The sequence below is a fragment of the Notamacropus eugenii genome, chromosome 1, assembly GCF_028372415.1.
Source record: "Notamacropus eugenii isolate mMacEug1 chromosome 1, mMacEug1.pri_v2, whole genome shotgun sequence".
Taxonomy (NCBI): domain Eukaryota; kingdom Metazoa; phylum Chordata; class Mammalia; order Diprotodontia; family Macropodidae; genus Notamacropus; species Notamacropus eugenii.
This window is the reverse complement of record NC_092872.1, coordinates 218436007-218508095: the sequence shown is the minus strand read 5'-3', so window position 1 is coordinate 218508095 and position 72089 is coordinate 218436007. Positions and strand designations below refer to the sequence as shown.

The 72089-nt window shown below is 38.7% G+C and overlaps 1 protein-coding gene across 4 annotated transcripts; it reads right to left on the bottom strand.

The window, feature by feature from the left end:
- Window positions 1–14631: 14631 nt before the first annotated feature.
- Window positions 14632–68394, bottom strand: TMEM273 (transmembrane protein 273). 4 transcript variants are annotated; one of them, XR_011971395.1, is made up of 6 exons: window positions 68263–68388; window positions 40751–40804; window positions 38064–38174; window positions 33268–33298; window positions 19856–20928; window positions 14632–16753 (listed from the first exon to the last, which is right to left on the bottom strand). XR_011971395.1 is itself a non-coding variant. In XM_072627484.1 (6 exons), the coding sequence occupies exons 1-5, from the start codon at window positions 68306–68308 to the stop codon at window positions 32400–32402; spliced, it is 246 nt and encodes an 81-aa protein (XP_072483585.1). In that variant the 5' UTR covers window positions 68309–68387; the 3' UTR covers window positions 14632–16753; window positions 32352–32399. The 4 variants fall into 4 exon arrangements, 3 of the variants coding, with proteins under 3 accessions (XP_072483585.1, XP_072483582.1, XP_072483591.1); XM_072627484.1 differs by lacking the exon at window positions 19856–20928 and adding an exon at window positions 32352–32403 and having other exon boundaries at window positions 68263–68387; XM_072627481.1 differs by lacking the exon at window positions 19856–20928 and having other exon boundaries at window positions 68263–68394.
- Between the last annotated feature and the right edge of the window lie 3695 nt (window positions 68395–72089).

Sequence of the window (72089 nt, the reverse complement as noted above, 5' to 3'; positions counted from 1 at the left end):
ATTGGAAATCGGAGTGGGAGGAGGAAGATACTCACCAATTAGGGAATGGTCAAGAAAGTTATAGTATATGAATATGATTATATAGAAATGTATAGAATTTGATGGCAAAAAAAAATGATGAAAGAGATGAGTTCTGAAAAACCTGGGAATAATCATGTGTGCTGATGCAAAGTGAAGTGAGCAGAACCAAGAGAACAAACTATACAGTAATAGCAATATTATAAAAAATAATCAACTTGGCCTTTGATCAATATTATGCTGTTATCAACCACAATTCCAAAGGACTCATGCTGAAACATGCTATGTACCACTATAGAGAACTGGTCTCATCAGAAGCATATTTTCTTCTCGTTCTCATTTTTCTATTCCATTCTCATCCTATTTTTTGGTTATGGCTAACGTTTTACATGACTACACATATTTGTAAGGGTTTCGTTTTTCTTGCCTTACAGACACGGAAAGGGATAACTCTGAACTGAAGATAAAAGTGAATTATTGAGAAAAAAAGTTTAATAAAAAAGAAGGAAAATGTTCCTGATTTATGTTGTGAGCAGCATCTTTCCAGTTTTATAAGTTCAGAACCTCAGAGTCATCCTAAACTTTTCACTTCCCCTCAGTCTCCATATCCAATTGATTGCCAAGTCATTGATTTTATTTTCCATATATTTTTTCACTCTGACAACCAAACATGTCCTCTTCATCTCTGGCTTGAAGTATTTCAGTAATTTCCTAATTGGACTCCCTCATTTCAGTCATTCCACTCCTCTTGCTGATATCTCCCAGGTAGCTGACAAAATAATCTTCTAAAGCACAGGTCTGACCGCCTCAATCCCCTGCAGAAGAATCTTCATTGGATCTTTATTACCTTTAGGACCAAATACAGATTCCTCAGCTTATCATTTAAAGTCCTGCAGAATCTGGCTCCCATTTATCTATCCAGACATTTCACATTGGTCCTCTTCACACACTCACTATTTTAGCCAAACAGCTGGCTTGCTATTCCTAAAACTCAGCATTCCATTTCCCATTTCCATGATTTTGCCCAGGTTGCCCTTCATGCCTAGAATATGTACTCTTCTTATCTCTATTTCTCAGTATCCATAACTTCCTTTAAGGCTTAGTTCAGAAGCCACCATGCTCTCCATCACAAAGCTGTCAAAACATCTGCGTCATACATTAAAATATACATCTTGCCTAAAGTTTTTTCCTGGGTACTCCTTTGTCCCCATGACTTTGCCTTGTGTTATATTTATGTCCCTGCTGTATACCCAGTAAAATATAAGTTCCTTGAAGGATGGGACTTTGACATGTTTTTGTCTTTGTATTCCCCAGTGCCTAACACAATCCCTCACACATGTAGATGATTAATAAATGCTTGTTAAATTAAATTCAATTAATTGTGTAAATGCCATGGTTATCTACAACACAAAATTTTCAGACCTTTTAGCTGCTACTCACTGTCTACTTAACAAACAACTTAGCTTATTCAGGAACTTCTACTACCTCATTCCATCCAACCTGTATCTCACACTACAAATAACTCACATTTATATGGTGCTTAGACGTTTAAAAGGCATTTCCCCACACTATCTCAGGGATGGAGATAATGCAAACACAATCCCCATTTTACACGAGGAAACCGAGCTTTTAATAATGTATTAATTCAACCTTGAAAAATCAAAACCAACATTTGAAACCAGGTCTTCTGGAGCCCATAGCCAGTGATCTTTGCACCATTATCACATCTCTACATGACTCCTTCACGCACCTTTAGTCGTGCCAAATGATTCGTATTCCCAGTAGGAATCATGGGAGGTGTGAAGATAACCTATACCTACAGCACTGACATTGCTTGCACAGCATCTCAACGAGCGCTGACATTGTCCCGTTGATCTTCCCAGGAAAGAAAATAAAGGAAAAGAACAACTTTACTCTGTTGGTCTGTGCCTGATTTGTCTTCCAGGCCCAGCTATTTCCCATGTGATTATCAGCACATACATGCTGTTCAACTTGGCTGAGCAGCAGCAGCCAAGCCTGACTGCTGAGTGACTAACAGTCACCGATGAGTTGTAATGTAAACTCTAGCTCTGTGCGTACAAGTAATTTTCCAAACACACTGCAGTCACATTTGACTTAACCAGGCTTAGTGGCTTTAGAAGAAAATAGAGGCAAGATGACTATCACTTTTAAAAAATAGCATGTGGTATATACTTTAAAATATACACACTATTATGTGGTCTAGCTTGAGGGCAGGAGACTCTTTTCATTGAAAGTGAGTGATTTTTCCTGGTTATGGGTAATCACAACATTTGGCTTTTCAGCTGCAAATTCCAACAATAAAAACACATGTTTGGGATAAAATATGGAAGCAGGCTTTTTCCCTTGTGATCTGTTAGCATTGCTCCAACTGCGCATTCCTCATATAAGAAATAACTCCAGCTTTATACTCTGAAAAGTCCATAAAACCAGGACCATATTTAAAATCCTGACTCATAGGCTGTATGAACTCATGAAAAGTGACATACGGGATTGAGCCAATTATCCATGAAATTCAGACCACGTGAAGGCATTGTCCTGAGGATTCAGCTCATGCAGATCATAGATTCAGAGCTGGGAGGAACCTTATAGCTCACCAGTTTTAATCCCCTCATTTTACAGATGATGAAACTGAGTCACCCAGTTGTTAGTACTTGCCCTCCCTAAACTCGTGAAAATTATTTATCTGTATACATGCTGTGTCTTCCCTAGGAACATGCGAATCCTTGAGAGCAAAGGTGCTTCATACCTCTTCATTCTCCATATACTCTATGATTCAGCAACATTAGCCGTCAGCCTGGATTCTTCATACATGATGCTCTTTCTACAGAATCTCTGACCTTTGCACTGGGTGTCCCCCAGACCTGGAATGCCATCCCACTTTATCTGTGTTTCCTGACTTACTTTAAGGCTTAACTCAACCCACCTGAGTGCCTCCTTGCAAAAATCACCTACCATTGACAATGGAGATGTCTTGAATGTGCCTCATTGTTTGCATGTTGTCTCCAGTATTAGAATGAGTTCCTTGAGTGCAGGGCAGACCGGATTTCTGACTTTCTTCTGACTTTCTAGGATGTAGAACAGTATCGGGTACCTAATAAGTGCTTAATCAATGCTGGTTGGCTGATTGACTATGTATATCTAGAACCCAGCACCAAGCCTGCTACAGTGCCCTGCATGAAATAGGGAGACTCCTCAGGAAATCTTCCTCTCAGCCCTCTTCCTTCCCAGTCCCTTGTCAGTTTCCTTTTGTGGGTTGTCTGCTTCTATTAGACTATAAGCACCTTGAGAGCAAGTATTGTTTCTTATTTGTATTCTCGTACTTAGCACAATGCCTGGCACCTAGTAGGCACTTAATAAATGTTTACTGGCTTATTGACTGACTGCTTTCAGGAGCTGGTTGACTTAAACCAAGGAAATCAATCCCAGGAAAGATTAAACAATTTACCTAAGGTCACATAGCTAATAAATGAAAGAGTGGAAGTTGAGTCAAATCCTCTAACTTCAGATCCATTACTTTTCCCATTGAACCATACTAGGTAATTAAGGCAAAAGTGGGTTCCCCTTGAGTCATCTGAATAATTATTTTAATTCCCTACTTTTCTTTGCTGGTGGAGAGATCCATCACCTCTCAGAACTAAACACCTCTGCCTATGTTGAGCTTTTGTAAATATCTCTGTATATGTGTACATGTATATTAGTAATTACCATTAAGCTAATACAAATGCTTATTGCACAATGATATGTAAGCATCCTACTAATTAGAAACATCTGCTTAGCTTTATTAAAAAATGATGTTTCCCTGTGGGCACTGATGTCTATACAGTACAAAATGAAGTGGAGATTTGATAGTTATCTGCTGATTTTTTGATCAATGTAGACAGCCCAAGCAAATTAATGGCTGTTTCTGTAGTATGACTGAGATCTCAATTTTATCAGAGGATAGTTAAAAAAATCCTCTTTCCAGGTATAAATGATAACCATAGAGGGGAAGCTAGATGATGCAGTGGATGATGTGCTCATCTTCCTGAGTTCAAATCCAGCCTCAGACACTTACTATCTGTGTGACCCTGAGCAAGTCACTTAACCCTGTTTGCCTCAGTTTCCTCATCTGTAAAATGAACTTTAAAAGGAAATGACAAACCACCACAGATACACATAGGATAAAATTCTCCTCTTGAGGCAGAAACTCCAAGGGAAAACCACTCATTGTATCCTCCTTTCATCTGAAGATTACTTAAAACAGTTGCGCTAAGTCCATTATCAATTTCTGACTCTGTGTCAGTGGGAAATGAAGGAGGTGAAGTTACAAAAAGAAGAGAAACAGGAAAATGACCACAGTTTTGAGGTACCTGACCACTAGACCACACTCACTCCTTCTGGCAAAATGAAATGAAGTTGAAAGATGGTAATAGGTATGTTTGTAATCCTTCCTCTTGAAAATGACTACACTACATGAAACACTAACTGTGGGAATCAATAACTATGTTGTTCTTTAACAAATGAGTTTCCCAATGGAAAGAAAGCAGAATGTTGTTCTTAAGAAATGATAAATCAATCCAAGGGTCCCCTGAGGAATGCTCTGGAAAACAGATCTCAAAACTTCTTTCCTTAGGCTTCTCACATTCCATAATTCACACACACACACACACACACACACACACACACACACACACACACACACACCTGAGAACAATTCAGAAAAATGTTGAAAAATTAAAATCTACTTGGTTCTATCCCATATTCACCAGAGATGACTTTTCAGTCTAGGGAGGACAATTAATTTTGAATATCTATCATTGATCTGAATAGAAGGTGCTGAATGGCCACAAATGAAATAAGAAATTGAAAAATATTAATATAGTGGAGCTTTGCTATAACAAGGCCTGCTATCACATAACATGGTTCTGTCTTAGATGCTATCCAAGACTCAGTACTGGAAGCAGCGTCATAACTAAGGCAGGGCAACAGAAGCTGTGACTCAAAGTACCAAAATGTATAGGTATTCACTCTCACCTTGGTGGTTCTGCCTCCCTTGTGTCTAATAACCCCTAAAGCTAAGTCCTACTGCAGCCCCAGTACAGTTTCCCCCACTCTCTCACCAAAAATAACTAGTTGGCATAGTAAATGAAATGCTTGTTCTAGAGTCAAGAAGACCTAAGTTCAAATCCAATCTCAGACACTCATCAGCTATGTGACCCTGGGCAAGTCACTTAACTTCTATTTACCTCGGTTTCCTTATCTGTAAATGGGGATAATAACAACAGTTACTTCACAGGGTTCTTGTGAGGATCAAATGAAATAATCTTTGCAAAGCATTTAGTGCTTACTGTATAAATGTTAGCTGTTATTATTATAAGCTACTGCCCTCCATCATAGCCGATCCTTCTTCCAGCCCAGCGGCCCATTTTCATGACTGAGGTATATTTTTGCTATAGATGTGACTATAGGGAGATGACCACTTATGGGTGCCCTTTAGGCATGGGCTCCTGGGACCTTACAGTCACCCTGGGTGAGTTCCTTACCATCTGTGCCCCAATCCAATCCCTCTGCTAATGGATTCCTCCTTAGGAGCAGCCTTATAATATTTTCTCTTGGTCACCTTCTTCTGCTTCACCTACTTGACCCTAGGGACCAGAATCATAGTTACAGCTGTGATGAGAAGGACCTGGGGAATGGCCTCCCAGCATCTAGGACCCTGTTCCATTGCACGTACCCTGATGGAAATGCTAGGATCTGAAATGACCTCTGTAAAATACCCCATGCACAGAACAAGACAGAAAGTCATGCTAAGACCTTCAGACCCAATAGCAGCTGTTCCTTGTTTTCAGGTTCTTCCTGCTGACTAAATTATCTCCTTCCATGTCATTTGTCATAATCTCTGATTCATCAGGCAAATTAATCATCCTACAGTAAAGAGAAATTTTTTAGAAAGATTTCATCATGGTATGACAAATGAGCAATGATAATTCAATTTGGTTAGGTCTATATTGGGAGAATTAAGCAATCGCCTAAATAATCCATAAAGACGCTTTTCCTCAATGATGCGCTGTGCAACTAAGGGCAAATCGCTTAAACTCTCTGAGCCTTAGTTTGCTCACCTATAAAATGGGGACAATAATACCTGCAGTACCTAAGGTATAGAAATGCTGTGAGGATCCTATGAGATAATGTATATAAAACATTTTGTGAACTTTAAGGTGCAACATAAATATCCACTATCATCATCATCATCACTAGGACGTCTTAGGACCAAAGCACTGAAGTAAGACCTTGAATATTCACACTATTGTCTTATTTTTTCAATTCTTTTAGCTAACATAGACATGAATTAAAGATCTTCTTCTGGACATTAATGACCTTTGCCTTACTATCGTTGTTATTCAGTCATTCTGTAGTTCTGCCCAACTCTTCACACCCTCACTTGAGGTATTCTTGGCAAAGATCCTGGGAGGAATTGCGGTGGGGTGGGGAGTGAGTTAGGAAATGATTGTAAGGTCTACAAATACAAATATGGAATAATAACCAAAGCCGAAACGTTCATCTCTTCCACCAGACTTCTAAAGCCTCTCTTTGTGTCATGCAAGAGACAGACAGAGACAGAGAGTTAATATAAGCTTCCAGTTAAGTCTAGGGCTGTCGAGGATCTGATCCCCTTTTTCCTTCTCTGTACTGAAGAGCGGACATTCATTTATAGCAAACACTTACTCAGAAAGCAATAAATATCACCTTGTCTTTATAATGCCTATTATAAAGGTATAGACAGCATATAAATCAGAATTAAATAAATAAATAGATAGATAAATAGACAAATAAATAAATGAGTCAATAAATAAATAAATGATATTTTAAAACACACACACACTCACAAGATTTAAAGAGAGTGGAAATTCCCAAGGGTAAGCAGCACCATTCACCTTTTAACAGTGAGACAGGGGAGAGAGAGGAAATGGAAAGAGGTTAAATTCACCAGGTCCCAGTGCAACAACAAATTCTTTACAGGTACACTTCTTAAGCAGAAGAATGAGCCAGACAAGCCTCCAGTTAGTCATGCTTATAGCTCATTTGAGGTAACATACCTTCCCTTCAAATCCCTCTGTCCTGGCATCTGTACCTAAAGGCTCCAAAGTGCTCTGGTTTCCTCATCCTATTTCTACCTCCGACAATCCTTCAGGATCTCCTTCTAGATAGCAAAAGCTAGATAGAAGGGAGGGCAAATGGGATGAGGGGGTTATTAGAAGTAAACAATTTTGAGGAGGAACAGGGTCCAAAGAGAGAATAGAATAAATGTGGGGCAGGACAGGATGGAGGGAAATATAGTTTTTCACAACATGACTGATATGGAAGTGTTTCATATGACTACACATGTATAACCTGTATCGAATTGCTTGCCTTCTCAGTGGGGTTGGATGGGGAGGGAGGAAGGGAGAGAAGTTGCAAGTTGCAAGTTTTAAAAACGAATGTTAAAAATTGTTTTGACATGCAGTTGAGAAATAAGACATATAAGCAATAGAGGATAGAAATCTATCTTGCCCTAGAAGAAAATAGAGGGGAAGGAGGTGAGAGAAGGGAGGGGTGTGATAGAAAGGAGGGCAGATTGAGGGAAAGAGTTATCAGAATGCACTCTGTCTTGACGTGGACATAGGGGAGAGATGGGGAGAACATTTGGAACTTAAAATCTTGTGGATGTAGATGTTGAAAACTAAAAATTAATTAATTAATTAAAAAAATCTATAGCTAAAAAATATGGGTAGCAAAAATTATACTTCTCATCACCTACTTTGCTGATAAGGGGATACATATCCAGATTCTGAAAGCACTAGCCATCTCACTAAATGATTCAATGTAATTAGTAAGCAAACATGACTTTCGTAGACTAAAGAAATAATAAAATTTATTGCATATTTTCTCATGCTTTTTTAAAGGTACATAAATATTATTGTGATGAATAAAATACAAATTCTTTTAAAGTTCTTTATTCAATTTATCATCGTGTATTTTATCAATCAGCAGATACTAATTTTATCAGTGGAGGTCAAAGTGGTTTGACATTAAATTTAAGAGGGTTATTCATTCTTGAAAATGTGGCCTGCACTAGAGGTTCTTAAAAAGTACATAGCTTTGAATCAGAAGTGGAGACTCAGGGAAATAATCATAACTAGAACAAATTTGTTAGTATGTAACTCTCTAGCCAGTGTTTGGGGACCTTGGAAGTGAAATCTCAAATACAGATGTAGGGTTGATGTTGGAAATTCAGAGCTGGGCTGCTTCTAAAATGGGCATGACAAGTCCAATAATATCTACCTCACAGGGTTGTTCTGAGATTTCAGTGCCTTAGGATGTATCATGCATTCAGAAGTGGCAGGGACTGAAAGGTCACCTAATTCAACTCATTCATTTTACAGATGAGGAAATCAAGACCTTTTTTAATTTTATTTTTCATTTTTAACACAGTTCATAACAGATAAAACAATTCAAACTTTTGATCAGATGATATTTCTTTTTAAAGCATTTACAATATAGACCACAAAAGAATTTTTTTAAACATTAACCAAGACACAAATAATATTTATGTTTGCCAACTTCGCAAGCCCTTGACCTAATTGTCTCCACAGTATTACTAAGAAATAAAGGACCCTAACATTGTTGTTGGGCTAAAGTCCTAAGCCTAATAGCTTAATTTTAGACTTAACCTTGGATATTTGCCTACCAACAATCTATAATTTAATAGATCTATTATTAATCTTACAAATCTTTTGACTATAGGAAATTGCCACCAACAGTAAGGACATTGCAGGGATACAATATTTCCCCAACTTCATGCCAGTTCCAGGCAGGAGTAGATTGTCAACTTGCATTTAGTCAGACTTAAAGTCTGCCAGGTGTCAGTGGGGAAATTGAATCAGGAGTATCCTACCTCAGCCCAGGCTGAACAGCCGCTCTCCCACCCTTCCCATGAGATCACCTTTTGCAGTCCATACCAGCATCTCACATGCTTACTGGCATCCTGGATTGAAGGCTCAGATCACCTTTCTTGCTATCCATATCTGGAGTTAGACTCAGAAGAACAGTCACTTAATAGTCCCATAGCATCTAAAAATAGCAAGGTCCAATAACCAGGTTTCAAATATGATTATAGTTTCACTTTGGCTAAGGAATATCTTTTGAGGCAAGTCTTAAGTGGCTCACATGCCTTTCTATACATGTTCTAGTTCCTGATTAAATAGCAATCATAAAATCAAATTTACCATTAAAACCTTAACTTTTCCATCAATGCCAAATTTTACCCGAGGTTACCTTCCCCTAGGAAATTTAGACTAAAATTCTTTTCCCCAAACTAAAGATGTCATTGACTTATTCTCAGTAATTAATTCAGTCAATTGTTTTCATACTAATTGCTTTTACCTCACTTTGTAACATGCCCAATTTTTCTCCCCATCACTCCCTCCCCTCCCCCCGCTTCCTAATATCTTGCATTCTGATTACTCCTTCCCTCAATGAACCCTCCCTTCTATCACACCCCACCCTTCCCTTATCCTCATCTTCTCTCTTTTCTTGTAGGGCAAGATAAATTTCTATATCCCATTCCCTGTATTTCTTATTTCCAGGTTATAAGGAATAAAAATTCTCAACTTTCATTGCTGATACTTTGAATTCCAACTTCTCTCCCTCCCTCCCTCCCCAGCCCCAGTGAGAAGGCAAGCAAATCAATACAGACTAAATATGTGTCGTTTTGCAAAAGACTTCCATAGTAATCATGTTGTGTAATACTAACTATATTGCCCTCTGTCCTACTCTATCCCCCCTTATTTTTCTCCCTCAGTTGACCTTGTCCCTCCTCAAAAGTGTTTATTTCTAGTAACTCCCTTCTCCTATTTGCCCTCCCTTCTATCATTCCTCTCACCCCACTTGTCACCTCCTCCCCTACTTTCCTGTGGTTTAAGATAGATTTTCATATTAAATTTAGTGAGCATGTTATTCCCCCCTTCAGCCATATGTGTAGAGAATAGCTTCACTTTTCCCCTCTCCCCTTCTCCCTTTTCTCCTCTATTGAACAAGATTTTTCTTAATCTCTTTTATGAGTTATAGCCTGCCCCATTCCATTTCTCCCTTTCTCCTCCCAGTATTTTCCTCCCTCACCCCTTAATTTTTATTTTATTTTATTTTTTTGTGTGGGTATCATCTCTTCTGATTCAACACAACCTGTACTCTCTGTCTACATGTGTGTGTGCATGTACAATCTCTCCATCTACCCAAATACTGAGAAAAGATTCAAGAGTTATAAATATTTTCTTTCCATGTAGTAATGTAAACAGTTCAGCTTTAGAAAGTCTTTTATGATTTTTCTTTCATGTTTACCTTTTCATGCTTCTCTTGATTCCTGTATTGGAAAGTCAAATTTTCTATACAGATCTGGTCTTTTCCTCAATATGAATGATTCAAAGTCCTCTATATCATTGAATGACCATTTATTCCCCTGAAGTATTATACTCAGATTTGCTGGGTAGGTGATTCTTGGTTTCAATCCCAATTCCTTTGATCTCTTGAATATCCCATTCCAAGCCCTTCGATCCCTTAATGTTGAAGCTACCAGATCCTGTGTTATCCTGATTGTATTTCCACAATACTCAAATTGTTTCTTTCTAGCTGCTTGCAGTATTTTCTCCTTGATCTGGGAACTCTGAAATTTGGCTACAATATTCCTAGGAGTTTCTCAGTTTGGATCTCTTTCAGAAGGTGATTGGTGGATTCTCTCAATATTTATTTTGCCCTCTGGTTCTAGAATATCAGAGCAGTTTTCCTTGATAATTTCATGGAAGATGATGTTGAGGCTCTTTTTTTGATCATGGCTTTCAGGTAGTCCCATAATTTTTAAATTGCTTCTCCTGGATCTATTTTCCAGGTCAGTTGTTTTTCCAATGAGATGTTTCACATTATCTTCTATTTTTTTTTTCAGACTTTTGGGTTTTGTTTTTAACTGCTTGGTTTATCTCATAGTTATTCATTTTCCTGAACTCAATTCTCTCTTTCAACAAATTATTTTGTTCAGTGAGCTTTTGAACCTTCTCCTCCATTTGGCTAATTCTGCTTTTTAAAACCTCCTTCTCCTCATTGGCTTTTTGGACCTCTTTTTCCAGTTGAGTTAGCCTCTTTTTAAAGCTGTTATTTTCCTCGGCATCTTTTTGGTTCTCCTTTAGTAAGCTGTTAACTCGTTTTTCAAGCTCTTCTGTTGTCTGAGTCCAATTTAAGTTCCCTTTGGAGGACCTGGAGGTAGGGGCCTTGACTTCCTCTGACAGTATGCCTTGTTCTTCCTCATCTGAAAGGATGGGGGGAGACACCTGTTCACCAAGAAAGTAACCCTCTCTGGTCTTATTTTTTTCCCCTTTTTTGGGCATTTTCCCAGCCAGTTACTTGACTTCTGAGTTTTCTGTCCACAACCACCTAGCCTCCAGTTCCTCCAAGCCAGCACTGGGGGCTGAGATTCTGATGAGCTGCTCCAATCCCTCAGGGGCTTTAGGTGGGGGCAGGATCACTATTCAGTGTGAAATTAAGATCAGTTGCTCAGGCTGGGGCAGGGCTGCCACACAGGACTCAGTTCCTACAGGGGCTTTACCATGAGGCCTTCAACAATGGATGCGGGCTGCTGTCTGTCTTGGGAGCCCTTGTCTGCTGCTGCCTCAACTGCTGCCACCTGAGGAGGCCCAAGTTATGGGGACACCCTGCTCCCTTTTTGGCCAGTCAAAAAACCCTCTCCCTGATCTTTAGCGCCTGGGGATTGAGGGATCTGCACTGCTGCTGGAGATTCTGTCCCTGAAGCCTGCTCAGTTCTGCTCCTCCCAGTGCCATGTGGCCAAGGCTGGGCTGGACTGTGCTTTGCATCCAGTGCAATAGACCTTTCCCACCAGTCTTTCAGGTCACTCTGGGCTAGAAATCTCCTCCGCTCCATTGTTCTGTGGCTTCTGCTGCTCTAGGATTTGTTGAGAGTTCTTCTTTATAGATATTTTACGTGCTGTGGGGTAAGAACTAGTGTATGTGCATCTTTCTACTCTGACATCTTGGCTTTGTCCCCAGAAATCAAGACTTTTAAGAGAGGAAATGATATGCTCAAAGTTACAGAAGTTGTTAAGTTGTTTTCAGTCACGACCAACTCTTGGTGACCTCTTTTGAGATTTTCTTGGCAAAGATTCTGAAGTGGTTTGCCATTTCCTTCTCCAGCTCATTTTACAGGTGAGGAAACTGAGGCAAACAGGGTTAAGGGACTTGCCCAAGGTCACACAGCTAGTAAGTGTCTGAGGCCAGATTTGAACTTGGGCAGGTGAGTTCTCCTGACTCCAAGGCCTACACTATTATCCACTGTGCCACCTAATTGCCCCTAGTAAATGTCAGAGCCAAGGTTTGAAATTAAGTCCTTTGACTCCAAACCCACCGCTCATTCTACCACATCAAACTATAAATTGTAATAACTAACACTATCATGATCATTGGCACAACTGATATGCTGAACCTGGAGTCAAGAATACTTGCATTCAAATCCAGATTCGTATACTTTACCAGCTGTGTGACCCTGGGCAAGTCAACTAAGTTCTGATTGATTCAGTTTTCTTATCTGTAAAATGGGGATAATAATAGCACCTACTTCTCAGGGTTATTGTGAGGATCACATGAGATAATAATTGTATGTTACACTGTAAGTGCCACATAAATGTTAGCTGTCATCATCATTTTTTAGGCCAGAACTGATTTAATTGGTAAAGGAAGTGGAAGAAACATCCTCCACCAATACAGATGGTATCTGATCTGCAGCTTATAGTCTGAAAGTTGCTTAGAGCCCTGAGGTTACCTGAGCTGCCCAGGGTCACACAGTCAGCATGTTCTAGAAGCAGAGCTTAAGCCCAGGGCAGTCTCCTATCCTCAATTACATGCTGTCTCTTTATTATTACAATGGAGGGTGAGCCTCTACAACTTAGATGAGACAGCCATAGATGACTCAGAATTGTACAATTGTACAAATTGTTGTTACAGTCGTAATAATGTAAACCAAAGAACAAAGTTCTGAGCATAATCAATTTATTAAAGTGTGAATTTACCAATAAGTAGGATCTAAGCTTCTTGAGTAAAGCTAAGCCCTCAAATGAAGGGAACAGATTTCTTTATAGTTTTGGGGGGTATAAAACAAAGAATAAGGATTTTGTGGGGGCCGTGTTATGATTGGTTAAATGAGCTAAACATGAATCAATATGATTGGTTACAAAGCTGAGGAATGAGGGATGATATTATTGGTTGGAAACTAGGAATGAGAGGCTAGCAACAACCTCTGCTTCCCCTCACCTCCACTAAGAAATGTTTGCTTTCTGAGTCCACCTGCAAGGTTAGGGATAGTGGAACAGACTCCCTGGTGTCCACCTACATCCCTCAAGGACAACAGATTGTATTGAACCAAGAATATAATAGTGAAATAATAGCAGGAGAACTGAACTTCCAGCCTTAACTTGTTACAGGTCAGCTAAGTTTCTGAACTAAGTTCAAAGACAAGGAGCCATGACTTAGGCAGTTATAGAACAAAGTCAATTCATTGTAAATAGAGTCAATTAAAAAAAGACAATCATTCGGATCCTTTCAGTGTAATGAAGTCGTTAAGTTTCCAACAACCCTGAAGTGGTGTGTCAATAAGCTCCTTAATCAATCTAAAGATATTAAAGGGTCTTGGCCTTTGGTGAAGGCCAGTGACCAAAGAAATAGTTTGTGATTGGTTAATAGAATCGGCCATGCTCTGTGGTCCTATACACTAAATATCTTTGTGTGATATTAAGTTTCTATATATCTGAATTTTTCAGTTCTTCTACCAGACTTCTGAAGTCCTTCTTTGTGTCAAGCAAGAGAGACAGTGTCTTTCAAGCTTAAAATTGCACTAAGACTTTTGGGACACTTTGCATTTAATTTAAAAATAAACCATTCAGTAGGCGAGGAGTTCAGATTCTAGGCTTGGAGGTAGTTATGAAGGAAACTCTTTTACCCATATCAGAGGTACTGAAGAAGAGGCATGGCAGATGGAATCACTGGTCGCACAGCCAGAAAGTCCTGAGTTCATGTCCAAGCCTCTGATATATCGCAGCTGTGTAACTCCAGTCAATTCACCATCTCCAGGAAATTCTTTAAGACTATAGACAGCAGATTAAATACCAAATATGTATTGGCAGAAAGTTCCCTATTTAGTTTTCTGAACTAACAAAATCACAAATTTAGTTCAAAAAAATTTTTATGCAGTCCGCCTTCACTGATTTAGCTCCACTTGAGAACTGTGGCATCTTGTAAAACATCATTCTTCTATCTCAACTCCAAAAGAAAAACAACATAAGAGGGAAAAGCCCTTTGCCCTTTCCCACTAAGAACAAAGTCATTGGATAAATGTAGTTTGGGGAATTTTGCTCTTGTCCTATGCTAAAACTAAGCTACCTGACAGTTTCTGATGCATATCGATTTTTTAAAAATCCATTTTCTAAAAATAAGTAAACATGTGACCTCCTTCATGAGTGTATGTCTCTTGCTCACAAACCAGAGATCTTAATTAAAATGCTGCTAAAGGAAACAAATCAATTAACAGATATATTACAAGATGGTTTATTCTATCTTACACAGAGAAAATTACATATAAGTATCACATTACCGCTTTAGGTGATGAGTTAACAAAGGCTGCTGCCGAACTACATCTTTATCAAGTCAGATAAAATCCCAGAGAATTATTATCATACAACACTTTGCCTCGAAATACAGGTCATCTTCCATCCTTTAAAAGAAGAACTTAGGCTCAGCCAGTCAGGAACACCCCATGGAGGAAAGTTGCATCTGTGTCAATATCTCCAGATTTCTCCGGCTAGTACAGCAGCTGTTGCTTTTGCAATAGATTTGGAGGTTGTTCTGAAAACATCAAGGTTAATGAAATGGGAAGAGAAAAGAAATCCTAGCGTGAGACATTTTATGGTGAGAAGACCATGGGCAAATAGCCAATAACCTTCGATTTGGACTCTCGCTCCATATCCCACACCTGAAATAAGTCCATGAATGTTGCTGTGTGGTCTTCTGCCATTTTTAATAGAAGGTTGAAAAGATTCTCACGATATACTCATCCTGTCATTGCCATGTCACAGGGTGGTGGAAAGAATATTGGATTTGGAGTCTATGGACCTGGTTCCGAGTCCTGGCCCTATCACTGGACTAGGTTGCCCCTAAGGTTCATTCTATTTATCTACAATTCTACGATCCTACAGTACCATCATGGGCAAGTCATTTCTCCTCTCTTGGGCCCACTTTTGTAGTCTGTACAATGGACTAATTAGACTAATTGGTTTATTATATCCTCTTCAACTCTAATTCTGGGATACTACATTCCCCTTCCATTTATTTGCCCAGTACTTTTTGGGTAAAAGTTTACCCTTCTTCTAAGGCCACCTATCTCTCTTTTTTTTCTTAGAATAACGGTCAAACCTTTAGGTTCAATACCAACTACTTTCCATTCTGTCTTGGGCTCCATGTTCTCCAGGGTTAGGAACTCTGAGTGTGCCTGAAATACAGACATAATATCCAGGTATCCAGGAGACTGGATCAAAGCTGGAATTAGGAGTATTTGAGGCAAGAACAAGTTCCACAAACTATGCCTTGGATAAATTGAGTGAATCAAGGCTTCAGATAAATGGGAGAAAGTAGAGAGATGGAGACTCTGGAATCAAGGTTACTACTAGCAGATGCATTAGAGAGTAGACAGAAAAGAAACTTACCCCACCCTTTCCTCTCCTACTTCTGATAGTTAAGATAATAATCTTACTAGTTTAGGTGCTAAACTCTGTTATTTCAATAATGCTGAAGGTCACTGCAGTGCCCTCTAAATAGATTTCCCCGAGGCAAAGCCCCATGCATCTCACCTTAGTTATATCTCTGGTATTTTGTGACAAGTGGCATTGGAAGTGGCCAGTGATGCTGTACAGTAAAAAGAGCAGTAACTCTGAATTCAATGAACCTGGATTTAAATACATCTCTGTGAGAACTTAGGTAAATCCATTAACTTCTCTGGGTCTCAGTTTTCTTATTTGCAAATTGAGGGGGTTAGACTACATGGCCTCAGAAGTCCCCTGCAATTCTAGGTCAATAATCCTGTGGTCCTTTGAAATATATATACAGTGTCCAGAAGGCTGCATCAATGAGAAGGGTGGTTGATCAGGCAGATGAGGATGCCATTAGTTAGACCACAGTGTTGATAAGGCCAAACTTGCAGCTTTGATACTTGAGTGAGTTGGTTGATTTTTTGTGTTCTATAGCAATAAACTATAGTCCCACGATCCATTTTGCAAGTGTAAGCTGTTAGTTATAAAAGGAACTGCGAAATATGTGCACAGGTTGGTGCAAATCCATCCCCATTAATAACAGAACAACCCAACCTTTCACCCTACTAACAGTGGGCCATCATGCTCATCTAGGAAGGAAAGTACTTCCTCTGTATTATTTTTTTTTGTAAAGAGCAAATGCACTCAGGAATCTCTTCCTCTACTCATTTGTCTCCATCAGTAAAAATGTTGTCTTTGATTCCTGGTGAACTAACAGCCTTGAATGTTAAACTTCTGTTGACTCACAGGCACCCATGGGAACGGTAGTAGCGTGTCTTGTCCATGCCGATCACCAACATCAGAAAACAGCTGCCAGTTAGAGTTCAATTACTTGAGCTTCTCTGGAAAAAAAGAGAAGTATTTAAGGAACGTTTGCTTCATAATTCTTTGGCTGGGGGGATAAGGTGAGGAGAGTGGGAGGGACACATCTGTAATGTGCATAGGATAAAATTCTGCAGCTGAAAACCCAATGGAAGAGTTTGTTTGATGGGACTCCTGGAAGTAGGCAAGAGTGAAAGAGATCCGGGTACAGTCTCTAGGAGCATTTGATGATAAATCTGAAGGTGGTAGGTTCTGTTCAGGCCAAACTCCCACTGATTTCAATGGGTACTTCAGGCAGTTCAAGGATGCATGTCACAACAGCAGCATGCATACTGAATAAGCCTCATTGTCCATTATTACCAAGGGATTTTCACTCTCAATAAGCCCGTAGACAGTAAAGAACAGGCATGGAAAGGCAATCAACAAGCAAGATAATGGCCAGTCAATGCTCCTTGGCATGGCTGGCACCTTCTTGTGGGGTGGATTTTTAATTTATCAAATGCTTGTTAAGCTTCTGTTGACTCCTGTGACTGACAAAGGAGATAAAGGCAAGTGAAGAAGGATAACTCAGTCTTTGCCTTCAAGTGGCTCATAATCTGATTTGTATGGAAAGCAGTGTTGGTCATCTTCAAGTGAAATGACTTTTTGAGCCCCTTGAGGGCAGGGACTGTCTTTGGCCTCCTTTTGTATATCCAACACGTAGTATAGTGCCTGGCACTATACATAGGCACTTAGTAAATGTTCATGGATTGATTAGAAGGTTAAGACACTGAACTACAGACATTCTGATGCCTCTATCCGCTAGTGCCCTCCCTCTCCATCTTGTATCCAGCTACTCAGGGGTTATTCTGTTTATATTTTGTCTGTATATACTTATGTATGTATTTTTTTATCTCCTCTCCTGAAATGCATATGCCTTGAGAGTAGAGATTATTTCATTCTTTGTATTTGTATTCTCAGTGCCTAATGCAGCGTCTGGTACATAGTAAGCACTTGATAAATGCTTGTTGATTGACTGAATTGGACTTGTATAAATAACCCCAGGATTTAGGCTTTAAAAAAACTTGCATATTTATCATCCCCCTAGGGCTCCTTTAATCATCATGGACCGATGAGAAGTGGTCAGAAGGGATCAGTGCATGCTCTGAAGTGAAAAGGGGGGAGGGCCCTTTTTTCCCCTAAGTAATAACTGTAATATCCACCTTAGGACTCCTCTTTAAGGCATGAACAGTATTAAAAATAAATATATGGAAGCTTGGTGGGCCTGTTTTAGGATATATGTGATAGAGGGGTTCTTCTCTCCTGCATTTGTCAATGCCCTCTGATTATTTGCAGTGAAGATGAGCTTGACACAGGTGGGGAGATAGTGGAGGATAGAAAGTCCTGGTGTGTTATGGTCCATGGAGTCATGAAGAGTTGGACACAACTGAATGACTGAACCACAACAAAATCTGATCATTTCTTTTTGACTCTGATGACTGAAAGGTCCCTATGAGGATGCTACATAAGGCTTTTTTGAAGATTAATTAATCCAATAATTTTTTCAGCTTGCCATATTATTTTGCCTCTCTATATTTGGACTATCTACTGAGTGAAAAGAGGAGAAAACAATCAAACAATGAATATGTATATGTGTATAATGTATATGTACATATACATATATTATATATACATGTGTATGTATGTATGTGTGTATGTATGTATATAAAATAATACAAAGGTTATTTGACTAATGGTAGTCACTGAATTGATTGGTTGCTTGAGATGTTGAGATACGGTAACCAGCCCCAAATGAAGTCTACCTGGTAAAAGTTGAATTCATCAGCTATGTTATTACACAAAGTCTGTTTTTGCCCAGACTAACCATAAATGCTAAATTTATTTGGGATTTTGGCATGTATTATTCAGAAAATTGTCTCTAATTGTTAGTATAGACCCAGTTTTTTGTTGTTGTTGAGTCATTTCAGTCATGTCTGACTCTTCGTGACCTCTTGGGGTTTTCTTGGCAGAGGTACTAGAGTGGTTCACAATTTCCTTCTCCAGATCATTTTACAAATGAGGAACTGAGGTAAATAGAGTTAAGTGACTTGTCCAGGGTCACACAGATAGTAAATGTCTAAGGCTAGATTTGAACTCCTGAAGAGTAGTCTTCCTAGTAGTCTAGGCTGAGCACTCAACCCACTGCACTACCTAACTGCCAAAGTATCTCCTGTAGGGAGGATCAAAAACCTCATAAAATAATCCAGGAAGCTTTTGACTCCTTATTCTAGCAACATCTTAGACCAGCAAAATGGCCAGAATTGTTAGGAATTTACATGGAGGCTCTGAAGGTAGCTCATGAAGGCATGCTGTGGCTGAAACCGTTATTTATCCTTGGGGTGACACTTGCCTCCTTCAATAAATCACTGCTTTATCTTAAATGACATCATTAAGACTCACCTGTCAGAGGAGTTCAAGTTGAATTTGAAAAGGAGAAGAAATAAGATTTGGAATTTGACCATTCATTGAGTAATGCATTAAGTATAGGAAATGCATTAAGAGTTTGGCCAACCTACAAAATTCCATTGCTTGCTCCTGGCTTTTTCTGATGAACTTTGTTTCTTATTGATCTTTCACTCAACTTGACTCCATCTAGTGTCAGTTACTGGAACCTTGAATTACGCTTCCTTTCCCCTCAAGATCATTTTCATCTTATGTAGCCAGGCATTAGTAGTTTTGAAAGGGAACTTTGTAGCTTTAAGCATTCTTCCACTCATTCAAACATTCAACAAATATTTATTGTATTAAGGGAATTAATTTCCTATGTGCAAAGTAATTGGTACTATGAAAAGGTTAAAAAAAACTACCACTATTTTTTAAAGAGTATTTTAACCTGATCATTTTAGAATCTTTAGATGTTTTTTCTTAGGTACCATGTAACATAGCTCAGATGTGTCCACGAAAAAACTCTCCTAAGATTAATATAGCCCGTTGTCCAAATTTAAAACAATATCCCTATTTTTGCTTAGTCCAGTGCTATCAATGCATTTTATTATTGATAATGATATTCATAACAGCTTGTTTTGTATGGTATATTAAATTTTGTAAAGCATTTTACATATATTATCTTGTTTGATACTCACATTAATCCTATGAAGTAGCTGTTATTAGTGTCATCCCCATTTCATGGAATTATTAAGATTCAGAAAAGTTAAGGAACTTGTCCGTGGTCACACAACTAGTAAAGGTCTGAGAGAAGAGTCAAAAATCTGGTCTGCCTGACTCTTATGTTCAGAATGTTAGCCACTATTCTATCCACTTTTCAGCTGAGAAAACTGCAACGCATTTTAAAAAGCTTTTTTTTCCAAGAAAATGCTTGGCCCAGGAATATCACTAATAACACGCTTTTCTTTTTATTCTAAATCAGGGCTTTTTAATCTGAGAGTCTATGAAACTTTCTTTTTTTAAGTATATGTTGATGACTATAATATGTAAATTTATGTTTATAAATTATAAATATAATTTATACTCATAAATTATAACAATTATAAAATATGTAAATTACATATATATATAATTAGTTTCCTTTTAAATTCTAGATTTTTTTTCTATTTTGCATATAAAAACATCATTCTGAGAAAAGGCCACTAGCCTTCACCAGATCACCAAAGGGATCCATCACACACACACACAGTTAAGAACTCTTAAAAATGAAAATAAATAGAACAACTAAAAAAGGAATTATTCTAAAATTTTTCTAAAACATGCATTCAGTCAAAGAACCATGTGTTCCGTTTTTCTCTGTTGGTGATGATTTGTTTCTTAACAGTTACAATTGGAATATTATCCCCTTCCCTTTTTCTCTCTTCTCTTCCCCAACTCTTCCAACAACCACCCACATAGACTTTCTTTTATTTTTCCTCTTGATTTCTATATCCTGGCAACCTGATAATTTTTTTTAAAAAAATGCGGGAAAACTAGTGGACTTGACTTCTTTGCTTCTTAAATAGTCTAAATGTGACTCATTGGGTTAGATAACAATGAACTGACTTCACCCTAGGAAGACCAGAGGAGATAGCAGAGGAAGCCAAGATAGTGCCTTATCAGATACTAGAAAAGACAGGAACGAATCCAAGTTGATACTCAGACGTTTTAGCTGCAAAAGAAATCTCTCTCTGGAGTCTGCTGTTCTGGCTTTCCAGCTGCCAAGCTTCTCCTGAAAGGAGAGAGCCATCAATTAGGACAAACACTAAGGGACAGGACAGATTCTTTTCTTGTTAGGTCAACTTCACTTGAAATAAGTGGATGTCAGGCTAGGGCTCAAAAATTTCTTTCTTAATCAGAGACTGAATGGTAATCATTTTTGTTGCAATGGCATTTCAACTGTCCTTTTAAAAACATTCATCATGGAAAGATAAACATTTCTGATAAGCTATCAGAAGATGAAATGGATGGAACTAAAGAAGAGACCGTGAGCGAGGACTGGCATGTTATAGGGAACTGAGCATAGGATGTGGAGTCAGAGGTCCTGGGGACAAAGAAGAATAAAGCTCTAGACCCAGAGTCAAAAATGTTTAAATTTAAATCTAGCTTCAGACCCTTACTGGTTTTGCGACCTGGGCAAGTCACTCTTTTCTTTTGTCATCAGCCACTCTGGTTTCAACTCCATGGGATATTTGGCTTCTGTCAGGGTAAGCTGACCATCTGAAATGTCATCACCATGAAGTTTTTGATACTCAGTAACTTCTCAGCTCCCTCAGGTACCTCTCCCCCTGGACTGGAGGGCTGAAAAGAAGGCCAATAATCTCTTCCCAAAGCCTTCCTTTATAGAGAACTCAGAACTCTCCAAAAGACTCTCCATGTTTCATCAGCACTTCTGCTTGGTTTCAGCTGGAAGGAACATCATGAGCTTCACTGGCTATCCCCCTGGTGGCCTCCTCATTACATTGTAAGCTCCTGAGGGCAGGGATTATCTGGTTTCTTTTTCTTACGTGTATCCTCAGCACTTAGCACAGTACACTGGAGCTCACAGATTGGACACCTACCACAAAGTGAATGTAAATACTAAATAGTAACTATTGCTCTTCTACCCAGGAACCCTGAGAGTCTTCCCCTCCCAGTCTCATATTTTAATTTTTTTCTTTATTAAATGGGGCCATCTCATAAGTAACTACTTAAACAGACCTAGGGGCAGTTAGGTGGTGTAGTGGATAGAGCACCAGTGCAGGAGTCAGGAGGATCTGAGCTCAAATCTCACCTCAGACACTTGACATTCACTAGCTGTGTGACCCTGGGCAAGTCACTTAACCCCAGTTGTCTCATCCTAGGTCATCTCTAGCCATCCTGATGAATATCTGGTCACTGGATTCAGCTGGCTCTGGAGGAGAAGTGATGCTGGTGACTCTGCACAGCCCTCCCTCACTCAAAACAAAGTCAAGTGCAAGTCATGTCATCATCTTGATGTTAGGGTCCTCTTCAAGAATGAAGGACAAACACAACTGTGGCACACAGTAGTGACTTCATAGATGTTTATTGAATTGAATTGAACTTGACTGGTGTGTCTGAATTTCTTCATCTGTAAAACGGGGATTATAAGAACTCCTATCTCTCAGGCTTGATATGAGGATAAAATGAGAAAACAATTGCCAAGCGTTTTGCTAAACCTTGAAGCATTGTAAGTATGTTTATAGATAATTATACATTTATAAAAATTATAAATGAATAAATACCATAAATTTATTGTTAATCACCACTAATACTAGTACTTCTACTACTAATAATAACAATATAACTTCTCTGGGTTACAGTATTCTCAACTATAAAATGATCTCAAAGTTTTTCTGACTCTAAAACTATGGTCATCAGTTTGCCTATAGTTTGCTTTGGTAATACCTTAAACTCACATAATTTTTTGTACTGGTTTTAGGATACGCTTTCTCTAGTATATATTCTTCACCACAATGAAGTCTGTTTTCTGTATTTGCCTAGGATATTCTTAGTCCCCTTGGATGTCAGAGTTAGAAACGATCTGAGACATCACGCTATTCAGCTTATACCTGAAAAGGAATCACCTTCCCAACATTTCTCCAAAGTACCTATCTACCTCTATTTGAAGGTCTTCATTGATATAAAACCCAATGCATCCCAAAGCAACCTATTCCCACTTTGGACAGTTTGAATAATTTGCAAATTTCTTTTTATTTACATTACACCAAAAATGTCTCTTTGTTTGTGTTCCCATTTCTACCCTCTGATGTTAAGCAGAGCAAGCTTAGCCTTTATTTTTTGACTGTTTCTCTGTCTCCACCCTTTTCTCTTTCACACACAAAATTTTCTGGAAAATCTCCTCATCTGATTCTTGAGCAAGATCAACCAGTAACTTACATAGCTATAAATGAAGACCTAGAAGACAATCTGGAGACCTTCTAATTGGACAAAAATCTACCAGGCAACATCCTTTAAAAGAAAAAGAAAAATATAGAATTTGTAGGTTGACCACTACAAGGTAGCAAGGACCTCCAACAAGTTCAGGGGCAAATGGTCTTTTATGTAGATGGATTTATCCATCTTGTACATCTTGAAATAACCCTGCCTACTGGCTTCCTTTAAGTCTCTAGACTTTAAGAAATCTCATCTTCTAGAAGTCTTTCCCAACTCTTTTTAATTCTAGTGCCTTCCCTCTATTAATTATTTCCTATGTATCTTATATATTTTGTTTGTACATATTTCTATATCTCTGCTGTCTCCTCCATTCGATTTTGAGCATCTTGAAGTCTGAGACTGTCTTTCCTCTCTTTTTGTATCCCCAGTGCTTAGCACAGTGCCTGGCATATTATTGTTAGTCATTTCTTAGTCATGTCCAACTCTTTGTGACCCCTTTTGGGGTTTTCTTGGCAAAGATTAGGGAGTGGCTTGCCATTTCCTTCTCCTGTTCATTTTACAGAAGAGAAAACTAAGGCAAAAAAGGTTAAGTGCCTTGCCCTGGGTCACACAAGTATTAAGTATCTGTGGCTGGATTTGAACTCATGAAGATGAATCTTCCTGATTCCAGGTCTAGTGCTCTATCCACTGTGGTATATAGGTGCTCCACCTGGCACACAGTAGATGGTTAATAAATATTTATTACTTGAAAATAATAGATGCAACACTTTGACCTCCACTTTCTCTTACCATATTTTGCTTTTGGAGTAGCCACTCAGTTTCTATAAAATATCTTGTTTATGATATTGTCATAGCTCATTTTTTAGTTCTTCTGGCAAAAATCAAACTAAGGACAGTTAGTACTATTAGTTGCGGGGTGGGAGAGTAGGGTGGTTACAGGGATGGGGAAGGTTGAGATCTATGATTTCATCAGAGTACTTTATAGTCTTTGAGACTGAACTGAGGTCATTGCTGAAAAGATTCCTATCATTATGATAAACCTTTGCCTATTACCCTTTAAGGTTTCAATACCACCATTAGCTTCCATTTTCAAGATAAAGAAACTGCGGGTCAATTCAATCCAATAAACATTTATAGACTTAAGGCTCAGAAAGCCTTGATTGCTCACCCTATTTACTTTTGTACTTACATTCCCCAGCACTTAGGACACTACGGTAGTTCATGGAAAGTTTTTCATGAATATTTTTTCATTCACTCATGTATCTCCTCCACAATATTAAAGGATCTTGATTTTCTAACTCCTAGTTCAGGGATATTTATTGTGTCCATTCTTTAAAAATGTAAATAGTTCCAAGAGTTCTGAAAAGCAATTATTATTCTGGAATAATATCTGCGGAGAATTTTTTTTTATAAAAGTGAACCCAAAATGTTGGGAGAGGAATTTGGTCTGTGCCATTATGAAAAGTGCTCAGTATAGGAAGCTATATCTTTGTCTTGGCAAGCTAGTTTTCAATAATAAAATTTTAAAAAATGGAAGTACTATTTGTTTTTAGCATGTTTATTGCTAAATAAACTGTAGAATAGAAAAAAATACCAGAACAATCTGGCTGTCTTTATGTATTGAAGTCTTAGTCTTTAGTGAGAGAGAGGGAAAGGTCAAGTCTGGAAATTTTAATCAATGCTAAATTTCAATATCTGATCATCTTATCTACTACCCAATTTCATTTTCTGATTCATTTTATCAGAAAGTGAGCCTGGGGACCATGATTTAAACAGACAAGAATACGAACTCAGAAATCACTAGCTGTGTGACCTTGGGAAAGTCATTTTCACTCAGTCTCCATTTGCTGTCAAATGACAGGATGGGATGAGATGATGCCTCTCTCCTCTAACATTTCGTGAGTTCATTTAGTAAAATGTTACCTCTCTGTACTCAAAAGCTCAAAGCTTACTATTTTGACTAGCTCAAACCAAGGTAACATTTTAAATTGTTATCAGATACTTTTATAGCTTGTCAACAAGAAATTTTAATCAGCATTTCAGTGACTGATATCATATGCAAATATGTATCGTTGCACTATTATCTATTGTTACTATCAATTAATATTTATATAATGCCCAATGAAGTAAATTCTTAATAAATATTTGTTGAATGAAATAAAAAAGAAAGATAATTTCAATACGGATAAACCTCTGAATGAGATAATTATCAGCAAATGGGCACCTACTCATTTCTAATTCTCCCAATGGAGAGAATCATAAGGTAGTGACATAGTGAAAAAATCAAGATATTGGCATGGTGTGTTAAGATTTGCAAAATAGTGTACATACATTATTTCATTTGGGAAGGAGCTTAGCTTTAGAACTAGGATGAACCTGAGAGGTCTTCTAACTCAACCTTATCATTTTACAAATGAGGAAAATGAATCGCAGTGAATCATGAGTCCCACAGAAAATGAGTCCCATTGACCAGAATCATATAGATTATAATTGACAGAGTGGAATTTGAACCCAAGCTTTCTGATCCCCTAGCTAGGCCTTTTTTCATTGTAACATGCACACCATTGCCTCCCCTTACTGTGACCATCTCAAATTTCATCCCACAAAAGGTACCAGCTCAGAATCAAACAGATCTGGTGAATCACTATCTAATTAGTAAATTATTCATCATCCTTGAGGGTGAAGTATTTCAATGTATTCTTTCTCCCTGGAGAAATGGCCTCCCCAATCTTCCTCTCCTTTCCTGATGCTTTTCTTTTATCTTGCCCCTAACACAAGTGCCCATCCTTCTCCCCTGGATACCTAGTGGCATCTCATACCTCCTACTCACTGCTAAGCTTAATATATAATAGAGGCAACCCTGGTGTCAGTCAGTCAATGAACATTTATTGAAGACCTACTATGTGTCAGGTAATTCTAAGGTACGAAAAAAGCTAAAATATAGTCCTTGCTCTCAACGAACTCATAGTGTAATGGGGGAGACAATATGCAAAGAGTTAAGTACAAACAGGATACATACAGGGTAAATTGAGGTAATTTCAGAGAGAAGGAGCTGAGATTAAGAAGAACTAGGGAAGACTTCTTGTAAAAGGTGTGATGCCTAGGAATGAGGTGGGGGTTTTTGCATTTCTGATCCCTGTGACAACTCACTAACCCCTCAAAGCTTCAGTTTCTCATCTATAAAATGTCAGCAACAACATTTGCCCTGCTTGTGGAAGGAATGTTGTATACTTTATATGAGCCAATATATACAAAGCTACTTTGAACCACTGAAGTGCTATTTGAATGTAAAATATAACTAAAGCTTTGGTGCACAAGAGATTTAAGTATGATCCCTCCAGGAGGTATTTGTATTTTAAGAGAGAACTCTAATGCCCAAAGTCAAGTCAACAAGATTTTATTAACAACCTGGTATGTGCCAGGCACTGTGCTTGCTGTACACTGAGTCTACTATACTGAGTATACAAAGAATGGCCAAAAAAAAAAAAAAACAACTCAACAATTCCTACTCTCAAAAAAGCTCTAAGGGTGTAATGAAGGCAGAAGGGTGAATGGGTGGAGCAAAAGAGAGTATACGCAGAACCTCTAAAATCATACAGGGACATCCTGGAGACAGCTAGAGACTTAGGAACCTATTGTTAATTTTCGGTGTGAGCATTTATACCTGAGAAGTCAGCAAATGCTACAATCAGAGATTGATTTATTGCTTTGCTAATTGTCTAGACTTAAGAAGGTGATGGAGAAAAAAGTAATACAGAGTCAACTGAAAAGTGTGTATTTCATGCATTTCCCCCAGCCCAGGAAAGCCAATTGTTTAACATTTACTAGCACACTCTTGCATGTAGGTGACTATCTACTTCTCTGTGAGTCACAGAGGCAGCTCTGGGTGGGGATGAGGCATTTCCCTTCTCTGGGTGTTCTGTTTTAAAATTAGCATGTATTTTCAATGAATTAGGTCCCAAGCTAGAATTGTTCCACTTTCCCAACTATTCCAATTCACTGGGGGGTAAGTAGAGGAGGGAAGGTAAATATTCTGCCAGATCCTTTTGAGAAATTCAGACAGGGATTGAACCGATTGGTCATGAAATATTGTAGCAATGAGGATTGTTTGAAGGCGTATTGATGAGACCAGAAATGGTCATAGTTGTACTGGTTACTTACGTCTCTCTAGACCAATGTTTGTAAAGTACTTTAGACTCATTATCTCATCTGAAGTTGGAAAGTTTGTGAAAATTCCCTGAGGAGGGAGATTATGTCTGATTTCATCTTTGCATCATTAGTGCCCAACTCAGAGTCTTGTGCATGACACATACTTAAAAAATGTTGGTTGTTGAATTGAACTGACAATGAGTCACATTATAACCTCTCTTCTGATGTACTTGAGCAGGAAAGAAATAAAAGAGAAGATAGGGAGTGTTGTTTATATTGCTGATGAGATGATGGCAAGATGAGGTTCATCCTAACATACTCTGAACATGGAAAGCCAAAGAATATGGTATGAAAATTTCAAGATCTGGTTTTTCAACTCTAATCTCTCCCTAGAGATGAACTGATGATTAGGAGATCTGCAGTCACACCTGGATCTACTTTAAGTTTGTTGATTGACCTTGATTGAGCAACTCATTCAACCTTTGCTGACTTAGTTTTCCTACTCTGCAAAATGAGGATATTAAAGAAAAAGAGACTCACAGAAGGGGTACAGCTGGCAGCCTCCTCCTTCTGCAGATGAGGAAACTGAGGCCCACAGAGGCTGCTCCAAATGACAGAACTAGTTTGTGGAAGCATGAGGTCTAGAAGCAGTACCTGACCTGCCTATCTTACAAAGGGTCAAAATTTGAAAGCACTAGACAAACATGATTATTCCTACACTAAAAAAAAGAATAAAGACTCACTCTCCATTCCAAACAAACTGGCCTGTGGATGGTCCTTTTATTCCTTCCAGGCATTTGCCCAGATTGCACCACCCCACCTCATCCCAGCCATGCCTCTAATTCACTCCATCTTTATCATCTCTTAGAGTTCTTATCATCTTTTGAAGTTCAGTTCTCTAGTCATCTTTCCCACAACATCTTCCCTAAGGCCTCCATTGGGAGTTCTTCCTTCTCAAATGAACTCACATGGACTTACCTATTCATACTTTGCATCTCTAGATCACTAATACCATCCCAAACCCCTAGTGGACAGAGGTGACCCCACTTTTATCTTCGTATCCCTGGCACCTAATATATTAATGTACATTACAGGTCTTTAACAACTATTTGTTGAATAGAATTAATGAAGAAAAAGCCCTCCGTCCCCGAGGGAAGGGAGAAATGGTATCCAACCAATGTTCAGTACAATGTCAGAATCAGGTCTTTTATCATCAACACAAGAAGTATTAATTAAGGGCCCACTATACGGCAAGTACCAGGACGAGAAAAAGACAAAAATATGGTTTCTGCCCTCAAGGAGCTCAGTCTAATAGAAGAGACAACATTCAAATGAATATATATGCATTCAAATGAATATATATGTATAAGATGTGTACAGTATAAGTGGAAGATAGTCTTAGAGGGGAAACCCAGAGCCATGTACTCTATAGGCATAATGTGAATATATGAAATGAATGACATAATTATATATTTAGAGTTGGATGGGACATTAGAAGCCAGCAAGTCCAGCTCTTATTTTACATATGAGAGAAATTATGAACAGAAAAGTGGAGTACTTGTTTGTGGTCACATAAATGGTAAATTATGTAGGTGAGATTTGAACTCATGTTCTCCGACTCCAAAGCCAGCACTTTTTCTTTTATGCCAGCAGTCAAGACTCTGAGGCAATGGTTATTTAAATATAGTCTAATGATCTGGGAAAATATTCCCAGAATGAAGGATGGGGATGATGGAGTCCCCCTGCCAGAATCAGCAAAAGACATTGGCCTCCTTTTGACATTTGCCTGAGGTAGGAAATGAGGCATTCACCAAGTATATGCAGCCATCAGGTGGTGGGGTCCTGTCTGGTGTCTAGTTACCCCCTGGCAGCTGGAGACTAGTGCCTGGACAATGTCAAGAGCTGGCTAGTCAGGAGAAGGGATGCTGTGCAGCTGGAAAGGAGGCAGAAGAGAAGAAACAAGGACAGAATCAAGATCTGAACCCAGGACATACAATATTCCAAAAAAGCCCAGTTGCTAACTCCAGAGAACTCCCTGAAAAACTGGGGAAACCCACCCCCCCACCTCTGTGTCCTCTTTGCATCCTTCAGGGGTCTAAAGAGAAAAGCATCCCAAAGTTTAGAGTTATTCGAACAATTAGTCTCCTAAATTCATTCATGAGAATTGCCTCATGTTCACAGCTTTCTCTTGACAAATAGAAATGTTGTTATTGAGCTTATGTGGAACAAAGAATCAGAAATGAGGCATACTTAATCACTGTCCTCTTAAAAGTGAGTTTTATCTCCCTCTCCACCCCTTCTTTTTCATACGAGGAAAAGAAAGGATTTGTCCAAAGTCCATGCCCAGCTACTCTTACTCAGTGACTGACTTTTCTACATAGAGATTGATTGTCCTGTCAAGTGACTCCCCCACCCACCCACTCAGCAGGGAGAGTAGTCTTTGGGAACAGACACATATATGTTGTGACTGTTATTGTTCACTCATTTCAGTCATGTCAGACTCTTCGTGATCTCATTTGGGGTTTTCTTAGCAAAGATACTGAAGTGGTTTACCATTTCCTCCTCCAGCTCATTTTGCAGATGAGGAAACTGAGGCCAACTGGGTTAAGTGACTTGCTCAGGGTCACACAGATAGTAAGTGACTGAGGCCAAATTTAAACTCAAGAAGAAGAGTCTTTCTGACATCAGGAACAGCTCTATCCATGGTGCCATATGTCTGTGTACACATGTTTATATATGTATGTGTGTATATATTCCCAAAGATTATTATCTTTGCTGGGGTGGGGGGTTAGAGTTGGGGAGTCATTTGATAGACACAAGAAATATACATATGTTTATGTACACATATACTAACATCTATATGCAAAATAGAAACACACTTATATACTTATATACATATATGAATGTGGGTATACATATTCCCAAAAACTACTCTCCTTGTCCCTTTCCTTCTCTCTCTCTCTCTCTCCCATCTCAAACACAGGCATACATATACACACATATGTGTATATACACCTAGATGTGCATGCCTATGTACATGCATGTGCATATTGTGTACAGGTGCATACATATATTGTATTGTGTACACGTGTGCTCATTTGCAGAAGAAAAACTAGGATGGGATAACCAGAGCTTTTCCTCAGGGCAACACAATTTAAAAGGTGCAGAAATTTTAAAGAATGAGACAGCATTTAAAAGTTTGTTGTGGCTTCATTCTGAAGCACTTTTGCCCCTTCCGCAACGTAGAAAGAACTGAGCATTGCTTCTAGTGACCAAGAATAATCAGTTAAAGTTGGAAGCTTCCAAATTGTTCATACAATCATAGTCTAGATGAGTTCTTCCTCACTCTGCTTCTCTCCCTCAGTTACAATCTCATATAGCCCTGGGATATCATCCCCTACGGCCTGGCACTGTTGTCTCCACACAGACTCTGCCCATTAACTGAATTTGCCTCTTGTATTATTTTCAGAACATGAATTACAAAGCTGGTTTCAGGGCACTTTGCCCCAGGTGCTAAAATTGCTAGTTATGTTCTGCTTATCTGATAAAGGAGCCCTAGATCCTTAGAACCAAAAATTAGCTCTGGGTGAGAAGCCAATGAAAGAATTCCCAAGAATCATCACAGAGCCAACAGAAGGCACTAAGCAACACTGTAAGGCGGCAGGTGCCACCTGCAGCGTTGAAAGATATTTTCCTGGGCTTCCCACTGGGGAGCTGGGGAGTTTTTGTTCAGAGTCAGACAGGAATATGGCCACGAATATTGGTACTTCATGCCTACGGAAGTTTTGCTTCCTGCAATATTGTCACATTATTCCAGGAGGAAATTAGGTGAAACGAGAGAGCGTGGTGCTAGGAATATCCATCGCATTTACACTGGAGGTGGAGCTATGAATTTCTAAAACCTCTGAAAATTCCGTGAGATGCTGCCAAAATTGGCTCCCTGCCCATATCCCAGCCCCGAATTACAGAACCTGACAACGAAAGTATGATTCATAGAATCCTAGATTGGGAGTTGGAAAGAAACTCCTAAATCACCAAGTCTACTCTTAACCCAAGACTAGAATTCTCTCAAGAATTCCTCTCCCCACATTTAACTAAATAAAAACTATCACACTTTGGTCAGTAAACATTTATTGAATTTATTTTGTGTCTAGAGACCTGAGCATTGGGGATGGGTACAAGGATTTAAATCAGGAAAGAACATTAGAGGTCATCAATCTCAACCCCCTCATTTTGCACTTTAGGAAAACGGAGACCTAGAGAGTCTCAGTAATTTGCCCAGGATCACACAAGTAAGTATCTGATGTAGGATTTGAACCCAGGTCTTCTGGATTCCAAATCTAGTCCCTAATCCATTATATCTTGCAAAAGAAATAGAGGCATCTTCACAGACAATGGCGGAACTTAAGTTGATGAAAGCCATCAGACTCCTTTCCGATACTGTGTGCTGTGTAGCCACATGCCATGCAAGTGACTGCACCATGCTTGAAGCAACTTTGCTACTTTGCTTAGAAGGGGAGGGGAGGGTGTAAGGAAAAGGCTAGAGGATGGGGAAACTGGTTCCTGAAGCTATCTTAGATTATCCTAAGCAGGTCCCCTCTTCTGTTTCCTTGCTCAAGGGATAACAGTTCATTCTATTCCTACCAAGGGAGTGAAAGAGTCTAGAGTAAAAGGTCTGGGAAATACATCTTCGATGATTCAAATAGGTTATTTCAACCATGTGGGCCCTCCCTTTCCTGAGGCACAGAGCAACCTTTCTGTGACTTGGCGGTTAAGAGACTTTTGAAACTTGCTGTAGATGAGAAACTCATCTTTCTTGCATCTAATCTAGGACTGACCCTCTTAAAATTTAGCTGGACTGTTCCTCAGATGGTAAGTGGTAGACTGGTCACTGGACCAATATTCAAAGTCTTCCCAATATGTTAGGGCATACCAAAGCTTTCTTTCTCAGCAGCAAAACCTTTGACAACCTAGGGTGTAACACCAGCTCACTGTGATGAGACATTGAGTAGAAGACTAGTGGAAAAATTTGAGATTATAGGCAGCCAGGTGGTGCAATGGTTAGAATGAAGGACTTTTAAGGCAGGAAAACCAAAATTTCAATCCTACCTGGCCATGTGACCCGAAGTCACTCAATCTCTGCTGGCCTTAGTTTTCTCACCTGTCAAATGGACACAGTAATGTCATCTACTTCTTAGGTTTTGCTTATCTTCAAGTGCCATATAAATACTAGCTATTTTTTTATCATAGATCTGGAGAAATTATAAAGGCTGTCTAGTCCTAGACCCTCATATAATGAGGAAACTGAGGCCCCAGGATGCTGTGACTTGTCCAAGGTCAGACAAGGAGCAAGAGTGAGAGTCATGATTTGAACGGAGGTGCTGACAGGGCCAAATATTCCCTTCCCTGTACCTTGATACATCCAGGTCCAATTTCACAGATCAGATCAATAGCTAAGGGAATCCTAATCCCTCAAATAGGTCAAATGCACTGAGTCTCCCTAATCTTACTCCATCAGTTCTCACCTGTCCTTTACTATTATTATTATTATGTTGAAACTATCTACATTTAAATGAATTATTTTTAACACTTCTAATATCATCATGACTTTTCAGTAACTCCTGCTGTTTCCCTGCCATTTATGCTTTTTTTTTTTACTTTTCCTTTTACAAGGTTGTTGCTAGTATATACTCTGTCCTCCCAGCCCTGATTTTATTTTACTTCGCATTATATTCTTTCATCCAAGCATTTATTAAATGCCTATGTTCTAAACACTGTATTTAGTGCTGGGAATATGAAGACATTCCTAACAGTCCATCCAGATTTCTTTGTTCCTTATACATGCCACTCTTATTGATCTTATAGAATCCCATCCTAGTAACAGTCTACAATTTATACAGTGATCCCCCGTTATTGCATCAGTCATCTCCTTACACCGAGCAGATTTTAATCTGTGGTTTCTTTGACCTTAAGTACTAGGATGAGAAAAACACCGTAAATGTCATAAACTGGAAGGACCCCTTACCTTGTGTTATTCCTCCTTCTGGAAGCTGTATCTAAAAAGAGGATTATAAGGCATTAGATAAGCAGCAATTGCAATCTGCATTACAATTCATATTCAGGCTGCTGAGCCACCAGTGTCTCTTGGGACTAGCGCTCTCCATTATGGAAATGGAAAGTTGTGTGAGACAGTACAATTTGAAGAATTCTTGGATTTAACTATCCTGAAAAAGGTTGTTGGGGTGGGGAAGGGAGAGGAGGGAACAGGTATAGAGGCAGAAAAAAAGTGGAAATGGAAGAGGACATTCTGGATTTAAAGTATCTCCTGCCTGTTGGATTTGGTGATGACTGTGATGATAAATTTCAGGATCTAAATTCCATAGTTTGTTGTCAGAGATGAGATTTTGGAATTTTAAAAAACCAAGACCATACTATTTGCCCTCTTTCTATTTTCCCCTCCATTTTCCCCCTCCCCTCTTTCATGTAAAGTACCTAATCCGGCATATGTGTGATGAAGAGGCTGTTTTGCTCTCCCCTTATTTATGTGGATGCAAAATCAGTGGTTAATTCCCTGTGCAACTATGACGAATTATGTTCCACATGAATTTAAATATGCAAATGCATCAGGGAGATGATCAAAAGTAGTAGAGTATCCTAGGTCTGCTCAGATACCAGGACTCCTCTTCGTTTTAAACATTCAATAGCCTCTTTTTCTAGAGATATGATAATTCTCTTTCACCCACATTTTCACAATCACATTTTTAAGAGATATATCATTATTTTGTTATGTAATTGAATACAATAGAAGAGTTTCATAGATTGTAATGCTGAGATTCTTTTAAAAGGAGTAAAAATCAGTGTTTTGTCATCCAAGATTACATATTTACTTAGAAAAACCTGGGATTATAAGACATAATATTTTCCATGTGCCAGATAAATTATAGTGTTATCTTACTTTTAATAAAGCCAGAGAGCCAGTATGACCTAGCGGATAGAGAGTTCTCTAGCATTGGAATCAGAAAGACTTGAATTAAATACACACACACACACACACACACACACACACACACATGCACACATATATATATATATTTGATATAGACCAGCTGTATGACCATAAACAAGTTACTTAACCTTTCAGTGCCTTAGAAAATTCTTTAAATTATAAATTACAGATCAAATGCTGATTTGCACTAGTGCAGAGAGTTTCTATACTAGGAGCTGCCTTCATCAAAGAAATCACAGTGCCAGATATAGACAAAAACATAAACATTGACATGATCTTGGACATGGACATGGATATGGATGTGAATACAGACATAGACATAGACGTGGACATGGATATAGGCGCAAATGGACAGAGACACAGGCACAGACAAAAAGACAGACATAGCTCTTTGGATCATCTTGCTTAACTGCAAATTTTCTGCAAACTTACCTTAGAAAAGAGAACTCCATTGTTTCTTACTGATTTATGAGGCAATTGTGCCTCATGATTTCCTACCATCCTCCTCTGTCAGTTTTCACAAATAAATTTTTATTCTAAATCAGTTTTGCCTTTGGCTACCATAGCTTTCCACTCATCAAGAATATGAAGTATTTGCTGACCAAGGTGACTTCTAGGTTCTTAGGCCTCCTTTTTGTGACACCAGCTTGGATTCTCCATGACGCATTTTCCTGTATAGGTTGTGTCAAAGCACAAGGTAAAACACCCCCTCCTCCAAAATGTTTTTTGTATGTGTAGATATATATATATCGATATATAAATCTTTTGTACAAATGTGTATACTTGTACATATGTACATATTTCTACATGCGTGCATATATCCATGTATACATACGTAGATATTTACATGTACATATTGATTTTATTTATTTAGAAAAAGAGAACATTTTTGACTGAAACGTTTATGTCATCAGTGCACAGAGCTCCCGGTGAGGAACTTTCTCTATTAATGCAGACTAGCACCTTCTCTGCCATGTAGGTTCTTACCAAATTTCCTGAAGGAGGCACTAAAAGGCTGAGAGACTGCCCAGTGAAAAGCAGTGGAGAGAAAAAAGTATGTCTGTGGGAAGTTTACAGTTATGCAAGATCATCCAGAAAGCATTTAAAGGTGAAACTGGGGGAAAAAGATAAGAAACCAAAAAAAAAAATAGATCGAAAAATGTTATCAATATTTTTATAGCTAATGTTTCTCTCCATCATTGACAGTTGGATCATCATGTTTGGATTTTAATGTCAAAATACTTCATGTGCTGTTGGGTAAGCAGAAGGGGCTATAGAGAAAAGAATGATGGTAAGAGCATCTGGACCAAACAAAGCATGTACTGCAGAGGTCTGTGCTGGAGGTACCATGACTTTGCATCTGTTGAGGGCTCATTCTCAAGATATGTTAAAGGAAGAAAGATGTTGAACCACAGGTGGTATCACTACTGAAAGAGGAACTTGAGAGCACCTCTAGAACTACTACACATTTACTTTCTCGCTTTTATAAAGCGTTTTTGGGAATGTTCATATATCAAGGGCATCCTTGATGATGAGAACAGCAGACCATAGACCTTAACACAATTGACTGAAAGATGTAGAATATATATTAACCAATTGTGCACATTGCGTGTTGATTTTAAAAGCATTTAATTTAGTGGAGGAAAATGTAGTCTTTTCCACTCTATTCCAGCAAAGTTCTTCCCTCCATGTGCATAGGTTTAAACCATTCAGGATTCCTTGACAAGTGTAATAGAGGAATAGAGATTACTATTCAACCATATTCTGATAAATACAAATGAGATAGAAAAAGAAGAGAAAAAAACCTGCATGCCAAAAGTGTTTACTTCTATAATGAAGCATATATAAATAAATAAATAAGTGAAGCATCTATAATAAATATAATATGTAATAAATAAATAATGAGTAAAGCATCTATAATAAAGTCCAGTGCAGACTCCAAATTAAAGAGAGTCTCTTCATAGAATAAAGTATTCCCAATATTCCTGTTTGCCAGTGACATGCTGATTTTATCAAGCCCTGAAAAAGTAAAGAGACTCTGCAAAGAGATTCACAACCACTCAAAAGAGTTTCATCTAGAAAACAACCAAGAAAATACTAAGCAGGTAAAGAATGCCTATTATCTAGACGAGAAATTCTTAACCTGGAGTCTGTTGAGCTGGGTTTTTTTTTAATATTTTGATAACTGAATTTCAGTACAAATTATTTCCTTTGTAGTCCTATCTATTTTATTTGAAAATGTTACTTTTGGCGTATTTTTCCAATTCAAAATAACAAAAATAAATTATTTTAAATAATATTTTAATCTTTAAAAAGAAATCACCAGAGATATATGATTGGAAACAGAGGTCTATCAATCATATATGAAGTACAAAGCACTGGTACCCATTCAAAGTTAAAAGATTCAGAGAAATCACAGTCAGAGTCCACCTTCCACACTGAGTGGACTTTCTGTGGAGGATCTGGGAGATGACATGGATGAAATATGAGTGATTTTAGAGCACTATGTTCAACTTGGGGTACCTACCACGTTTTAAGAGGGGCATTGATAAGCTGAAACACATCCATAGGGGGATAAATGGATGAATGAATGGATGGGTGAATGGATGGACAAAAAAGCATTAATTAAGTGTTTAGTATGTGCCAAGCACTAAGTTCTAGGGGGTACAAATAAAAAAAGCTAAAAAATTTCTACTGTCAAGATTTCACAGTCTAACTGGGGAACTCAAGCATAGTAAAGGAAGTTTAGCTCTCAGATAGAGCTTATAGAAAAGCCCATAATTTCTATGTTATACAACGGAGCAGGTGGTAAGGACCAGAAGTCTTTAAATTACTTAAATAAGTCCAATGACAGTAGGGGAGGAGTCTGCTGGGCATAAAAGACAGGAGGTAAGGTCTGGAAGATCTTAGAGGTCAGTGGTAGGGCAGATTGTAAGGCACAGTAGTCCTTAGATTAATCATTAGGTTCAACTATGGTGGAGGGGAAGATAAGGCTTGGTGGTTTTACACATCACAAAAAGGAATTGAGTTATTGTGTCTTATCTCATCCAAACCATGTGAGCAGTCAGTTAGCCTTATGTGTTCACAGGTGGCCTGTGACTGGGTGAAAGTGGGGAGAAACGGGTACTACCTGGTTGTGGTGGGTGGATGACAAGGATGGTGATGGGGACCTTTTAACTGTTATCATATGAGGATGATTGGAATGATCTGGAGATGTTTAGCCTAACAAAGAAAAGATTTGGGAAGAGGAAGGATATTTATCTTCTAGGATATGAAAGACTGTCATGTGGAAAAGATAATAATTTTCATCTGTTTCACCTCAACAAAAAGAAGTAGAACCAATAAGGAGAGATTATAGGAAGACAAATTTCCACTCAAAATAAGGATAAATGGCTGAACAATTATAACTGTCTGAAAATATAAACCGTCTTGTAAGGTAATGAATTCTCCACCACTGGAGCTATATAAGCAGTAGGTGAATGGGCCCTTGACATGGACATTGTAGAACAGTGCTACGCTTCATGTAGAGGTTGGCTCTGGAAGAAGAAAAATAAATTCCCTGATTTTCACTCAAGATTTGATTCTAAAGAGGGCAATACTGTGTCCCCAGAAGATTTGGGGGGACACTAAGCCAAAATGTTTTTGGAAAAGGCAAAACTCTCTGGAAGGAGATCTTGGAGGAAACGTTTCCCCTAAAACCAAATGGTTCCTACATTCTCTTCTTACAAAGATACAATTGTAGAACAGAGAACCACTGTGGGGATGCAACAGAGAAACTTCCCCTCGAGTAAAACAAAAGCTTGTCTTTTTCTTACCGAAGGAATCATTATCGAACATATGCTTCCTGATCATACAGATCTTCAGAGCTAGAAAACCAGCAGAGATAATGACTCCCACTGTAGTTCCAATGATGGCATATTTGATATCTGAAAATAGAAAATTTTAAATAGGATTGTGCAGAATTGCTATTACACATTAACTCTCATCCAAAATCCATCAGAGTTTCCCATGATCAACAAGTTAAAAATTAAATTCCTTAGTATGACTTTGTCAAGATCCTCCATCATAGCATGGCCCCAATGTACCCTACCAACTTTTCAATCAATCTACCAATCAATAAATATTTATTAAGTGCCTACTATTTGCTAGGTATTCCACTTGCTACTGGGAATACAAGGGCAGAAAGCTGAAACAATTCCAGCTCTCATGGACTTCATATTCTCTTAATGGAAATCATGTATACACACATATGTACGTATGTAATGATGATAAGCAAAGAAGGCTCTTTTGCAGTTTTTGTTTTAGTATAATCAAGTGCCTCTGATTGAATAATGTGATTAAAGAAGATCTTCCCCACCCATTAATGGGCCTGGGAAGATTTGTAGGGAGGCCCACACCTTTTGTTAATGAGGCACTGGTTCTCAAGGATTGTGATGCCCTCTGGCTCTGAAAAATGCATAATAAGTACTCTGAGGTGAGGTTTTACTTTGGGTCTTACTGACTGGGAGTGTTTGTTTGACCAGAGGAGACTCTGGGCAGTTGCTAAGGAACCCCCCCCCCCCACTCAGGTAACTATGTATGTATGGTCAGAGAGTTGGATCTGTCTGTTGATCTTTCAGGCAACTGGAAGCACTGTCTGTTGATCTTTATTTCTCTGTATTTTCTCTGAAGTTCAGGGTGCTAACTATTCCCCCTGAACTAAGTGAATTTTATATATATATATATATATATGTGTGTGTGTGTGTGTGTGTGTGTGTGTGTGTGTGTGTATGTATACATATATATGTATGTGTGTATGTATATATATGTGTATATGTATGTATGTAGGTATGTATATGTATATACATGTGCTTGATTAAAGTGATTGTTGACTCCTCAAAAGTTGCCTGTCCTTTTACAAAAGCAGATCAAAGAACCTGTGATAGCAAGCCCTCCTGTGTATGTTGGGGTGCTTGCTTTTACAATGTATAGATACATATAGATGTACATATAGATATACACATATATGTATACATATATTTAAATGGAAATCGGTAAAATTACAAAATATAATTTATATACACGCATACATACATGTACATATATGTATGTGTTATAAAATATACAATATATAATTTACATATATACATTTTATTTACACACATATCTCCCTTGACAGAATGCACATTCTTCACTCTCTCTAACATTAAGAAAGTACCAATAGATCATTCTGTCTTATCTGTCATCCCTCATATGACCATTGCCATAGGACCAGTCCTTCTCTTTTTAATCATACAAATGACCTTTCAAGACAACTAGGTGGTGTAATGGATAAAATGTTGTTCTTGGAATCGGAAAAACCTTGGTTCAGATCTTGCCTATGACACTTACCAGCTATGTGACTCTTGCCTAAAGACTAAATATGTCTCAGTGTCACTTTCTCCTCATCTGTAGAATGGGGACAATACTTCACAGATTGTCAGGGAGATCAAATGGGATACTATATTAAGGCACTATATGGATGTTAGCTAATATTATTATTCCTTTCAGTCTTTTCAAGCAAACTTAGTTTGGTTCTTTGGCATCCTGATGACTTGCAATTAATTATTTAGTATTTTCCTATATACATCGCTTATTCTCCCCATTCCCTTCCTCTATTGTCTAGGCCCAATGCTACATGGGCAAAAATTGAATGACAGATGAACATAAAATTGGTTCCATTAGGAATAAAGAACAGATGGTACATGATGTTTTAAAGGATGTTAAAACAAAAAGATATCCCCTCAAATTAAAAATAAACATGCATATTTTACCTACTACCTATAGAGTAGTATTAGGCCCTGGGAATACAAGATAAATAAAAGTTCCTGCTTTCAAGTAGCTTACAATTTAGCAAGATGAGACATGTATATAAACAACCATGTTCAAAGAAGAGGTTCATACAGAGTTTTGTTAAAAATCTGAGGATGGAGGGATCACTTTCAGGTGGAGTTGGTCAACATATGGGAAAGACTTTAAGGAGGAAGGAACGTTTAGACAAGACCAGAAGGGAAGTATTTCAATAAGTGGAGATGGGAGAAGCCAATCTATAAATAGGACATGGAAAATGGGGTACTTAATTCATGCAAAGAACTATATTGGATGACTAGGAGTACAAAGATAAAAGCTGGTCCCTGTCCCTAAGGGCCTCACATTCTTACTTAAGCCAGAGAGGATAGGATGAGGACAGAGACAACGATGACTCCTAATAAGTAGTTTTCCCCCTCTTTGCTCCAAACCTTTACCTGAGCAGCAACGAATGCCTAAAGTTTCTAAGCTGGGTCATTCCCAATAACATTTCCCAAAATCTTTTCCCCATATATTTCAGATCACAGATTGCATCTGTAAATTTATAACATAATTTGTGCTTATTTGGGGGAAAGAAAAACTCCACTGTTTGTTTCACTATGATTTCAGCATTTGCTTTCATTTTTCCCATCCTTGTTTCCCACTGATAAGAAAAACACCTGGGACAAGGACCTACCTATTTCTACACCAGTCGATTTTCCTGTTGCCAGCACCTGAACTCCACCAAAATCTGCAAAAGAAGATAATAATTTAATCCAATTTTATCATGGTTTGCGAAAATATAGTTTTGAACAGATCCTGGGTCAATCTGTCCCTAAACTCAGTACTATCCATACTTATGATAAACATCTGATACAATATAGTGAGCTTGTTTTATGGATACTAGTGTTGGCTCCTATTCCCCTTGTTTCCTCATTCTCAATATTAATGTTATAAATAGTTTTCATTATTTGCACAGTGGAGATCATTCTATTATACAGTCCACTCACATTGAGGCTGCATCCTCATAAAAGAAAAACAAGAAACCCAGTGGGTCAATTCACTTGAAAATTCAGTCAAGCTGCATGTCAGATATCCTGTAGCTCAAGCAACTTGCTGGTTAAATGAATTTTTCTTTCCTTTCAATTCGTTGTTTTGACATTTTGTAAATATATCCTTTGGGAGTGGGTTGTTTACTTGCATAATTTCTTTATTATAACCATTAATTCAATGGCTTAAGGCTTTTCTCTGTTTCTTTTTCTTTTCAAGCCACCATAATGTTTCACAAGTAAGTGACAAAGAACATAGTGGGATTTAGAATTATAAACTATACCTATCTTGGTTACCAAAATAATACAAAACCAAAAGACAATGACTGTCTTTAAGCACAAATGGAATACAGCACAATCAAAATTTTTCCTTAACATGTGAAAAATAAATAATAATGAGAGAAATGCAAACTAAGATAATAACTCCAATGCCCTGTCTCATACCCATCATATTGGAAAAGTTAACATGCCCCACAATGTCATGCAACTCTGTGTGTGTATACTCTTTGACTCCACAGTACCGTTGCTAAGGTTTATATCCCCAAAGAGATCAAAGAAAGAGGAAAAGAACCCTTCTACACAAAAATATTTATTAAAGTAGGTCTCTTTCCTAGAAAAGGATTGGGAGTTAAGGTGGGGTGTGCCCTTGGGGCATTCCCTATTACAGAGCAGCTGAACAAACTTTGGTATATGAATATAATGGAATATATACTGTCCTTAGAATTTATAAAAGAGATGATTTGAAGAAACCTGGGAAAATGTGCATGAAATGATGCAGTTAAGGCAGCAGAACCAGAAGAACAATTTTTTCAAAAGCTACAACACTATAGACTTTAACTTTGAAAGCCTTAAGAATTTTGAATAGCACAGTGGTCAACCCCAATTCCAGAAGACCTTTGACGAAGCATGCTACCTATCAGCCTTCCTAAAGCTCAATCCTAATTCCTGTGCTCTCCAAATTAGGTGTATGACTTCCCATGAGCCATTCCACTGCCCTAAGCTCCAGTTTCTTCCTTTGTAAAATGGTAGAGTGGATTAATGGTTCTTTCCAGTTTTGAGACCCATGATCTCATGTCTCCTTAAAAGGATCCAACAGCATAAAATGTACTACCATATGCTACTACCTCCTATTGAACAAACAATGCAAGGAACATTTATTAAACATCCAGTGAGGTGGTGTAGTAGATACCACACTGGTCTGGGAGTCAGGAGGACCTGAGTTCAAATCCAGTCTCAGATTCTTACTAGCTTTTTGACCCTGGGCAAGTCAGATAACCTCCGATTGCCTCCAAAAAACAATGACTAAAACAAACAAACAAACAAAAGACCTAATATAATGTATAATATAATAAAAGGTTTGATCCTGGAGATATAAAAAAGAAAATTTTTAAAAAGATAATTCTGGCCTCCAAAGAGCTGAATGCACACAATTAAGTGCATACTACCAGGAAAAATGAGGAGAGAGAAAGTACCATTGGTGGAAGAAAAGAGAGAATCCTGGATGGAGAATCTCCTGAGCTAAAACCTGAAGGAAGACAAAAATTCCAAGAGGTGGAAATGAGGAGAGAGTGTATCTCAGGCACTGGGACTGGCTTGTGTGAATGCAGGGTGGTGGAAAGGATGCTTTATTATACTCTGATTGTTCCATGTGTTGCCCCCGACCCCCATCTAGACTGTAGAGTCCTGGAGAGCACAGACAGCAGCACCTTTTGCTTCTTTTGTATCTTCCACATATCTAGCACATAGGAGGTGCTCAGTTAAATACTGTAATTGTTTCAGTCAGTTAACAAGTATTTATAAAACACCTTTCCTGTGCTAGGCAAGATGCTTGGCATTGGGGATACAAGTTCAGTTGATTGACTGATGGAGGAAAATCATAGCCTTCCACAACACAACTTAGATCAGCATTTCTCAAAGTCTACTCCAGGGACCCTTAGGGATACCAAAGACCCTTTCAAGGAGTCTGTGAAGCTAAAAATGCATTTTCATAATACTAGCATGTTTCCATTCAAATAGGGTAAATATTAATACATGTAACCCAAATAAACAAAAGCTCTTTTGAAACCTGATACCAAAAAGGTTGAGAATCACTGACTTAGATCATTGATTTATAGATTTAAAAGTGGAGGGGACCTTGAAGGCCACTAAATTTGGCCTTATTTTACAGATGAAGAGACTGTGAAGCACAAAGGGAAGGGACATTAGAAATATATTCTAGGCTCTGTACCATGGGACTGATCCAATGAAGCAGTTGCTTTGTTCTTATGCAGGAAGTTAAGGGGAAATATTTTCATTACTACTTATTCAATTGTTCATAGAGATATTGCTTATTCTTGTAATTCCACCATTAGCCCAGTAACACCATCCATTAAGACATCTTTTCTCCTCCTCTGGGAGGGAAATCCCCAAATGCAGCTCTCCTCATATCCCTCTTTTTAAAAACCTGGGTTCAGAACATCTGACCCCTAGAGTTATAATGAGACTCTGGGTAACAATCAATTATGCAGATACCAGAGCCATCCTCATAACCTCAGGTCATTCTACTTGGATTCATTAGTTGTGTGGGAGTCCCTTCTGTGCTATATAACCCAAGGCACTTATTTCCCTTGGCACTGCAAAGTAGCAGCAGAATGTATAGGCACTAACAAACTGGTCAGCAGAACATAGAACATGCTGTCCCTGAATAGTCTATGAGTTAAAGTCCTTATAGATGATGCAGAATACTGGTGTTGGAGGAAGAAGATGTGAATGTGATTCCAAGTCCCAAAACTTAGAAGTTTTTGCAACCCTGGCTCTCTGAGCTTCAGTTTTCTCATATTATAAAATAGAGATAATAATACTCATGTTCATTCCCTCTTTCTTCTTTCATTCAATATTTGTGAAATGAGCTAGACATTGTACATAGACAGGCATTGTGCGGCAATGGAAATATGGTAGACTTGGAGCCAGGAAGACCTGGACTCCAATGGTGCTTCAGACGGTTACTAATTGTGTGATCCTGTGTAAATCATTTATTCTCTAGATCTGTTTCCACATCTATAAAATGAGTAGGTTGGATCTGATGATCTTTAAGGACCTTTCCAACCTCAAATTTATAATCTTAATTGTGTGGCCATAGAAATAGCAAAGAGGGATGGATTCAAGAGTTAGGTAAAGACAAAATTAACACTATTTGGCTACTGATTGAATGAGGGGGAAAGAGATGGAGGTAGAGTCAAAGTTGAGTTTGAGATTATCAAGACTGATGACTAAGAAGATGGTGATACCATTAATGGAAACAGTGAAGTAACCAAAAGGGGCAGGTTTCAGGGGGAAAATGATGAGTTATTTTTTAGATTTGCTGAGCTTGAAGTGGGATTGAACTAGGTGATGCAGAAGAATCAATTAATTTGGGGAAGTTGAAGGCATGTCCTGACATATAGAAAGACACTCAAAGTTGGGTGATCTGGTAAGTACCTTTGATATTTCTTCTGCCTCTTCAAGTAAGTGTTACCACTCTTCAGAGGTGACCTTGAAAGTCAAGAGCATCCCATATTGTCTAGTTGCTTTCCACAGACATGTTATCAGGAGTAGGAGATGCATGGCTAGAGCAAATTATGAGGAAGGGAGAGCACATCTGCATGCACAAACAGTGATCTGAGGTTAACATTGGCACTAAAGTAGAGGCTTCTTTGAGTTGATTGGCCAATGTCCATTAAAACAGATACACTTTTTAATTAGGTCAGGGTGAGAGTTATTATCTGGAAGAAGCAGAGAATGAAATGCAAACAAAGATTATGAATATGACAAATGAGTGAACTCAACACATGTTGCTTGGAAGATCCCAATAAGTTATTGTGGTTACTTTTTTTCTGGGGGGAAAGGGAAGAGGCTAAAATCCAAATTTTTTAACCTGTCATTTAAAACCTCCCACAATATGGCTCCCATCTGCCTTTCCTGACTTGCTTCATATTATATATGCTATGTTACACTCAATCTTTCTAACCAGCTTGACATGCAATCCTAGAGAAAGGAAGCCTTCATTCCACTCAATAAGCAGTCCTCCATCTATGGAATTCACTGGACCCTCCCACTCCCTACATATATGCACACATACATGCATGCATGCACACATGTACACACACATACATACCCATACACATACACTCTTGCCTCTTATAATAATAATAATTTCCTTTAAGGCTCAGCTCAGGTACCATCCCCCTACTCAATGTCTTTTCTAATTTCCCTTATATTTTCCCCCTCTCTCTCCTCAATGCAGTTTCAAATTTTCTTTCTAATCTTCCTTAAAATTCATCTTGTCTTTCTCAACCCCTGTTAAGAAAACCTAGTGAGATGCCCAAGAAACCCCTGATACAAATAACACTTTGTGTTCATGGGGTGGAGAGTGGTCTGAGAATGTGTATAGAGCCAACAATTCACTAATGATGAAAGGAGACCTTTTTCAGTAATAGAAAAAAGTAAGTGTGACTCAAAGAGACAACGATATTCTACCCAAGAATTAAAATCGTAGAATTGGAGATAGAAAGGACTTTAGAGAACATCTATTCCAAAGGCATCTATGACACTAAAAAGTCTTTGGGAATCTGGTGAAACCTACAGATATTTATCAGAATATCTCTAAATGCATAAATAAAATAGATAGAATTACCAAGGACACCAATAACATTGACCTAAAGGCTATAGATAAGAAGATTGGGAGCATGTGTAACGTGGTCATAATGGTAACTAGTCATTTCAGAGTGGTAATGAGCACAAATAATATTCTGAGATATGCACAGTGATGGAAATGCGATATGAAAAGAGCTGCGATTTCTACTGGGAAAAAGTCACCAATTCTGCCAGTGCTTCCAAAGTCTGTTGCTCATATTCATAATTGAAGGAAAAACCAAATTTCAGTTAGAGGTTAGTGAAACTAGAGATGCATTTTTTTCCCATTCAAGTTCATGGACCCCCTGAAATTTATGTTAAAAATCTGTGATTTAATCTGACCTCATCTCACAGATGAGGAAACTGAGGCCTAGATTATCCAGGTGATTTACTCAAGGTCATGGAGTTAGTAAATAACAGAGTGAGAATCTGAATTCGAAACCTCTGATTCCAAATCGAGCAGTTTTTGTTCCAATACATTCCATTACCTTCTCATTATGATGCAAAAGCAAATGATACCTGGCTACATGAGCTGATGCAGTAAGGCAGGAGAAAGGGCAGCTAGATGGGGCAGTGGAGAGAGTGCCGGGCCTGGAATCAGGAGGACCTGAGTTCAAATCCAGCCTCAGTCATCTACTAGCTGTGTGAGCCTGCTCAAGTCTCTTAACTCTGTTTACCTCAGTTTCCTTATCTGTAAAATGAGCTAGAGAAGGAAATGGCAAATCACTCCGGTATCCCTGCCAAGAAAACCCCAAATGGAGCCACAGAGTCAAACACAACTGAACAATTTACAAAAGGAGGGGAAATGGATTAGAATGCTGCAATTGTCCATTCATTTAACAGCAATACTTGACGATCAATGGGATTGTTCATGTTTGAAATTCTCCTTTCCACATACATCTGTCTGGAACATATGCTTAGTTTAGAACCTGCTGCCTGCCTTCTGCTTATCCCTATTCAGCTGAAATCAGAATAGGATTCAAAGTTATGAAGAGGGAGGTATACACAGAAATTTATTTCTTTTAACAGATTAGCTAAAAACAATAATAAACCTATGGCTAAATACGTGCTCACTGAAAGCATTTAAGAAAGCCCATTCTAACATAGGACTATAAGCATTTCCACGTTCTAACTTTCAAACAAAGAGTTTTGAGAACCTAGGGTAAGTCCAAAGGACAATAACGACTCTTTTTACTACAGTCACAGGAAGATAGATTTGGAAATGGAAAAGAACTTAGAAATTTAGTCTGACTCCCTCATGTTATAGATGAGGAAAGTGAGGCCCTGAGAGTTTTAAGGGATGTGCCCCAAATTCACAGGCACGAAGGCAGTCAAGTTGTAATTCAGATCCAGGCTCTCCAACTTCAAATCCAGAATTCTTACCACTGCATTTTTCCATGGTAGTGAAGGCAGCACATTTACTAAATTATTAAGCAGTTACTGTGAGTCTGGCATCAGGCTAGATCATGTACAAAATCAGGAAAAAAATAGAAACTGTGGTTTCTGCTGTTGGTGAACTTACAACTTGTTTGGGGAGATAAGGCATACAGATAAGAAACTTCTAGAGAACAGTAGAAGGTCTTTAAAAAAGTCGAATTTTCAATGGTGTGACCCAGCCTTGAGCTCTCAGAGAAAAGAGGGATTAACTTAGGTCAGAATAGTGAGGGAAAGCTTTGTGGAGATATATATATATATATATATATATATATATATATATATATAGGCTTGGAATATGTTGGAAAGGAGCATAGGGGCCATTCTAGCCACTCACAGCAGCACATACAAAGGCACTCATGTACTAATGACCATAGTGTGTGTGAGGTAGTAGGAATAAATGATACAGAAAATGGCCTGATTGGAATGGAGAGTTCATGGGAGGGAATCCAGAGTAAGAGTTTAGGGATGTCAGGAGAGATAATGGATAGAAGACCTTGAATGCCAGATTATGTAGGGATAATGATAACACTGAACTTCATGCATGCCATAATACGCAAGTTCTTAGTATTAGTTGAATAGATTACAATTAAAATGATTACTTACATCTGATTTTGCTTGAAACATTCAGCTTATTTATGCGTGATTATAGGACACGCCAACACCACTGATGGAAAAAAACAAAGATCCCAAACTCTTGAATCTAAAAAAATTAAAGGTCTTTGAGTTTGTAAAAAAAAAAATTCTTAATTAATCCAAAGAGATGCTATTGAATGCAGCAATCTGGCAGACACAGTCTTGTTTTGTTCTTTCTGTTCTGTCAAAGTACATAGTCCCGCAGATTTAGAGCAGGAAGGGACCTTCGAGGTTGTCCAGAACAATCCTCTCTTTTCCCAATGGATTTTGAGGCTCAGATAGGGTAAGGTCCCTTGCCCAAGGTCACAGGGGTGATAAATGGCAGGGATAAGGTTCAATCTCACATCCGCTGATGGGAGATCCATTGTTCTTTCTCCTATTTCTTATACTGTCCCTCAACTCTTAAATCGTTCTCTCTAACCTAATTGTTCAACCATGGTGTTAATGGCCTAGATGAACCTTATGAAACAAGCATAGAAGGGAATAAAATTAGTTCATACCCTCCCCTTTCCCCCCACTCCCCCATCCCCATTTCCACTACTCAGTTTCCTCATCTGTCCAATGAAGGGATTAGACTAGTTGGCCTCTGTAGTCCTCTCCAACTCCATCTCTATGATTTTATTTGACTGATCACAAAAAACCAAAGCTTCCCTTACTAGAGTAGGTTTCTTAGAAATAAAAATCGCATCTTATAATTACTGAAATTTCCTAATAAGGCGTTGGTCACCGTAGACACTCAGTAAATAGTTAACAAATCAATAAATAAATTCCTACCTAACTCTATACTAAGATACAGTGCTTAGCACAGAGTAGCCACACAATAAATGTTTTTGTTCTAGTATTCTCACCTCCCTATGGTTCCTATGATTAACCAATCAATCACAAGCATGTATTAAGTGCATGCTACATGCCAGGAATTATGGTAGGTGCTAGGGGAAAAAAAGACAAAAAAAGGATCCCTGTCTTTGGAGAGCTTACATCCTATCCATGAAAACAACATGTCCATGTATAAGTAAATACATGCACTGAGACTTTTAGGACACCCAGTATAAAAATATATACAAAGTAGTGGTAGGGCAATTTTTGAGGGAAGTCAGTAGCAGTTGGGGAAATCCTTCTGGAAAATGTAGAATGTGAGCTGAACTTTTGAGGAAACTAAGAAGAAGAAGTCAGAAGAGAATGCATTGAACGCAGGATAACCTAAGCAAAAGTTGGGAGACAGGAAAAAACAGTATATGAGGAAATAAGTCAGTTTGACTGGCATGTAGACTGTGTGAAGGGGAGTAGTGTGTAAAATGCCTGTAAAGATAGACTGCAGCAGGTTGTGAAGACGTTTAAATGCCAACATATAGTGCAATATATTTTATCCTAAAGATAATAGGGAGATATTGAAGCTTTTTTGAGCAGGGGTGTGACAGGATGATATATTCAGATCTGGAATAGCCCTTGGGTGTTATCTGATCCAACTCCCTCATTTTGACTGGTGAGAAAACTCAGAAATGGAATGACTCTTAGAAGGTCTCACCAATAGTACAGGGAGAAAAAAGACTGAATTTGAAGTCAGGTTTTCCAGCTCCAACTCCAGCTATTATCTACCATGCTGGAGGATAGAAGCATCGTTGATCAGTGGCGCAAAGGTCAAAACACTGGAAAAGACATGAAGACTTCCCATCAATTACTCTCCTTAGTTCCCAGGCTCCCAGTGTTATCATTAAGAGAAGACAGGCTAACCTAGTTTATGGGAGTTGTGGGGGATTATCAGTAAAACTCAAATCCTGCCAGTTGGGTGAAAGACAGCCAAGAAAGGACAAGTAGGGGTGTGAGATGACAAACAAACGAGCAAAACCATCAGATAAGAAGGAACAACTGGGTCAAAACTTCATTAAGGAGGAGTTGAAAGAGACAGGTCAAAGAGGCAGGGTTTGGTTTTTTGGGTTTTTTTTTTTTTGCATTCTCTGAGATCCTTCACATTTATGTATTCTATTTTAGGCATCTTTTATAAGGGCACTTGTTCCATGTCTAATCTTGGTTGAATTTGCCAGCAGCTAAAAACAATTTCAAAAGAAAATTACAGCAAAAAAAAACAGGTATCCATACCTTGTAACTCCCTGGCACCAACGTGGCTGGCCAGCCCTGCAGAGTTTTTGAATTAAGAAATGCATCTCCACTTTCTAAGTACAAAGGCTAGAGGACTCTGCAGGATCTTATTAATAATAAAAGATTCTCCCAACCAAAGTCTGTCCAGTTTTCATGGTGTTATCTCACTGATTCAGGGCTGCTTTTCTCTTTATATTGAGATCATCTGTAACAACCACATACTCAAGCAAGCCAAGGGGCCCCAGGAAGTGCTCTACATTGGTTTTTCCCCTTCTTAGTTTACCTAGTTTAAATTTCAGAATTCAGGTCAATAGGATATTGTGTTGACCGTGTTCAGAGAGGTTTCTTCTTTTTCTTAAGAGACCATGGGTGTTAAGTGACTTGCCCAGGATCACATAGCTACTAAGTGCCTGAGGCCAGATTTTAACTTAGGTCCTCCTGATTCAAGGGTCTATAGTCTATTCACTGCTCCACCTAGCTGTTCCTCGAAAGTTTCATCTTGACCCCCTCTCCCCTTTTAGTGAAGGAATCCAGAGGTCACAGGCAAATGTCATCATCACCATCATCATGCATCCATAGTTAGTGTTTTATAGAAAACTAGGTGGCATAGTGCCAAGAAAGTTGGACTTTAAGTCGAGAAAATATGAGTTCAAATCCTGCCTCAGATACTTACTTATTTGTGTGACTCTGGGCATGACCTGTCTCAGTTTCTTTGTCTTTAAATTGAGCATAATAAGAGTATTGCCCTCACAACGGTTTTATAGGGATCAAATGAGATAACATATGCAAAGTTCTTTGCAAACTTATAAAGGATAACTATTATTTTTGCACACTTTATCTCATTTGATCCTCATAACAGCCCTAGGAGTAAATGTTATTATAATGGGGATTCTTTTCCTGGGGACAATAAACTTGTTTTTAAACTATTTTGATAACTTTTTGTATTTCTGTGTAATTGTGTTATTGTACATATTATTTTATTGTAATTATAGTCTAACTAATTGCATTTCAACATAATTATTTACCTTTGTACTCCTAGGTCTTTCATGTATTTAAAAGTCACTTTTCTGAGAAAGGGTTCCATTACCTTCACCAGATTGCCAAAGGAGTCCCTGACACAACAAAACTTGAGAATGCATGGAAAACTTAAGAAATAGCTAGCATTTATATAAAGCCTTAAGGTCTGCAAAGAGCTTTAGAAATATTATTTTATTTTATCGTCATAACAACTCTGGGTAGTGGGTGCTCTTATTTGTTCCAATTTCCAGAGGAAGAAACATTAAGTGACTTATTCAGAGTCACACAGTTACTAAGTATATGAGGACAGATTTGAACTCAGAGCTTCCTGAATCCAGGCTCCATACTCTATCTAGTACTAGTTCTACCTAGTTGTCTGGAGTAGAGAATCATAGAATCTCAGTCTTGGAGAGGTCCTCAAAGAATGCCTAGTCCAATCTATTTATGAGGAAAATTTCCTCTGTGGTAAATGTAGCAAACGATGATCCAATAAGGAGTTCTCCTGTGGCAGCCCATTCTCCCTCAGGAGAGCTCTAACTGCTAAGTTCCTCCTTGGGGCAGCTACATGGTACACAATGGGCAGAGCAAATGGACCTGGAATCAGGAAGACCTGAATTCGAATCTGGCTTCAGACACTTCCTAGCTGTGTGACCCTGGGAAAGTTACTTAACCAAATTGCTCCCCCCCTACACCCCCCAAAAAAGAAGTTCTTCCTCAAATCAAACCTAAATTGATCACTTTGCAACTTGTACCCATTATTCCTTGTGCTTCCTCTCTATGATATGAATCAACAGTGTGATAAGGCAGCCCAAAATGTTAGCATGATCCTAGGCTGCAGATATCATCATAGAATAGATACAAAAAAGTTAAATGATTCATTCAGTCACACCACTAATAGGCGTTACAGGGAGGATTAAAACTCAGATGCTCTTGCTAAAATAAAACTCACTGAGAAAGGAAAAAGATTAGGACAAAGTTTATCAACTGTTCCTATCCAAAGTCTAGAAAAGTCACCGTACTAGATTGTGAAAAAGGTGGTCATGTCTAGCATGCCAATGAAGCAATAAAGCCATGAGCAAGCCTTTATTAGGGATATACTATGTTCCAGGCATTGTTGGAAACACAGAGAATAAACAAAAACTGTGAAATAGAAAACTCCTGCCTCAAGAAGCTTATATTCTAATGAGAAATGCTACAGATACGTATATAGGAACATACAAGGTGTTGTGTATACACACACACACACACACACAACATACTTAGAATGGAAGGCATTAGCAACAAGGAAGGACAGGCAATGGTCTCCTGCAGAAGATCGTATTTGAGATGAGTTTTGAAGAAAACCAGGAATTCTAGAGGATAGCAGGGAAAGAGGGCATTCCAGGCATGAGGTACAGCCCATGCAAAAGCATGGAGAAGGGATATAGAGCATTATATGAGGAACAGCAAAAAGGCTAGTATGAATAGACCATAGAGTATGTGGAGGGCAATAATATGTAAGAATACTGGAAAGATAAGAAGAGAATAGTTCTGTGAAATTTAGCGAGTTCTCTTTTCTCTTTCGAATTCTTTAGAAAGTCTCCATTTGGTTCCACTTTTACTTAAATTCCACTTTTAGTTTTTAAAATTAAATTTTAAAAAAATTAAAATTTTAAATTTTTTTTAAAGTTAAAATATTTTAAATTTAATTTTTAAAAGCATTTAAGCACCTACCCTTCCTGGGACCTTAGGAGAAGATAGGTACAAAAATGAAGAGTCTTTTTCTTCAAAGCAATTACATTCTATCATATTGAACATGTGGCCATTCTAAGGTAAACAAAGAATGAACCCCAGGACCTACTTTATTGTCCTGAAATACTAGGCAGGAGAGTCTTAGCCCAAATTCAGCAGCATCTAGGAAGCTAAGTCTGAGAAAAGAGAAGACGTGGCTTCTTTGGAAGCGCTGGAGAAGCCAAACTAGTCAAAGTCATGGGCTTGCAGTTATGTGAAGGATGTGTCTTCTGGAATTGTTAGTCACTAAGGAGGGTAAAGGGCTAGAAATCTCACCCTCCTGTATATTCTCTCCCATTCTTTCTGTCTAGGCCAACTGCAGGTAATTCTATTATACAGTCCAGGGTATTTTGAAAACATGCTGAAGCATAGCCCACCAAGGAGCTAACATGGCAGAGGGGATTATTCAAGGTATTGTCATATAAGTCACACTCCACTAACTCTCAAACTCTTGGAGTGACTGTCTGAGAAATCTGTCCAGAATCTGTAGAGTAAGCAGTCCTAGGGATTCATTAGTTATTCTTACACCAACATGGCACTATAACTCAGAATTTCCGGTTATCACCATAATCCATAGGAATCATAGACCTACAGCTGGAAGGGGCTTTAGAGGCTATCTGGTCCATGAGGAAAATGAGGCTCAGAAAGAGAGGGAGATTAAGTGATTTGACCAAGGGAGTAATCGTTAAAATCATTTCTTAAGCACTATTTCAGACATGCAGTTGGCACTGGGGATAGAAAGACAAACATTAAACAGATCTTGCCTTCAAGGATCATATAAATTTCTGGAGGAAATGTAATATATATAGATAATTCAAAACGTAAATAAAAACCAAATACTATATCTTGATCCTTCTCCCTCAGAGACCTTCAGATGGTAGGGAATCCAGGTTCCAAATGAGTCTCTTAGAAAAGGTCATGATCAAAAGGGGTCATTTGTCAGCCCAGATATGCACATTCAAAGATCCCTCTTTGAAAGGTACGTAGAGGCCAAGACAAGTTTTAATTTTTCTACCACTTGGCTAGTGGTAGAGGGTACTCCATGTAGGCCACGGCAGGAGTGAGGCTTGATACACCCACTGGAGTCTCCATTGTTTGATTTAACTTTGAAAGCTAGCCTTGGCATCATCCATGAATTTCTAGTAACTCCATTTTGTTAATCTACATGGGCCACAACAGGGAGATCTTGAAATGAATCCTTCACTTTTAATTTTAACAAATTCCTCTTTCTTCTACCTGATCCCCAATATTATAGGCTCTCTTGTATTCTCTTCCTTTATCAGTCACAGCTCCAAAGAGAAAAGAGCTAAGAGAGCACAGCAGGGATCTCATTTCTAATGTTGTGGTGCATGTCTTGGGATTCCTAAGGCTTTGAGTGAATTTTACAAACAACTGCAGAGCAAGCAGTTTATATTAGGTGGGCAGGAGCTGTCAAGGATAAGACTCTTGAATTGACTAGGGAGACCCAAAGTGACAAGGAAAAATGGAGGCCAGCGTGAAACTAGGAAAAGGAGATTTTAAAATTAGGAAAGTCTGAGAGTGGCTGGAAAATGTACAGGATTTGCAAATCAGGAAGGACATGGCAGAATGAAATTCAGTAGGCATCCAGGCAATGTAATGTGATCGCTTTTCCTTGGGCCCTAAAAAACAACCATGACTTCACATAAAGAGGGTATGGGAATAAGGAAAAATAAATGAAGGTTTTACTTGGGTTTATGCCCCCAGTTTCAATATAAGCATAGGGCAGGGGAAAAGAGCACTAAACTTGCAGTCAAAAGACTTAAGTTCAAATCCTGGCTCTGTCATTTGCTACCTACGAGACCCACATCTCTGGACCTCAGCTCCTCCAAAATAAGTAGACAGAACTCAGTGACAGCCATGATTCCTTCCTTTTTTTTTTTTTTAATCAACCTGTGATTCTCCGATCTTACTTGATTTCTGTGGGTTCCTCTCCCTCTTCTCTCAAAGAGGGGAAACATTTGGTCACTCTTACATTGATAGGTTGCCCCAAACATAAAAAAGTAAAAAATTCCTTAAGCTTTTCAACAGAATGAAGCAAATAACTAGGGTTCCTTCAGTGAGTAGTGGCCCTCTGAAAATGCTCTGACAGGCCCTGAAGCTGAAGAAGACCCTTGAAAATCCCACTGAGGCTGGGAGAGCTCTGAGGCTAGAAGTTACCCTCTCTTCTCAGTCTTGGTTCCCTTATATAATAAAGTGGATATAACAACAACAGCAATGCCTTTAATGCCTATTTCTTTTAGCTGTTGTGAGGATTAAGTAAGATAATGTTTATAATATACTTTGTGAAATTCGAAGCACTGGGCCAGGTGTCCCATATGTCTTAGTGCCATTTTAAGCAATTAAAGCTGGATACTTCAATAATATTATATATCTACTACTTAAGCATTTTTAATAAATACTCTAATCAAAGTAATATTTTAGTTAATATAATGTAAGTACTAAAAGTATTAAAACCATTAAAGCTTTAATAGTATTACTATTTAAGTAATAAGTATGGAAGCTATTGAAGCTTAAAACTTTAGTTGTATTATTATTTAAGGAGTAAGCACTTAAATAAGTACTATTGTAAATTAAAGTAATTAGTGCTATGTAAGTACTAATAGTGTTAATACTTAAGCTATTGAAGCTTAAAATTGCAAAGTCCTTTGTTAGTCATTATTTATTAATCATTATCGTCATCATCATTTAAAAATTTAGGGAAGAAACTCTTCATTCAGTAAAGGATTTAATACTTAGAAAAGTACAACATTGGCTGGCAATCAAATTGTATCAAAACTTTTATTCACTCTTTCTGCGTGAGAAGCCTTTACTAATTAATTCTTAAAGTCACACACCAGGATTAAGACGCTCACAAGCTCACATAATGCAGCTGGGTCAATACATTTTCCAGCGTAAAGAAGCACTGACTGATGAGAGCTCTATGGTGTTTCCATAGCAGCCAGTCCAAATGGGAACTCTGAGCCTGCTCACCATGGAATGAGCTTTAAGCCTGGTGACCGTCACACTGGAGGAATGACCCAAGAAGGGAAAGCCCAGTCTAGATGGGATTGGGGGTAGAACATTGAGACAATTGCAGGTTTTCTTTTGGAAGGGACTTAGGTGGTTCCATCTACACTGGAGACCTGTACAGTTTGACTGGCCTCATTTATGGTGATCATGGGCTTATAGATTCAGAACTGGAAGGGGTTTCAGAAACTATCCAATAAGGGCTATGTGTGACCCTCTAAGTCCTCAAGTATGGTCCTTTAACTGAATCCAAACTTCACAGAACAAATTCCTTTAATAAAAGAATTTATTCTGTCAAACTTGGACTCAGTTAAAAGACTGCACAAGGGACCTAGAAGGTTTTTTGGCCAGATTCTAGTCCAAACTTCTCATTTTACAGATGAGAAAAGATGAAGCCTAGAGAAGGCGATGGATTTGCCAAGTATTGCACAGGTAGGAAATAGATGGCTTGGGATTTGAACTAGTATTCTCTGATGCAAAAAACCCAGTGCTCTAGTTTCCACTACAGGACATTGCCTCCCATAAATTAGGGATGACTTGGTTATGCGTGGTGTCATTTCCATGTGGATTTGTAAAAAAGGTCATGACTTACAATGCAAGCAGCATTAACAGAGAAGGTCCCAAGCTACTTAAGGGGGTAAGCATGGGACAGTTCCAGTTGGAAGGACCTAACTTGTTAAGGACTGGTAATCTTTCTGTTTGAAAGCTGGAGCTTTGCCACATGTATGTTGAGCTTAGTTCCACGGGGCTGGAGCCCTCATCAAGGTGTAACCATATTCTGAACACCAGGCAGAAAGCCAAAAGATAATAATGGTCAGTCCTTGTAGTTTGCCATCTTTTTCCTTCTTCTCTCACAAAGAGTCAGATCTGAACAAAGTAGAAGTTTCCTTGTACCTAGCAGGACAGAGGGAAGTATGAGAGTCAGTCAGTTCAGGGATTGTTCATGCTGGGAAAGGGGGTGGCCTGTCTCTCAAGTTGTCTAGCATCAAATTCTGTAGTACATTAAACAGTCCCAGACTCCCTGGAACGAGGAGAGGTGAGGAGGAGGAAGGAGAGTCCTAAGAGAGGAATCAGGGGATAGCAGCCCAAGGTCAGGTGAGAAAGTGAGGACAGGAAGTGCCCTAAGAGCAAACCCCATCACCTGACTAGTTCCAGCTCTAACTTCTGCATTCCACCTAATTTAAACCCTATACATCATTGTATTCCAGTGCATTTCAACCCAAGGTTCTTCTCCTTATGGAAATAATACTAGTATCCTTCTTGAATGAGGATGGGTGGGAAGACAGAGGGAGAGAGGAGTTTTGCAGAATAACTAATGATTGTAAAGCACCCTGGAAAGAGAAAGTGTTATATAAACACTAAATAGAATGGTTATTGTTATTCATGCAATATTTATAACCTTCTTTAGCCTCTGGGAGGTTTGCATGGAAGTCTTTGGAGACTTTCCAGAGGGCAATCACATGACCCCTAAAAGGTTGGAGAATAGGATACTGGCTGCCTGGGCAACCGGAGGTGGGAATCTGAAGCTATTTCCCCGAAACAGGAGTGAAAAGCAAACATTCAATCTCAACTTTCTCCCTCCTTTGAGAAGTTGGGGAGGGGAGCACTTCTGCAAAGCCTTGGGAAATGCACTAAACAACTCTCCAGGGCTTTATAAAAGCTAGATAAGCTCTGGGGGAATAAAGATGATGGAAAGTTTTAAGAAAATAGTGAAACCATCCTATAACAAATTCTTTGAAGTGCAATTGTCTTAAGAATATAGATTTTAAACAAGAGCCCTTTGGAAGTCATTACCTCCCATTTTACAAAAGAGTTAACTAGGGCCCAACAAGGTTAAATAATTGTAGAACCAGGATTTAAACTCTGGTCCCTAAATTCCAGATCTAGAGCTCTGACCATTGGGCCACACTACCTCATAGAGAACATTTTAAAAATTCTGTTCAATTCTAATCATTTCACCTCAAACATTGAAATACTTAGACCCACCTGGACCATCCTGCCCCCAAGCCTCAACAAATTCCTATGAGGTTTCTCAGAATCAGCTTAGATATCCATAGGTTTTTGCATAATTCCTCATCACAGAAGTGAATAATTAGTAATTCCCCCCTACCCCCACCATGTCATTTGTATCCTCTTATAGCTCCCTGGGGAGACAAGTATAGTATAGCAAAAGGACAAAAATGGGACCAGAGAATAAAAGCTAGTTAGAAAATACATGTTTGTCTATACCAGAAGTGGGGAATCTGAGGCCTCAAGGCACATGAGGCAGCACTTGAGGACCTAGAAGGCCACCTGTGCCTCGAGGCCTCAGGTTCCCCACCCCTGGTATAGACAAAACGTAAGATACAAGTAATTAATAAAGATGTTGGTGAGACCATTAGAAAGTAAGCTTTTTGCAAGGAGAGATGGTTTCATTCTTTTTACTTGTACCCACAGCTAGGGTAGCTAAACAGTGTAGTGGATAGAATGCTGAGCCTAGACTCAGGAAGACCTGACTTCAAATCTAGCCATAGATGCTTACTGGGCAGATGACCCTGGGCAAGTCACTTAACTGCTGCCTGCCTCAGTTTCCTCAATTATAAACTGAGGATAATAACAGCACCTATATCCCAAGGTCATTGGGAGAATCAAGTAAAATAATACGTGTAAAGCATTTAGCCTGGCACATAGTAGGTGTGTAATAAATGTTTGTCCATTTTCCATTCCCAGTACCTGGCATGTAACAGGATCTTAGTAAATATTTTTTTGATTGATAAGTTAACGAGGAAAAGGACTAAGAGATTCAAGGTTCCCCTGTGGCCCCTGGGCTAATCTAAGTATGCCCTATGGTATTAACTACAAAAAAAATCTGTCTAGTGCAATTTCTTCCTATGAAGGTTTGACCCTATGATGAGAGATGTAGAGCAAATACTGGAAATTGTCAAAGAAATTCATCAAATCAGACTCCAGTAAACAATCTCTCTCTCTCTCTCTCTCTCTCTCTCTCTCTCTCTCTCTCTCTCTCTCTCTCTCTCTCTCTCTCTCTGTCTCTCTGTCTCTGTCTCTGTCTCTCTGTCTCTGTCTCTCTCCTTTCCCTCCCCCCCAGCGATGGCCTTTTAAGTATCTGGGCTTCCCTCCGTTGTTCATATGTTTTATTTAGACATACTAGAAAGAGGAAATCAGACTTGTCTTTCTGGGAACCATTAGCAGGCTATTTGAATGGAGTAAAATTTAATAAAAGGCATAGCACTTGTGCCGAGTGTGGGTTTTGGGAGCCTGGGTGAGAAAGGAGATGATCTTAGCAGCTTTAATAATCAAAGCTAGTGTGGCTGACTTTGAGAATTATTGAAAAAAAATCTGCTAGAACTTGTGTTAGGTCCAAGAGGCATCTTGATTAGGGGTCCACATGATACAGTTATCCTGGTTTCTTTTAACATGACAGAATTTACTTCCTGCAGAAGCAAAAGCTATAAAGTGTAGTGACTAGGCATAAGATTATGTCATCTGGTCCAACTCCCATTTTTCAGATGAAGAAACTTCAGCTCAGAGGCATCAAAAGTAACTTGGCTAAAGTCTCACCAATAGTATTGGCTACCCTAGCATGCTTTATTCCATGTCAAAGATCTCCCACTGGTAAAGAAATATATTTCCTTACGGAAATCATACTAGTATCCTCTTTGAATGAGAATGGGTGGGAAGGAAGAAGGAAAGAGATGGAGTTTTTCAGAATAACTAATAAATGATTATAAATTATCCTGGAAAGAGAAAGTGTCACTTAAATGCTAAGTAGAATGGCTATTGTTATTCATGCAATATTCATATCCTTCTTTAGCCTCTGGGAGGTTAAGATCCAAATATTTGTATATATGCATGTGTACATATATGTATGTATGTGTATATATGTATATGTGTGTATGTTGTGTGCATGTGTGTATATGTGTGTGGGGGTGTATATGTGTGTGTTTATATGCATGTGTATGTATTACATATATGTGTGTATGGAAGGATGAGGTACCAGACACTGAAGTTCTTGCCCAGGCTGTACTACCAAGCATTCAAACTATGCTTCAGAGAGCCCAACCCCGATGGGCTGGCCACGTTGTTCAAATACAAAACGTACACTTGCCAAAAAGACTATTTTATGGAGAACTCACATGGGGCAGGTGATCACATGGTGGCCAGAAGAAACGATACAAGGTCACTCTCAAGAACTTTGGATTTGACTATGCAACATGGGAGACACTGGCACAGGATTGCTCAGCATGGCGTGCCCACATCAGAAAAGGTGCTGTGCTCTTTGAGCAAGGCAGAATTGAGACAGCACAAAGTAAATGTAGGATACGTAAATTTGGAGTATCCACGCTAAAAATTCTTAAGGAAAATCTGTGCCCAACCTGTGGTAGAGCGTTCCAAGCTCGTATTGGTCCCATCAGTCACAGTCGTGCACAATGAAATCTCACTTTATCATCGTGATGTCATTTTGGTCCTCTTTGAAATGAAGGATAACAACCAAACAACGTGTGTATGTATATGCATAATACACACACACACACACACACACACACACATACATAATCCTTTCAAAGAATGTGGCATTCCTCAGAAATTATGTAGGCAGAACTTTTAGATTATAAAAGTTTTGTCTCATCATTTGCCTCAGCTTTTTGACTCAGATTGGTATGACAGAGACCATAAACTGAGCACTGAAAATGTCAGGTGAAAGATTGTAAATGTCGGATATAGTAGAGCTCTTCAAAGGTACTCACTGGTCCCAATCACCAGTCATATCTAGAAATTTTTGCTCCAGGGCAAAGGATATTAAGTATATCCTGAATTGAAAGGGTAGGAGGGAGTGTGGGAGGAGCTCAGCCCAGGTGATCATCTGGTAGTTTCTCATTTTACCTAATTATTCTTGCTAATTAGGTACAAAAGTCTGTGTCAACTTTATACAGTCTGTCTTGAAAAAAAATCTTTACAAAGACTTTTGGGACACTCTCTATTTATTCTAGATATTGTTTTTCTAAACACTTGTCCTCTTCCCCAATAGAATGTAAGATCATTTTGAGTAGAGGTTATTTTCTTCCTTGTATTTGTAGCCCCAGCGCCTAGCACTCTGTCTGGAACATAGTAAGAGCTTAACAAAACACGCTGATTGTTTTTCATAATGTTGAAGGACTAGAAATGCTGCCAACGCCCTTTAAGTTTGGCACAGAGCTAAGCTGGCCCTACCTCCATTGCAGCTTGGCAAATCACCCTCCTCCCCCAACACCTGACTCCACCACTTTCCTCCAACAGAACAATCAAGCACATGACCTCAAGATAGGTATTCAGAGCTACAGAGCCTGAAATCTATGATCTACCTGCCTGTCTTCTGTTCAGTGATTCATGACTTCAGAGAGGAAGCATGTAGTTGAGATTATAGCCACTCAGGGGCTTCCTTCCTGCCTCGTGCAAAGAAACTGAATTGTGCTTTCAGAGGCCCCCGTAACTGGACAACTTAATCATATTGTGGCAGTATTGAGTACTGTTTTCATTTATTTCTTTGGGTTCTTATTTTTGTTGTTGTTTTTTTCTGAAAGTGTTCAGAACCTTTAGATGTGGGGTTGAGAGGGAAAGTCAGGAAGGGGTAAGAAGGGTGAGAAGAACATTTGCCAAGACAAGAGGAAAGTTGGGGACAGTAAGGCCCCCTGTGTACGTCCATAAGATGACAAAAGGCTTAAATAAGCGTTTCTTCTGTGCCTGAATAAGGGGAAGGAACTGTCAGAAAAGGTCTTTATTTAAAGATCTTCAGGACTAAGAGTCTAAGAATAAAAGTGATGACTTTGGCTTCTAACATAAAAACGAATTTAATTCTCCTTTCCCTTGCTTCTGCCATCTTTTCATTATAAATTAAAAAAGAAAAAACTTCCTAACAGATCTTTCCCCATCTTTAATTATTCTGGCTCTGCACATGAGGAATGTTTTAAGTACTGGGACATAATAAAAGTGATATTGTATTACATTTATTACCATGATTACAATAATACATTGATTTCAGGATGTGCTTTCCATAAGAATTAAAATGGAGACAGATTGGTTTTGTGGTTGGAGTTAAGTTTTACAGGAATATTTTGAGTAGGTTACTGTAGTATCTTTAGATTGTATTGTTAGCTTTTTATTTTTTATTTTTTAAGTAGTAGCCTTAAGAAAACGATCAGGACTGTATTAAATGCTTTTGAAAAAAATTTTTTTATCACTACTGATTGGTTTGTTGCTGAGTTGTTTCAGTCATGTTCTACTCTCTGTGACTTGATCTGAGGTTTTCTTGGCAAAGATAGTGGAATGGTTTATCATTTCCTTCTCCAGATCATTTGACAGATGAGGAAACTGAGGCAAACAGGGTTAAGCAACTTGCCCAGGGTCACACAGCTATTAAGTATCTGAGTCCAGATATGAACTCAGGTCTTCCTGATTCCATACCTGTAACTCTATCCACTGTTACCTAACTGCCCCTGTTACCATCATTAATAATCACATTTTTTTTTCTTTTACCTAGGAAAGCAAATCAAAATCTTTGGTTCTCTCATTTATGTTTTCAAAGTTTAAAAAGCAGGTCACTATTGAAATATCAGAAGTTTATTTCAGTACAAAAATCTTGAAATGTTTCTTCTATTAACTGTCAGGCATCACCATCTTGTAATAATCGCTAGCATTTACATACATAGCACTCTTTGCAAAATGCTTTATGAATACAAATCTCATTTTAATCTTACAACAACCCAGAAAGGTAAGTGCTATTATTATCACCGTTTTATAGATAAGGAAATTGAAACAGGCAGAGGTTAAATGACTTGCCCAGGGACACCCAGCTAGTAAGTGTCTGCAGTTAGATTTGAAGACAGATCTTTCTAATTCTAGGTCCAATGTTCTATGTACTCTACCACCTTGCTGCATCTAGGCATGCCTACCCATTTTACAGATGAAAAAACTGCGACAGAGAGTGGAAGCTTACCCTGACACCTGGAAAATCAACAGGTAGTCCTCACCACCCAGCAAAAGCCCCAAGACGTCCAGCTCTCAAGAGCTACAAAGGCCAACCTTTGTCTTCTATCTGCCCAACGTTCAGGGCTAGGTCAATTTCCTCAGCCTTCTCTTGATTTCTCTATTACCTTAAGCCTTTGTATGAACTTCCTTCACACTCTCTGCACCTCAGTTTCCTTATTTATAAAGTGGGAGTAGTAGCAAACAAATCTCCAGCTAAAGCTCAAAGAAGACCATGTATAATATAGATGTAAATGCTCTGCAAATCTTAACATGCTATATAAATGTTCGCTACCATTGCTGCTATTGTTGCTGATCATGCTATTATCTCTTGAACCTAGGTTACTGTCCCAGCTGCCTCACCTTGTTAACCTCTGTCCTTACACTCCTCATCCAGGCCTTTCAAGACTATTTCATTACATCTAAACCTGTTTAAAAATTGAGTTTTATGGGGGCAGAATAAAGATGACAGACTTTCTAGAGCTCTGCCTCCAAGCCCAGTAAAAAATGACTAAACAAATTCTGGAGCTGCGGGATCCACAGAATGACAGAGCGAAGCAATTCTCGAGCCCAAGACAGCCCAGAAGTTCACTGGGAAATGTCTATTGCTACATGCAGGGGGCAGGGCACAGAGGGGACCTGAGCAGGCCTTGGGGCAACTGAATCTTGGGCATCTGTGGGGGTCTCCAGATTTCATGACCCCAAAACACTGAGGACAAATTGGAAGTTCAATGGAAAAAGCCCTTGGGACTAGTATGGGAGAGTGAAGTGGTCAGACTACAGCCCCAGGGTGGCAGACAGGGAAGGAGGTGAGGAACCCACAGTAGAAGCAGGGGCAGCAGCAGCAACTGTGTCTGGAGCTCTGGGCCCACAGAGAGTAAGGGAATGGAGTGGCTGACAGTACACCCTCCCACCCCCACTGGAAGCAGAGATCTGCCTTAAACAAAGAGCCCAAAAGTCAAGTAAATGGCTGGAGAAATAAGCAAAAAATGGAAAAAGAATCAGACTACAGAATCTTACTTTGGTGACAAGGAAGATCAAAGCATGCAAAGAGAAGAAAACAAAGTCAAAGCTCCTCCATCCAAAGTGTCCAAGAAAAATATGAATTGCTCTCAGGCCATGGAAAAGCTCAAAAAGGATTTTGAAAATCAAGTAAGAGAAATAGAGCAAAAATTGGGAAGAGAAATGAGAGCAATACAAGAAAATTATGAAAAATGAGTCAACTTCTTGCCAAAAGAGACCCAAAAACATGCTGAAGAAAATAATACTCTAAAAAATAGACTAACCTATTAGTTAGTCCAAAAAGTCAAAAAAGAGATCCAAAAAGTCAATGAAGAGAAGAATGCCCTAAAGAGCAAAATTGGCCAGATGGAAAAAGAGGTCCCAAAGCTCACTGAAGAAAATAATTCCTTAAAGATTAGAATGGAGCAGATGGAAGCTAATGACTTTATGAAAAATCAAGAAATTATAAAACAAAACCAAAGGGACAAAAAAATAGCAGACAGTGAGAGACAATTTAAAAATTATGGGACTACATGAAAACCCTGCTCAAAAAAAAAGAGCCTAGCCATAATTTTTCAAGAAATTATCAAGGAAAACTACCCTGATATTTTAGCACTGGAGAGTAAAATAAATATTGAAAAAATCCACAGATTGCCTCCTGAAGGAGATCCAAAAAGAAAAACTCCTAGGAATATTGTAGCCAAATTCCAGAGTTCTCAGATCAAGGAGAGGATATAGCAGGCAGACAGAAAGAAACAATCTGAGTACTGTGGAAATACAATCAGGATATTGTGGAAATACAATCAGGATAACATAAGATCTAGAAGCTTCTACAATAAAGCATCAAAAGGCTTGGAATATTATATTCCAGAAGTCAAAGGAGCTGGGATTAAAACCAAGAATAACCTACCCAGCAAAACTGAGGATATAATATTTCAGGAGAACAAATGGTCATTCAGCAAAATCGAGGACTTTCAAGCATTCTTGATGGAAAGACCACAGATGAATAGAAAATTTGACTTTCAAACACAAGAATCAAGAGAAGCATGAAAAGTTAAACAGAAAATAAAAATCATAAGGGACTTACTGAAGTTGAACTGTTTATGGAAGATAATATTTGTAACTTGAGACTTTTCTCAGTATTTGGGTAGTTGGAGGGATTATATTCATATAGATAGGGTGAGTTGAATAGGAAAGGATGATATCTCAAAAAATAAAATTAAGGGATGAGAGAGGAATATAATGGGAGGAGAAAGGGAGAAATAGAATGGGGCAAATTGTCTCCCACATAAAAAAAGCAAGAAAAAGCTTTTTCAATGGATGGGAAGAGTGGGGAGGTAAGAGGGGAAAAGTGAACTTTACTCTCATCACATTAGTCTTAAGGAGAGAATAACATGCATACTCAATTTGTTATGAAAATCTATATTACACTACAGTAAAGGATGGGAAAAGGGAATAAGTGGGGTGGGAGATCATAGAAGGGGGGCAAATAGGAGCAGGGGATAATTAGAAGTAAACACTGTTGAGGAAGGATAGGGTCAAAAGAGAATAGAATAAATGGGGGGCAGGATAAGATGGAGGGAAATATAGTTAGCCTTTCACAACATGACTTTTATGGAAGTCTTTTGCATAACTACATGTGTATAGCATATATTGAATTACTTGCCTCCTCAATGGGGATGGGTGGGGAGGGAGGAAGGGAGAGGAGTTGGAACTCAAAAGTTTTGAAAACGAATGTTAAAACTTGTTTAACATGCAACTTGAAAATAAGATATACAGGCAATGAGCAATCTATCTTGTCCTACAAGAAAATAAAGGGGATGGGGATAAGAGAAGAGAGGGGTGTGATAGAAGGGAGGGCAGATTGGGGCAAGGGGTAATCAGAATGTATGCTGTTTTCGGGTGGGTGGAGGGGAGAGATAGGGAGAAAATTTAGAACTCAAAATCTTGTGGAAATGAATGTTGAAAACTAAAAATAAACAAACAAATAAATGAATGAGTGAACAGATAGATATTTATTTTATTTCCCTAAAATAAAAAAGAATATAGACTAATTATATTAAAAGAATGCCCTCAATAAAATAAAAAACCCCTCTGAATTTGACATTATGGAAGGAGGTGTAAGTTCTAAGTTTTGTTTTTAATTGAATTCAGCCTCTTTCTTTGTTTCTTTGTTTTTGCTTAAACCAGTTGGTACATACAGGATTAGGATAGGTCCTATGACTTTTATTGATATAGAGAACTCTGGGGGGAGGAAGGGGTGGAGTTAAGTGGCACAGTGGTTAAAGTATAGGGTCTAGGGTCAGGAAGACTTAAAGTTCAAATCCATCTTCAGACATTTACTAGCTTTGTGACCCTAGGCAAGTCACTTAGCCCTGTTTGCCTCAGTTTTCTCATCTGCAAGATGAGTGGAGAAAAAAATGCACTCCAGCATCTTTGCCAAGAAAACCCAAAATGGGGTTACAAAGAGTTGGACCTGACTGACCAAACTATCTGCATGACCTTAGGTCAGTCACTTAACTTTGCTAGACTCTCTCATCTATATGATGAGGGGACTGGACTAGAGAGACAATGAGGACTCCTCCAGGTTTAAATCCTCAGTCTTATGCTCATAGTTGACAAGTTATGAAAGAATAGCAGAGTGGGAAAATGGGAAAAGGACTGGACTACATAGTGGAACATCAAGGTTTGAATCTCAGCTCCATCACTTATAACTTGTAAGATCCTTAACCACTGTGACCTCAATTTCCCAAAAGTTGGTGGGGTTTAGTCAGTTGTGCTCCAAAGCAAGCCTGCAACAGTACTTTTGGAACAAAGCAGCATCACCAACTGGGGCAAGCTTGTGCCCCAGAAATCAACTGTATAATTTATGATATGAAAATAATATCAAAAGTAATTAAGAAAAATTCAGTTGAATGTGGGATGGGTAGGAATGGTTATTATAGTGGTTTAGTCAATAGATTCTCAGAATTAGAAGGCATCTCAGAGGTCATTTATTCCAGCCCATGGGATTTCAGTTCCTGTTTGCTTTCTACACCAGCAGATCAGCTTCAGAAAGTCTCCCTTCCACAGTGTCCAGGAGGAAAAGTAGTAGAAGGAGATAGTAAGGAGTAGTACCACTTAAGAATTTCTTTATGAAACAGAGGAGGGAAACAAACAGGCTGTCATCTGTTCTCCCCATATTCAACAGGAACCTGGGTCTTCTCTTCTCTGATTCTGAAGTTTAGAGAAGTAATGTGACCTATCTAAGATCACACAGCTAGGAAGAGGGAATATAAGGATTTGAAGCAGGCAGGCACTAATAGGATCATAGACCAAAGCTGTAACTAAGGGCAATTGAAACTTGGTACTAGGGTGCTAACATTGGGTAAGAAGATATTTCCTCCCCCTAATTTCTCACCCTGTAATGAGATACCATCCTTCTTCCACAGTGCTTGAGGCAGCTTGGTGAAATGGAAAGAAGTAGAGCTTTAGTGTGCTGGTGTATGTCTGTAGTCCCCTATACCTGGGAAACTAAGACTGGAGGATCCCTCTAGTTCTAGAATCCTCAGCTTCAATGAGCTGCATCAATCCGGTGTCTATAGTAAGTCCAAAACCAATATGGTGAACCTTTGTGAGTGGAAGACCACACTGCCTAAAGAGGAGCAAACTTATCCAGCTTGGAAAAACAGAAAGTTAAATAGCTTCAATGCCAATCAGTATTGAGATTAGACCTATGACTGGTCACTACACTTTGTGAGCCTGGGTGGGACAGGCAGACCTAGGAAAGGAAGAAACAAAGAGAAAGAAACAAATAAACAGGAAAAAAAGAGAAATAAACAAAGAAGTAGATGAAGGAAGGATGGAAAGAAGGAAGAAAGGAAGGGAGGGAGGGAGAGAGGGAGGAGGGAGGGAAGGAGAAAGGAGCTTCTACTTTGTAGGAATGCATGGGTTAAATTTTTGTACCTGTAGATATCTCATTGTGAGGCAAAGCCCCAGTCACCCTTCCTTGTTTAAGCTCTTCCACTGGGTCCTTTTCAGACCTAATCTATACATCTATTTTTTAAGCATTCTATTTCAATAAGACTAGCTTTCACATTGGTTGGTAAATACTGAACCAGAAAGGAGGACAGATCGTGGAAAAAAGCCCTTTGGGCAGCTAAGGGCATTACACAAAGCTCATAAGTGCGAAACTGAACCTCATAACAAGCCTGGCTTCCATATTTGGCAGTTCAAGCTTAAATCTGAAGAAGAAAAACCATGATCTTATTAGTATCTATGTCAGTTAAGAGCCTCAGGAGGCATAAATGAGGACAGGCATCCAGCCTTCCCTTCACCCCTGTGAAGAGTCACACACACACCCCCACGCTCACCTGTCTCCTCTTCAGCAAGTTATAGCTCAGTCAAATCACACCAAGAACCTTTCTCTGTAAACAGGAGGAAATGGGACTGAAGGAGAATTCAAAGAGAAAAGAAGAACCAAGCTGACTTCTTGAAAACTTAACCTTCTGCAGAAGGGGCAAGCAATGTTGCTGCTGCTGATACTTACTTAAGAAAAGAAGAAGAATCTTTGGGATCCCAGGACCCAAGGCCATCCCGACTGCCCAGCTGTGCTGGACGGCTCACCCACAGCAGCTCAGCTAATGCATGAACTGTCATCCAAAGGAGCTGGGGCCAAGCCACATCACGTGATTGGGAACGGAAACAAACAGCAGCCACATCCTGGGAGGGAGATGCGCTTAGGCTTCCTCATTTGTCATTTGTAGCCCTTTCCAAGGAAGGGATTATAAACATCCTGACCTTGCTTTCCTAGAATCTGGGATGATAGATAATGATTTTTTTTTTAATGACTTTCAGTTTTGACATTAGTATATAGAACATGGAGCCAATTTAGTGACATGGGAAATAGACAACTGGACTTGGAGTCAGAAATACTTGCATTTGAATCCTGCCCCCCTTCTGGACACTTGCTAGCTGGGTGACCCTAAACAAGTCACTGAACTTCTCTCATTCTCAGTTTCCTTATCCGTAAATGGGGACAATAGTAACACCTTGCCTTTCAGGGTTGTTGTGAGGATCAAATGAGGTAACATAAGTGCTTTGTAAACTTTCAAGAGCTGCATAAATGCTATATATCATTATTCCATACTGCATCAAACATGCAGAAAACAGTAAGAAATGTAAAGGCAATCAAAATATAGAAAATGAGTGTAGTAGTAACTGCTCCAACCAAGTCTGTGGGAGAGATTGGTGCTAAGTAAATGAGATCATACTAACTCATGATTATATAAATGTTTTCCTCTCTGAAACTTAAACACAAACGACTTGCTCCTGGGTCACGTAGGTAATAGGTATCAGAAGCAGGATTCGAATCTAGGTCTCCTGATTCCAAGTCTGTTACTGCAATTCACTTCCTCATTAGATAACATGGATTTTACAAAAATAACTTTATGATCTTAGAGAGAATAACATTCTATACATGCAAAGAATTGTATGACTCAGTTCTAGCCTCCATTTTCTCCTTAGAGTTCAGCTTGTCCCTTTAAGTTTTCCATCCATCCATGAAGTAACCATCTGTATCGATGCCTCCATTACTGACATAGGACCAAAATGCTGTCACAGTATCACACGGGAAAAGGGATTGCTTTCTCCAATAGAATTCTTTCAATAGTTTTAAAAAGCTCTGAAACCGGGGCATGATGAGGAAACCCACTTGTCACTTTCCATCTAGCAGTGTGGACTCTCTCAAGTACCTTTTCTGGGTACAAGGAAAAGCTTTCCATAAGAGGAACCCTGAAGTTCCTTTCAGCTATAATATTCCATACTTTATAATTCTGTGGTTCTTCTGAACCCAGATAGTCAGAGTGGGGGAAACCGTTGGTCAAGATGGGATCCCTGTATCATATGCTGCTGCATTCTCTTAACAACACATTTTCTCTTTGCCATTTCCTCCTCCAGCTCTTTTCACAGACGAGGAACTGACTTACCCAGGGTCACACAGCTAGTAAGTGTCTGAGCCTAGATTGAACTCAAGAAGATGAGTCTTCCTAATTTCAAGCCCAGTGTTCTATCCACTGCACCCTCCAGTTTCCCAATAGAGAAGTCTGGAGGCCAAAATTAAGCTTTTATTAAAAATATATATCATCTTTCTTGATCCTCACAACAATCTTTTCAAGCAGAACCTTCACGGATTATTATTGTCATTTTACAGATGAAGAAACTCAGACTCAGAATAATTCAGTAACTTGCCATTGTCATGTAGCTGGTATCAGAAGCAGAATCTGAACCCAAGGCCACTATTCTATCCACTACATACCCTGCTCCATCCTATTCTACCCTACCAATTCTCTACTCTTTTGTTGTGGTTCAGTCATTTCATTCATGTCTGACTCTTGGTGACCCCATTTAGGTTTTTCTTGGCAAAGATTCTGGAATGGTTTGTCATTTCCTTCTCCAGATCATTTGACAGATGAGGAAACTGAGGCAAACAGGATTAAGCAACATGCCCAGGGTCACACAGCTACTAAGTATCTGAGGTAAGATTTGAATTCAGGTCTTCCTGATTCCATGCGTATAACTCTATCCACTGTGCCACCCACTAACTAGTGGACAATCTTAGCAAATCTCTCCAGTGATACCATCTAGAATAGTCCAAGTCTATATAAGCAGAAATTTTTATGTAATATAATCTTTTTGCCAGGACTTCTTAAGTAATTAGAGAAGAAGAATTATTTGGTACTAGAGTTTATAGACTGACTCTCTAAATTGCCTAGATACTTGTATCACAGACCATTCATTTCCTTTTGTTCATCAAAATGTCCTCTCTGTCTTCTTTGATCTAAGTAAATGATAGTACATGTGGTAATTGAGGATGGGATTTTTCAGGGGAAATCACAGAGGGTAGAGTATTCCCGTAATAAACCTACACTTATGTTCATAAATACACATCTCAAGAAGATAATTTTTTTCCTCTAAGTCCTTGACCTGAAATTAGCCTATGGTGCATCAAAACATCATGTGGTTGTAAGATCAAAGTCTTCACTTGTGAAAAATAAGAGAAAAAGGTGACTGTCATCATCATCAAAAATTTAATAAGCACATGGTTTTATGACAAATAATATTAAAATCAAGTTTAAAAAGCATAGCCTCTGTTCTTTAGAAACCTACGGAATAAGAAAATATTTAAAGCATTTGTGCATCCATCAGATATTAACTACCTGGTATGAGTAGAACACTGTGCAGGGCACTGAGAGATTTTTTTTTTAAGTTTAGGTAATGTACAAATCTTCATAGAGATTATGGCCTAGAAGGGGATTAAGACTTGATGTTCAGGAAGACAAGGACCTCTGGTGTGAAGGCTTGCTGAGCCCTCTTCAGACCTGCTCATCCACCTTTTGCGTCCCCCTGATTCACCCAACTCTTACCTCTGGTTCCAAGAAGCTGTAGCGTGTGCAAAGGCCATACCACAGTAAAACTATCTTGACAGGTTTAGGGTAACTGGCAGGCCTCCAATCCATCAGCGAGTTAGGGGGGCATATCTACCTCAGCATGTGAAGACTTCCTCCAGCAGAATGGGTAGATGAGAACAATTTGTTTCAATGGACATGAAGATGACTGAGGCAGGCACTGTGGAATGTTAAGAGTTTGGTCAGACATTGAAGATGGCAAAGTCATCCATTGCATCCAGAACCATTGCCATCATTCTGACTTTTGTCTTGCCAATGAACTTCACTGACTCTGGAAGAGAAAGTGAGGCTGATAACTTTGTACAACTCTGACTTATTTAAATCCAATTCACCTGCGAATCAAGACATCACCTCATGATGTCATTGGTCCTTTGAAACATGGACAAGCAACAAGCCATGAATATAGATGACAATAATATTCATGATACAATAAATTTAATAGAAAATATACAAAACAAAGTGCTGTGAGATAAGAGGGAAGAAAATATTGTTGATTTGGGGTGGGAGGGTCACAGAAGCTTTATTCAACAAATCAATCCATCAGTGAGCATGTATCGAACACTTACAATGTGCCAGAGGCTGTGCCAAGTATATAAATACCAAGAATGAAATCATTCATCCTTCTAACAGTCTTAGGATGTTAAGTCCTACAAAGGAAACAGTTATGAGGGTATCTCCTTATTCCCTTGGTATTGATCCTTGAAGGAGCATTAGAACACAACTCTTCTAGAAGTTAGGGATATAGGAATATAGGCATTCTGAAGTTCAGAAATGAGGTCCAAACTAGGTGCAGAGATTTAGGCACCATTGGAAAAGAAGTTGCTGAGCCATGGGACTGAGAAAAGGATCAAGTATTCTCCCCTGGAAAATATACATTTAAACAACTTTGAACATTGAAAATAATATCAAT

Bases quoted from the DNA above. Each gene is read 5' to 3' on its own strand.
- TMEM273 (XM_072627481.1), bottom strand. From the start codon at position 68,308: ATGGCCTTGGGTCCTGGGATCCCAAAGATTCTTCTTCTTTTCTTAA. The intron at 40,805-68,262 runs GTAAGTATCAGC...CTTCTTTTGCAG, and splicing joins GATTCTTCTTCTTTTCTTAA to ATTTTGGTGGAGTTCAGGTG. The intron at 33,299-38,063 runs GTAAGAAAAAGA...TCCTCTTTTTAG, and splicing joins GTTCGATAATGATTCCTTCG to ATACAGCTTCCAGAAGGAGG.